This window comes from Diabrotica undecimpunctata, chromosome 8 (genome assembly GCF_040954645.1).
Source record: "Diabrotica undecimpunctata isolate CICGRU chromosome 8, icDiaUnde3, whole genome shotgun sequence".
NCBI classification, from domain to species: Eukaryota; Metazoa; Arthropoda; class Insecta; order Coleoptera; family Chrysomelidae; genus Diabrotica; species Diabrotica undecimpunctata.
The window spans coordinates 73,846,197-73,912,434 of NC_092810.1; the positions used below are offsets into that span (position 1 = coordinate 73,846,197).

The 66,238-nt window shown below is 28.8% G+C and overlaps 2 protein-coding genes across 2 annotated transcripts in view; both read left to right on the forward strand.

Annotated features, from left to right (window-relative positions):
- The window catches only part of LOC140448903 (uncharacterized), an 18,197-nt gene extending 14,440 nt beyond the window's left edge, over positions 1–3,757 (forward strand). Inside the window, exon 2 of the mRNA XM_072542030.1 lies at positions 3,640–3,757. Coding sequence (XP_072398131.1) covers positions 3,640–3,757 — 118 coding nt within the window. The remainder of the gene's footprint in view (positions 1–3,639) is intronic.
- A 38,565-nt stretch (positions 3,758–42,322) lies between these two features.
- Positions 42,323–59,934, forward strand: LOC140448455 (endocuticle structural glycoprotein SgAbd-4-like). Its single transcript, XM_072541533.1, has 3 exons — positions 42,323–42,460; positions 49,436–49,551; positions 59,408–59,934. The coding sequence occupies exons 1-3, from the start codon at positions 42,446–42,448 to the stop codon at positions 59,685–59,687; spliced, it is 411 nt and encodes a 136-aa protein (XP_072397634.1). The 5' UTR covers positions 42,323–42,445; the 3' UTR covers positions 59,688–59,934.
- The last annotated feature ends 6,304 nt before the right edge of the window (positions 59,935–66,238 follow it).

Below are 66,238 nucleotides of genomic sequence, written 5' to 3' on the forward strand. Positions count from 1 at the left end.
ATAAAAGTAATTCACAAAAATCAATTAACACAAAAATGTAACACAATGTTAATAAATGATAAAGGTGATATATTTTATGTATAATCAATATATGATATTAATCAAAATGTGTGATATAAAAGTACATACTTATATTATAAATTATATAAGTAGAAATAAATTAAAAAATTTTTATGTAAATATGACCAAATTTAATTATGTAAATTAAGTTAAAATAATTCAAAAAATTCAAAGAACCTTTTTTCAGATAATAAATTAAAATAGAACAAACTTAATAAATAATACAAAATAAAATTAAATGAAGCAAAGTTATATTAATTTATTGATATGTGGCCCGGAGTGACCAAATGTTTTGTGTAAAACTTATTGAGGTCGCTGGTTTAATGATTAGAATAATAACAAAAAAAGCAATATTTTGATCGTAAATACATTAGCAATTAAGTTAAATATCACGAAAATACTGGCGTAAGTCATTAATGTTATCTGTACAAAGAAAAAACACTTACCGTTTGAATATGGTGTATTAATTGTTGCAAGCGAAGTAGAATACTGGTTGAACCCCTTTTGCTCCTCGTCACCGTCGTCAGTTTTTTACTCATCAAGGGATTTAGCCACTATTCTACTCCGCTTGCTACAAGTCATACACCATGTTAAAACAGTAAGTGTTTTTTCTTTATACAGATAACATTAATGAGTTACGAGTTTATAACCAACGACCGGATGGAGTGAGAAGAAGAGGCAGGCCCAGATCACGATTTAAGGAACAAGTGGAAGACGACTGTCGATTGTTAAAAGTTTGAAATTGGAAAACCAAGGCGAAGGAGAGGAAGGAATGGAAGCTGATCTGAGAACAGACCAAGACCCACTATGGGTTGTAGATCCAATGATGATGAATTTTTTATTTAGTGTTTTCGTGTTTTGTGTAATAAAATAAGACTTTTCATTTAGATAATTATTAGTTAAAGGAATGTAGATTCTCCAGAATATAATTTCCCTGTAATCGAAGACATAATTGGCCACAGATACAGTGACAATCTTTAAACAAAAGTGTGTTATTGATGATACTGAGAATATTTGAGCGCAAAATACTAAGGAAGATATTTGGACCAACCCAATGCAGCGATAGTTCGTGGAGAATTAAAATGAACCACGAGCTGGATGAACTAATGCAGAGCGCAGATATTGTCAGATTTGTAAAATCACAAAGACTAAACTGGCTTGGTCACCTAGAAAGAATGCCAGATAATCGAGCTGTAAAAGTAGTCCAGAGATGGAAGCCCCAAGGAAACAGAACAAGAGGAAGGCCCCGTAAAAGATGGATAGACGACGTAGAGAGGGATCTTAAAACCATGAACATCAGGCAGTGGCGAAGGAAAGTATCCGACAGGGCAGAATGGAAGAACATTGTTAAGCAGGCCAAGACTCACAAAGGGTTGTAGCGCCATTAGAAGAAGAAGAAAAAGTGTTATTGATGATCTATGAATAAAGGACATCGCTGCCGCCACTACTAGTGTCAAACGAAAAATGGCATCTAGCAAGAAAATTTCGAATGAGATCTAGCAAATTTGGTGCGATTATTTCAGCTTGCTTGAAAACCAAATTTCCATCGAGTTTGTTAAAACACTGTTTGGTGTGTCATAATTATATAAAAAATGTTTGCTTTACCTTGAGAGTTTTCTTGCTTTTGTTTATTTTTAAATACAAATATTTATTATATATTTATTATCTTTTTCACGTGAATACAATTTGGATGGTGTCAAAGCCATCCAATGGGACAGAACTCAAGGATGTTTGAAGCCGGCCTACAATTTGAATATTTGACTAACTGGAGTATGGCTTTCAAATTCAGGACTTCTAGGACTTCTAGGACCTAGCGCTGATGGATTGGTTAATGAAGAAGCCACTGTGGCAATAAAACGTCCATATTCTTTCAGAAATAATTAGTTATAGAATCTTAACACCTCCGAATAAAATTTAGTCTGCAATTCGCACGTTTACAGATAGAAGTAATATGGTCGGACCAAGTTAGGTAGGTTATAACACCAAGGTCGGTATATGAGAACACAGAATCTAATGGTTGACTGTTAATCATTGGCATGGGTGACATATTCTATGGCTTGTCGCAGAGTGCCAGGAAACTTTATACAGAAGGATATGAGTCCTATTTTTGGACCCTGGATAATTGTGTCGCGTTGCGAGCTATGTTACCATCATAGGAATGTCAGCAGCACGTACTCCACAGTGTAATATCGGAGCTTAGAGTTACACCTCAAACGTAACTTCTTTAGTAATTTTTCAGATAACGAGTAAATTGCGCGTGAAGTATTTGAAACCACATTTCTTTATATTTTCTTTCATTTTAGTTATATTTATGCAACATTATTGATCATCTTAAATTATTTGTACACTAGTATTTTAATTTCTGAAACTACCTATCATTTATAACTACAGGAATTCAAGAAATAATTAATTTAATTAATTAAAATGCTCTTACGTGTCTGTGTTCCTAAAAATTAATTATTTTATAGTCCTTGCGTTTAGGACTCCGGATATACTAGGAATAAAAAAAAATATTATTTTTTAATTATTTACGTTTAATCTGCAAAACAGCATTAAAATATTATAATAATTAAAGTAGAAAACCAATAATACACAAATTTATAATTCAATTTTCGTATCCTCATCACAAACACACTCGTTTGGTGATTGTGAACAGGCTATTAACGACCGGTTAAATGGGCGATAAATTGGGTGTTATCCTACTGCCATAAAGGTCTAGCAGGTCATTTAATTTTTCTGTAGCTATAGGCAACATGCCTCGTGTCTGTTGATATGCCAGTTTAAGCAAAAATTTTTGGGTGCTTTGCGTCATCATGAAATTTGTTAGAAGAAGGAATTCTTTTTACTGTACTTTTCATAACTCTCCTGCATTTTGAGCTTTTCCGCAGATGATCCAGATTTGTACTTAAAGCAAGTGTCACATATCGTGACGAAGTACGTGAAATTATAAATAAAACCCATCATTAAATGTTTGCCTATATAATTTTGTTCAGGCTTTATGCCATTTTCGAGGGAGTTATCTATGTACAAGTGACACATTATTGAAATATTTAGCTCAGGATTTAAATATACTGTCTTTCCTGTAGTAGTGTGAAATCACTATAGGAACTGACTTTATGATCTCTTATGAAGTTTTTATTATTTTTTGGGCGCTTTAATCCAGGATCGGTCTTTCTTCTAAAACCTGCGGGAACAATGTTACATATGTTCCGATCTTGTTTTAAAATATTCTGTTCAAAAGTTTCGGTAATATCCAAAGTCATTAAAAAAAATCCTTGGCATACCGCAATTTTTTCATTATTGTTAACCTTGAGATCTTCGAGATGTCTCAGCTTGTGTCCTTGTTAAAATCTTTAGTTTTTCTTTGACAAATTGGCAAATATATTGGCTTGCTTTCACCCATGGGAACAAGAATCATAGGAGACTTCACCACACCAACGGGGGTCCTACAATGTTGTTCCAAATCTCCAACTCTATTCAAAATATACTTAGAGAAAGCTTTGACTACATGGAAAAGAAAATGCGAAGGCATGGGAGTACTGGTACGAAACGAATAACTACATACGTTAAGCTTTGCAGAGTGATCGCACAAGTGCATCAAGTAGTGATTGCACAAGACCAAGAAGACCTCAGTTACATAATGAAGAAGCTACAATACCAAGGCTGGCCGCTAGATATCAACCTCGCGAAAACATAGTACCTATCTACAAGTGAAGAAGACATAGAAGATTTGCAGATTGACGAAAACGTAACAATCAAAGAAAAGGATAAATTCAAATACTTGCGAAATTCAAAGAATATTGGGACAAACAAAAACAGAAATCCGACAACTTAACTCAGTATGGTGGGATAGACACCTAAATAAGAAGACAAAAACACGGATTTATAAAACATTAGTGCGAAGTATTATGACACATGGGGCTAAAAATTGGATTATAAACAAGAGTAAGATAGTAGCAACAGAGATGGAATGCCTGCGAAGATGCTGTAGAGTAACACGAATGGATAGGAGAAGTAATGACGAAATAAAGCAAAGAAGTTCAATAGAAACAGACATACTAACATATATAGAACGAAAAAGACTAAAGTGGTATGGACATGTAAGGAGAACTAGCGACAGCAGATGGATAAAGAGAATAACCGAATGGAGCCCCATAGGAAGGAGGAAAACACGACGACCTCGAAGATCCAGGAGGAACGAAGTAGACGACGCCATGAGTAAGAGAGGCCTAATCAATGGAGCATGGGACAACAGAAATGGAAACGGTTGAGCAAGGGATCCCTGAATATATATATATATATATATATATATATATATATATATATATATATATATATATATATTATATCAATGGTATTCTGGGTTTGATTCCGCGTTAAATGTCATTGACACATTTAACGCGGAGTCAAATCCGGAATACCATTGATATAACATACAGCTCCCGCGGATATATCAAAACTAACATATATATATATATATATATATATATATATATATATATATATATATATATATATATATATCGAAAAAAGAAGTACGACCGTTAATCCAATATAAATAAGGATCACTCGAAGAGTGGTGGGTTTCTCGGTCAAAAGGTGGAGAAAAAAGACAAAGAAGTTGGCTACTTCATCTATTTATTGAAGACGTTTCGCTCTCTAATCAGGAATCATCATCATTTCATCTAAAAAGCACAATATGAAAAATCAAACATCCATAGACAAGTCAATACAAATATATTGACATGTAGCAGTCAATGGTGTAAAATGTAAAGAAGCTTAAGATAATAGACATCAATAATTAGTTGTATAAACAATAAATTGAAACTAGATACAGTTTACAATTTGATTCAAATGTAGCACAGCAAAAGACCATGTGGTTATGGTTCATGTAATTTACCATACAATTTACATACTTTTTTAAATTACATGTACAATAACCACATGGTCTTTTGCTGTGCTATGTTTGAACCAAACTGTAAACTGTATCTAGTTTCAATTTATTGTTTATACATCTAATTATTGATGTCTATTATCTTAAGCTTCTTTACATTTTACACCATTGACTGCTACATGTCAATATATTTGTATTGACTTGTCTATGGATGTTTGATTTTTCATATTGTGCTTTTTAGATGAAATGATGATGATTCCTGATTAGAGAGCGAAACGTCTTCAATAAATAGATGAAGTAGCCAACTTCTTTGTCTTTTTTCTCCACCTTTTGACCGAGAAACCCACCACTCTTCGAGTGGTGGGAAATACAGGGTCAAAATTTTCATTGGAAGACATTTCTCTGTAGTTTTTAGCTAATGTATTAACAATTTCAAGAGGAGAGGTGACAATTTGACTACCTATTTTGAGACTAGATATTGGGGATGACTCCTTTATACCAGAAATTTTACGTATTTTCTTTTATACTTCTCTTACAGGAGTGGAGCTGTTAATGCTAGAGACATATTGGACCCAACTGGATTTTTTTGTTTGATTTATTAAACGTTGAGCTCTGGCCTTCATTTTTTTGTAGTTAATTTTATTTTCGAGTGTTTTATGCTTCTTAAATCTATTAAAAGCTGTTTTGCTGGCACGTACTGCTTCGTTACACTCCGAATTCCACCAAGGCACAGAAACATGATTTTTAATGGGCTTTGTTTTGCTGATGAAGAGCTCCGCACTCTGCAGAATGACACTATTAAAAGTACCTAAAGAATCGTTAATATTATCATTCAGTATAAGACTCTCCAAAGCCTTATCTATATAATTTTCAAAATCGATCCACTTAGCCGAATTTATATTCCATTTGGGCAAGAAGGATATTGGGGAAGGCTGACCTGAGAGATTCTCAATGGTAATAGGGTGATGGTCGCTACCATAAGTATACTCAAGAACATTCCAAGAGAGACGCGGAGCAAGACCTGGATCACAGAGGCTTAAATCTATCACGGAGGATTCTCCAGTGCAGATGTTAAATCTTGTAGGTGAACCATCATTCTTTTCTAAAAGTTTTCCTCTGTGATCACTACGCTTAGATCCCCAAATAAAGTTATGACCGTTAAAATCACCTACGATGATTCGAGGAGAGGGTATCTGTTCGATAAGACTTTTTAAATCTTCATATGTAGCTGAAGAACTAGATGGAAGGTAAATGTTACAAATAAAAATTGGAACGGGAGCGGTGATCTCTATAACTATAGTTTCAATGTTACTATTGACAGGAAAAACATTTGCAACCAAAGATTTTTTGACAAGTGTCATAACACCACCTGAAGAGAAATTATTGTCATGTACTCTATCTTTTCTAAAAATGTTAAAATATTTGGAATTGTAGTTTTTTTGGGGGTTTAAATTTGTTTCTTGGAGACATATTATTTCGGTAGAGAATTCAGAAATAAGTTTTTGTAAGGTTGGGAGTCGATGGAAAAATCCATCTATATTCCATTGCAGTAGTTTAGTGAATTGTATTATATACGAAAAATATGAATTTACGGGTTAACCTGAGATGACTCGCCCTCGGATTCAGAAATGTCGTTACCCAAGTGCCGGAGGATTTTCTTTCTTAAGAAGGTGATATAACGTTTGGTTGATCTATCTTTTAATTGCGGATGAACTTTAGTTAACATATGAACTAATCCCAAAAGGTCAGAAGTAAACTCTTGAAGAATTATGTTAGAAGGATCTTGCACGCCGCTAACATTGCTTAGAAGTAGATTTAATTGGTCAAAATTGAGAACAAATGTGGGTAAATGATTTTAGATAAAATCTTTGGCAGGTTCAAGGTCATATGATTTTGTTGATTTTATGCATGTAGGCTCCTCGTTGCTTTTAACTTTCTTGGCTCTAGGTTTGGATGTAGGTACAGCAAATGATTTTTCTGTATGGGTTGTTTCTGGAGACGTAAGAACATCATTGATACTACGTTTTGGCTGAAGATCGATATTGATTACTTTGCAGCTTTCCAAGGTGTTGACTTCTTCTTGACCATTAGGATTGCTCAGATTATTTGCTAATTTTTCTTGGACGGAAATTTGTTCGTTTGATATGGATGTTGATGCAGGTTGAGGCATGATGTCAGGGGTGAAAGAAGTAGTAGATTGACTGTTATTAGAATCAATTAAATTTGTTGTTGATTCTAGTTTATCGGGACAGTTGGTGGCGATATGTCCAGACTTTTTGCAGTTATAACAGGCCATAGTTTCTTGAGATAAGAATATTCGATATGTTGTATTATCGAAGTCTAAGGTGAATGAGTCGGGTAAGGAGATATTATGGGGACTGACATATATTTGTCTTCTGAAACTTAAAATAGGATTATATTCCGGAAGGGTGGAACTGATTTTCAGAAAAGTGACAGGAGAGACCATATTAAGTCCAATACTTTGTAGATAATCAACTAACAGACTATGTGGTATTGTTGGACATACGTTTGAAAAAACAATACGTTCCGCTGGTGAGATTAATCTTCTAGCTTGTACAATATTGTTCTGGATTTGTATGTGTCCATGGTTTTGCATGAATTCGTCCACGATTTTTTTATTTGCAAGGTACATGCAAATCCGATTATTGGATAGTCGGGAGGAAAATATTATATTTTTGGGATGAATTAGGTTACCCAAAGGAATTAAGTAATCTTGCAGTCGAGTATTTTCTAAAGCGCTGAAGACAATTGCTTGGTGTTTTGAGGGAAATTGTGTAGAAGCTGCTGATGAATAGGTTTTATTGGTATTTGTCTGTAATTGCGATACTTGTGGTATGTTAGAGAGACTCTGAATATTAGGTTCCATTTTTGATTTTAACACGGAACATGTGTTTAAAAATAATACGGACCTGCCTAGTAATCAAACAGGTAGTAAAACTGGAATAATATTTCTTGAGTCGTATCTTATTGATAATTGTTAAATTAAAAATCAACCAAAAACTGGTTGATCACGTTATATTAATGAAAACTAATATGATGTGTTCACTTACTGGTGTTTCATGTAATTGTCACTTAACTATTTATAAATAAACTGTTATAATTACTGCATAAAATTTGCAAATTTGTTGAGACCAAAATAAACACGCCTTTCGGTGGCTCATTCGGGGCCGAACTCCCCATAATATAATTTTAATTTCTTCCAATATCCATCCAATATTCTTCTAATATACTTTTTAAATCTTCAATACTTATTTGTGTATAATTATAAATGTGCATTAAAATATATGCATAATTTTTAATCTTCATTTAACTCACTATATTAAACAATTGGACTATTTGTAACTGATTGACTGACTCCAACTAACTTTCATATTTCTTACTAAACTTTTCTGACTGACTTCTTGAAAATTCTGAACAATTTACTTCACTAACTAAATGTGTCTACTAACTTTCATAATAAACTGGACTCATAGTAACTGTAACTCATAACTGATCCACTCTAATCCAAATCACCGGGTATTTATATCTTTTTTTTTTCTGTTCTAGAATCATCTGGCAATAAATCATGTTCCATTTGTTCTATTAAATACATGTCTGAATTTTCTGGAACAAACCATTTCGCAAACATGGCCATCTCCGGTGATCTAGAGAATTCCACTCTTTTCTATTAATAATTTTGTTGACATTTAGGCTTTTCAGATCAGAATAAACACTTAAATCAGTAAATATATATAAATTAAACATTTTAAACTAACATTATTATTATAACCCCACTTATATTCCTAATTATTTAAAATGTCACTTGGAGAGTAAGTATATCTGTCTGTCACTCACATATGTATAGTTGGTTGCCTAGTCACATGGCTCACTTAAATATATCTACCACATTATAATTACTAAAATACAACTTTTTACAATTATTATATGCTAATTTCTTAAAAATGCCCTCACATAAATATATTTTTATTAAATTCTCTAGTATATAACTTCTTAAAATAAACAAATACTTTTTATATCTAATATTATTTAGTATATAACTTATAAATTATTTTCTTTAAACACTAATCATATCAATATATATATATATATATATATATATATATATATATATATATATATATATATATATATATATATATATATATATTGATATGATGTGTTGTTTGTTTGAATGATGAGCAATAAGTATTTTTAATAATATAGTATATAGGGTTTTTATCGCGGTTCTCAAAGAATTAGTTTGTAAGTACTTTTTTAAATTATCTTTATTATAACTATTATGAAACACACACACACACATATATATATATATATATATATATATATATATATATATATATATATATATATCTAACCTAGCCAATGTAAATTTAAAATAAACTATCTTTAAATTGATATTCTTATAAAACTAATTAAATTCTATGGACAATGTAAAATTTAAACAAACTATCTTCAAAATTGAAACTGTTATGACACTAACTAAATTATATTAACAAAATTTTGTACCTTTCTTTCACTGAATGCCTAAATGAACTGTTTTCCACTATATAGATTCTAATCACCACTAACTGTCTTCGTACTTCGGTTATCCTTGTTTTTGGGAAATTACTTTTTCCAATTATCAGCTTCTACCAATTTAAGATATATTTTTCTTCACCAGCATTTATAAACCACCAAGCAAACCAGCAAAACAGCATTTATATTTATTCTTCTTTTCAATATACCAATATCCAATTATTATAAGTTGATTTATACTAATCTCCAATCATAATATAATTTTAATTTCTTCCAATATACATTCAATATTCTTCTAATATACTTTTTTAATCTTCAATAATTATTTGTGTATAATTATAAATGTGCATTAAAATATATGCATAATTTTTAATCTTCATTTACCTCACTATATTAAACAATTGGACTATTTGTAACTGAATGGACTGGACCTACTTTCTTACTAAAACTTTTCTGACTGCACTATCTTGAAAATTCTGAACAATTGACTTCACTAACTAAATGAGTTTATCTTCTACTAACTTTCATAATAAAACTGGCCATCTTATAACTTTCTGACTGACTTACTAAAAAACTGTCTCTTGAATCCAAATCACGGGTATTTATATCTTTTTGGATGTTCTAGAATCATCTGGTAAGAGATCATGTTCCATTTGTTCTATTACTTCTATATGGATGTTCTCGAAAAAAAAAATATGTTCGTTCCACAGACATAACCATTATTTCGAGAATGTTCGACCGTAAACAATGGTCAAATTCTGCATTCTGGAGAATTCGTTAATGTTCTATTGATAATTTTGTTTACATTTAGGCTTTTCAGATCAGAATAAACATTTAAATCATTAAATATATATAAATTAAACATTTTAAACTAACATTATTATTATAACCCCACTTTATATTTCTAAAAATTCTTAATTTCTGTCAGTCACTTACTGTATAGTTGCCTATGCACATGGATCACTTAAATATATTTACAACATTAAAATACAACTTTTTACAATTATTATATGCTAATTTCTTAAAAATGCCCTCACATAAATAATTTTTATTAAATTCTCTAGTATATAACTTATTAAAATAACCAAATATCTAATATTATCTAATGTGTAACTTATAAATTAATTTTTTAAATAATATCATTTCAACACCCTAAAATTAAATTTAAAATAAATAATTTACTTATCATTTTTTTTAATATTAATTTTCTTATCCACATACCTGAGTAATTATAATAAATGAAATAATTTAATTTCCTATTTTAATTGTTCTATCAAATACATCCCTGTTCGCTGTCTATGTCAAACTGTCATGTCAAATGGAGCAATTGAAAATGGAGGCTATCAGAAAATAAACATATAATCTAATCATCTATTATTGTGTTATGTTTATTTATAAACAAAATCTAGGAATTATTTCCATTCAACAGGCTTTCATCCATATGAATTGGTAAGTTTTACACTTTATTAGGTATATTAGAAAGACATTTATAAATTCAATTTTGTATCTAACCCCAAATTATGATTTTTAGGGTACAAAATAATTTCCATATGTACAAAATTCAACAAGTATGATGTCAAATTGATTCACAACAAAGAAATCTACCATCTATCTATGAAATGGATCTATCAGTAAGTTATTAGTGTTATTATATTTGTGTTAAAGGTATAGAAAACATTATTCAATCTCTTCATGATATTGAAAAATGTCGTTGATATGAAATATGCCTCTTAGTCTGTTCTCTGCATCTATTAACACATAACTATTTAGTCCATTCTGATTTTCAATTTTATATGGACCTTCAAACATTGGTTGTAATTTCTTACAACGGTTTTCTTTAACATTACTTTTTCTAAGTGAACGAATTAACACTAGGTCTCCTTTTTGAAATGTGATTGGTTTTTTTATATTTCGATTTTGTCTTCTGATATATTTTTCAGCTTTCCTCCTAATTCGGTTATTCACTTTCTGCATTACTTGTTCTAACATATCCTGATTATATTCACTAATCCACTTTTCGTTTCCTATATGGCCAAACATTAAATATTCTGGTACTTCCTCTGTATTCAAATTATGTGTATTATTTAAAAAATATTCTACTTGTGGTATATGTTGCTGCCAAGTTTCATGTTGATTTTGGCACAGTATTCTTAAATATTTTATAACTTCTTTAATATATCTTTCTGCAGGATTTGCCTGAGGATGTCTGATACTTGTAAAATGAACGTTGATTCCCTTATTCTCACAAAATGTCCGAAATTTTTGGTTGTTAAAATATGTAGCATTATCTATTATGCAATTTCTAAATGGTCCTATTTCTTCGAAAAATTGATTAATATATAATTTTAATGTTTTAACATTTGTTCTGGAGCAGGGATATAGTTTAATAAATTTTGTATATAAATCAACTATCACTAGTATATGCTTTTTTCCTGTTGGACTGAGAACTAAATTTGAAATAAAATCCATGGAAACTGTATTTAGTTTTTCATATACAACATTAGATTTATATGTGTTCTGGTTTTTGAAATTCTTTTCTTTGTTTAGTTGACATATTGGGCATTGGGTAGTAATTTCTTTTGCTATACTTATGTCATTCTTTGCAAAATAATTGTCCCTAAATAGCATCCATAGCTTTCTTGAACCAATATGCATATAATTGTTATGTAAATTTTTCAATATTTTCTTTGCTAAAGTTCTAGTTATTACATATACTTCTATCCCATTTATTATTTTATAATAAACTCCATCTTTCTTAAGGACTTTTTTTTTCACTCAAATTGATCTGATCTCTTATAATTTCTTCTTTAGAATATAATCCAGTACTTTCTACTAATTGATTTAATCCAATTTTTATTGTTCGCTGCCCTTTTTGTGATGTATTTTCTAACCTTGATAAAGCATCTGCCACTATATTGGATTTTCCAGAAATGTATTTGATTTCAAAGCAGTATTCACTAAGTATTAGACTCCACCGATGTATTCTACTGTTTCCATATTTGTTATTTAATATAGACGTTAAAGCTTGGTGATCTGTTTCTATTGTAAATTCATTACCCAACAAATAAAATCTTAATTTTGTGATACAGTGTATTATACTTGCTAGTTCTAATTCTGAAACCGAGTAACCCTTTTCATGTGGCTTTGTAATTCTTGAAATGAATTGTATTGGGTATTCGACCCCATCATGTATTTGTAATAATACCCCTGATAATCTCTCTATTGATGCATCTGTTCGTAATATGAATGGCTGTGTGCAGTCAGGATAGTATATTTTCAAATTTGACAGAAAAATGTTTTTAATCTCTTAAAATGCTAGTTCTCGTCTCTGATCCCATCTCCATTTTACACCTTTTCTCAGTAGTTCAAGTAATGGAATTTCTTTTATACTTAGATCTGGTATCATCCTTTTATAATAATTAATTATTCCAATGAATCCTCTTAAAGTTCTTAAATTGTGTGGTGTTTTATATTCCTGAATGACTTGTGTCCGTTCTGGATCCATTTCGATTCCCTTAGTATTAAGTTTATAACCTAAATATATATTACTTCTTTTTGAAAAATTGTACATTTTTCTTGATTTATTTTTAGTCCAACTTTGTCTAATCTATTTATTATAATTTTTAGGTGTTTCTCATGATCTTCAGCAGTTTTAGAAAAAATTAATATATCATCAATGTAGTGAATTACAAAATGTTCATATTGATCCAAAATATCATGAAGACATCTACATAGAGCACTGCAAAATGATTGAAGTCCAAGTGGTACTACTTTGAATTGATATACTACTCCATCTATCTGAAATCCTGTATACTGTCTACTTTTTCTTTCTAGAGGTATTAACCAAAAACTATGCTGTAAATCGATTTTAGTGAAAAATGACATTCCTGTAATTCTTCCTAGTATTCCATCTATACTCATTGGTGCTTAAAATTGCTTTTCAGTGATCTTGTTAATATTCCTTGCATCCAAACATAACCTGATTTCCCCTGATCTTTTACGTACTACTACTATTGGATTTATAAAACGTGTGTCTGCCTTCTCAATGATTCCATCTTCTAACATATTATTAATTGTTTTGTTTACTTCTTCTCTGTATTTATATGGTATTGGGTATGATTTTGTTTTAAAATCTTTTTCTTCTTTAACTTTTATACTATGGATATAATTTTGTGCAATTCTATTTTCTTTATTGACAAGTCCCTTGTGTTGCTGCAATATGGAAATGACTATTGATTTATATTCTTCAGGGCAATTTAAAACTTTCATCATATCTTCTTCTTTACAAATAACATTATTCTTCATTATGTACTCATTATTCCTTGCTTCCAATTTTACGCACTCCACCTCGTAGGCATCCATCTGCTTAAAATTTCCATTTCTTAAATATACATTACAATAATTATTCTTTACATTCTTTTGGGACATTTCCCTATCATCAAAATACATTTCTTCTTCATAAACATCATTATTTTCTTTTAATAATATCCTATCAACTCTTATTCCTTCTTCCACCTCATCTTTCTGCATAAATTTAATTATTTGCCCTTCCAAAGTTACCATTTTTTCTTCAAAATCTATCTTTACTTTCTTCTTTTCCAATTCATCATTTCCCATTAATATATCAACACATAAATCCTTGACAATAAATCCTTGCATATTAATTTCTTTATTAAGAATATTAATTTTAAAATTGGCTAGTTTATCAATTTCACCCAACTTCTTATTATTTGCACCAATAATTTTAATTTTTGGAATCTTTATTATATCTGATAGTTTTAATGTATTAAAAATAAAATTCTCCGAGACTAAAGTACTTTCTGAACCAGTATCTATCATAATTTTAATCATTTTATTTTTGGCCAAAGCATTTATATAAATTAAATTAATAGATTCAATAATTTTCTCTTCATCTAAAGAAATAAATTCAGAAGGTTTTTCATAATAGCAATGGCCTAACTTGTAATTCAGAAAGTTTACTGCACAAAATTTTGATTATTAGAATTGTCAGATGGTATCTGACCACTTGGATCTGATGTCCTATGTCTTTCCCTACTATGACTTCTACTCACATTTTCTTGCCTTGTACTATTTCGTTCCCTGTCTTCGCAGCTTCTATTCCTTCGAACACAATTTACCTGTCTGTTATAGTTAGGTCGCTCTGTATTTCTTCTATTGTTAAAAGCTTGTCTATTATTATTAGTACTGTTATTAAAATGTTGTCTATTATAACTAGTATTGTTATTAAAATTCTGTCTATTTTGATTACTGTTATTATTATTAAAATTTTGTAAACTATCACCATACCTAGTGTTATTGTTATATGATTGTCTATATTGTTGATTATCATTTTTATTATATTGAAAGTTATTATTGTTTTTTCTGTTGTTATTATTACTTGTCATATTGCCTCTTTGTATTCTTTGAATAAAATTAATAAAACTATCTATTGTTTGAATATTTTGTACAGTTACTGTTTGCACAACATCAACATCAAAATGTCTAGATACATTTAAGACTGTTTCATCCTCTCTAAGTGGTGGTTCTACATATTTTGCAACTGTTATCAGTTTTAATGCATAATCTACCATATTTGATTTTAAATTGTGATTATACTTTCCAAAATATAGAATTTCTCTAAACTTTGCTTGCTCTAATTCACCCCAATAATAATTTAAAAATTTATTTTCAAATGTTTGAAAGTTATCTAAATCATTTTCAATACTAGCAAACCAAGTTGCTGCATTGTCATTTAATGTCATTCTAATATAATCTTTAATATCATTAATATTATTCACAAATCTTAATTTATGTTTTAAACTATTTATGTATACTCTAGGATGCAAATTTTTTATATTACCAGAGAATTTAATCCCAGTCTCATTTGTTAAATTTAAGTAAGGTCTTCCTATGTCTCTCATTTGTGAAATATCATCTATTCTCTGTTCCACATTTCTTATTTGATTACTATTTATTTGGATATTTTGTTGTATATCGTCTAAGTTTTCTTCTGTGTTTCTCCTGTTTTCGTTAATTTTTACTTCTAAGTTACATTTCTGCAACTCTATTTTCTGTTCTATATCTATCTTATTATCTTGAATAATCCTCTTTACTTCTGTCCTCTCATTGTCTATCCTTTTCTTGTAGTCATTCCGTATACTTTTTATTTCATTTGCTACTTTTTTCTATGCAGTTTCAAGTTTTTTATCCATTTGTTTTTCTATTTGCTTTACAATTTTATTATTATTATCTTCTATTTTTTTTTTCTAATTTTCTATAATTCTCTTCCAATTTCTGTTCCATTTTTTCATGTCCTCTTTGACTACTTTTGAATTCTCTTCCATTTTTTTCGTATTCTCTTCCATTGTATTGTTCATCTGCATCATTAATGACATCAAAGCTGCCATATTGACATTTTTCTCTCTTTCTGGATTCATTTCTGCAGTATTTTGTGGAACTTGAACTAAACTCTCCTCTTGTATAGGTTGTGTTTCTACTTCCACATCTTCTTCATTCTTTTTGCTTCTTGTACCTTTCTTTCCTTGAGACATTTTGAGACTTTACTTGTTCAAATATAATTAAAAATAAAATCTATAATTTTTTCTTTCTAATGAAAATTAATTTAATTATATGAGAGCACTTATCTTCCCAAACTAATTCTTTTAAATAGAGAGCCCCACGTTGGGCGCCAAATTGTTATGATGTGTTGTTTGTTTGAATGATGAGCAATGAGTATTTTTAATAATATAATGTATAGGGTTTTTATCGCGGTTCTCAAAGAATTAGTTTGTAATTACTTTTTTAAATTATCTTTATTATAACTATTATGAAACACACACATATATATATATATATATATATATATATATATATATATATATATATATATATATATATATATATATATATATATATATATATATATATATATATATATATATATATATATGTGTGTGTTTCATAATAGTTATAATAAAGATAATTTAAAAAAGTAATTACAAACTAATTCTTTGAGAACCGCGATAAAAACCCTATACATTATATTATTAAAAATACTCATTGCTCATCATTCAAACAAACAACACATCATAACAATTTGGCGCCCAACGTGGGGCTCTCTATTTAAAAGAATTAGTTTGGGAAGATAAGTGCTCTCATATAATTAAATTAATTTTCATTAGAAAGAAAAAATTATAGATTTTATTTTTAATTATATTTGAACAAGTAAAGTCTCAAAATGTCTCAAGGAAAGAAAGGTACAAGAAGCAAAAAGAATGAAGAAGATGTGGAAGTAGAAACACAACCTATACAAGAGGAGAGTTTAGTTCAAGTTCCACAAAATACTGCAGAAATGAATCCAGAAAGAGAGAAAAATGTCAATATGGCAGCTTTGATGTCATTAATGATGCAGATGAACAATACAATGGAAGAGAATACGAAAAAAATGGAAGAGAATTCAAAAGTAGTCAAAGAGGACATGAAAAAATGGAACAGAAATTGGAAGAGAATTATAGAAAATTAGAAAAAAAAAATAGAAGATAATAATAATAAAATTGTAAAGCAAATAGAAAAACAAATGGATAAAAAACTTGAAACTGCATAGAAAAAAGTAGCAAATGAAATAAAAAGTATACGGAATGACTACAAGAAAAGGATAGACAATGAGAGGACAGAAGTAAAGAGGATTATTCAAGATAATAAGATAGATATAGAACAGAAAATAGAGTTGCAGAAATGTAACTTAGAAGTAAAAATTAACGAAAACAGGAGAAACACAGAAGAAAACTTAGACGATATACAACAAAATATCCAAATAAATAGTAATCAAATAAGAAATGTGGAACAGAGAATAGATGATATTTCACAAATGAGAGACATAGGAAGACCTTACTTAAATTTAACAAATGAGACTGGGATTAAATTCTCTGGTAATATAAAAAATTTGCATCCTAGAGTATACATAAATAGTTTAAAACATAAATTAAGATTTGTGAATAATATTAATGATATTAAAGATTATATTAGAATGACATTAAATGACAATGCAGCAACTTGGTTTGCTAGTATTGAAAATGATTTAGATAACTTTCAAACATTTGAAAATAAATTTTCAAATTATTATTGGGGTGAATTAGAGCAAGCAAAGTTTAGAGAAATTCTATATTTTGGAAAGTATAATCACAATTTAAAATCAAATATGGTAGATTATGCATTAAAACTGATAACAGTTGCAAAATATGTAGAACCACCACTTAGAGAGGATGAAACAGTCTTAAATGTATCTAGACATTTTGATGTTGATGTTGTGCAAACAGTAACTGTACAAAATATTCAAACAATAGATAGTTTTATTAATTTTATTCAAAGAATACAAAGAGGCAATATGACAAGTAATAATAACAACAGAAAAAACAATAATAACTTTCAATATAATAAAAATGATAATCAACAATATAGACAATCATATAACAATAACACTAGGTATGGTGATAGTTTACAAAATTTTAATAATAATAACAGTAATCAAAATAGACAGAATTTTAATAACAATACTAGTTATAATAGACAACATTTTAATAACAGTACTAATAATAATAGACAAGCTTTTAACAATAGAAGAAATACAGAGCGACCTAACTATAACAGACAGGTAAATTGTGTTCGAAGGAATAGAAGCTGCGAAGACAGGGAACGAAATAGTACAAGGCAAGAAAATGTGAGTAGAAGTCATAGTAGGGAAAGACATAGGACATCAGATCCAAGTGGTCAGATACCATCTGACAATTCTAATAATCAAAATTTTGTGCAGTAAACTTTCTGAATTACAAGTTAGGCCATTGCTATTATGAAAAACCTTCTGAATTTATTTCTTTAGATGAAGAGAAAATTATTGAATCTATTAATTTAATTTATATAAATGCTTTGGCCAAAAATAAAATGATTAAAATTATGATAGATACTGGTTCAGAAAGTACTTTAGTCTCGGAGAATTTTATTTTTAATACATTAAAACTATCAGATATAATAAAGATTCCAAAAATTAAAATTATTGGTGCAAATAATAAGAAGTTGGGTGAAATTGATAAACTAGCCAATTTTAAAATTAATATTCTTAATAAAGAAATTAATATGCAAGGATTTATTGTCAAGGATTTATGTGTTGATATATTAATGGGAAATGATGAATTGGAAAAGAAGAAAGTAAAGATAGATTTTGAAGAAAAAATGGTAACTTTGGAAGGGCAAATAATTAAATTTATGCAGAAAGATGAGGTGGAAGAAGGAATAAGAGTTGATAGGATATTATTAAAAGAAAATAATGATGTTTATGAAGAAGAAATGTATTTTGATGATAGGGAAATGTCCCAAAAGAATGTAAAGAATAATTATTGTAATGTATATTTAAGAAATGGAAATTTTAAGCAGATGGATGCCTACGAGGTGGAGTGCGTAAAATTGGAAGCAAGGAATAATGAGTACATAATGAAGAATAATGTTATTTGTAAAGAAGAAGATATGATGAAAGTTTTAAATTGCCCTGAAGAATATAAATCAATAGTCATTTCCATATTGCAGCAACACAAGGGACTTGTCAATAAAGAAAATAGAATTGCACAAAATTATATCCATAGTATAAAAGTTAAAGAAGAAAAAGATTTTAAAACAAAATCATACCCAATACCATATAAATACAGAGAAGAAGTAAACAAAACAATTAATAATATGTTAGAAGATGGAATCATTGAGAAGGCAGACACACGTTTTATAAATCCAATAGTAGTAGTACGTAAAAGATCAGGGGAAATCAGGTTATGTTTGGATGCAAGGAATATTAACAAGATCACTGAAAAGCAATTTTAAGCACCAATGAGTATAGATGGAATACTAGGAAGAATTACAGGAATGTCATTTTTCACTAAAATCGATTTACAGCATAGTTTTTGGTTAATACCTCTAGAAAGAAAAAGTAGACAGTATACAGGATTTCAGATAGATGGAGTAGTATATCAATTCAAAGTAGTACCACTTGGACTTCAATCATTTTGCAGTGCTCTATGTAGATGTCTTCATGATATTTTGGATCAATATGAACATTTTGTAATTCACTACATTGATGATATATTAATTTTTTCTAAAACTGCTGAAGATCATGAGAAACACCTAAAAATTATAATAAATAGATTAGACAAAGTTGGACTAAAAATAAATCAAGAAAAATGTACAATTTTTCAAAAAGAAGTAATATATATTTAGGTTATAAACTTAATACTAAGGGAATCGAAATGGATCCAGAACGGACACAAGTCATTCAGGAATATAAAACACCACACAATTTAAGAACTTTAAGAGGATTCATTGGAATAATTAATTATTATAAAAGGATGATACCAGATCTAAGTATAAAAGAAATTCCATTACTTGAACTACTGAGAAAAGGTGTAAAATGGAGATGGGATCAGAGACGAGAACTAGCATTTTAAGAGATTAAAAACATTTTTCTGTCAAATTTGAAAATATACTATCCTGACTACACACAGCCATTCATATTACGAACAGATGCATCAATAGAGAGATTATCAGGGGTATTATTACAAATACATGATGGGGTCGAATACCCAATACAATTCATTTCAAGAATTACAAAGCCACATGAAAAGGGTTACTCGGTTTCAGAATTAGAACTAGCAAGTATAATACACTGTATCACAAAATTAAGATTTTATTTGTTGGGTAATGAATTTACAATAGAAACAGATCACCAAGCTTTAACGTCTATATTAAATAACAAATATGGAAACAGTAGAATACATCGGTGGAGTCTAATACTTAGTGAATACTGCTTTGAAATCAAATACATTTCTGGAAAATCCAATATAGTGGCAGATGCTTTATCAAGGTTAGAAAATACATCACAAAAAGGGCAGCGAACAATAAAAATTGGATTAAATCAATTAGTAGAAAGTACTGGATTATATTCTAAAGAAGAAATTATAAGAGATCAGATCAATTTGAGTGAAAAAAAAAGTCCTTAAGAAAGATGGAGTTTATTATAAAATAATAAATGGGATAGAAGTATATGTAATAACTAGAATTTTAGCAAAGAAAATATTGAAAAATTTACATAACAATTATATGCATATTGGTTCAAGAAAGCTATGGATGCTATTTAGGGACAATTATTTTGCAAAGAATGACATAAGTATAGCAAAAGAAATTACTACCCAATGCCCAATATGTCAACTAAACAAAGAAAAGAATTTCAAAAACCAGAACACATATAAATCTAATGTTGTATATGAAAAACTAAATACAGTTTCCATGGATTTTATTTCAAATTTAGTTCTCAGTCCAACAGGAAAAAAGCATATACTAGTGATAGTTGATTTATATACAAAATTTATTAAACTATATCCCTGCTCCAGAACAAATGTTAAAACATTAAAATTATATATTAATCAATTTTTCGAAGAAATAGGACCATTTAGAAATTGCATAATAGATAATGCTACATATTTTAACAACCAAAAATTTCCCACGTTGGGCGCCAAATTGTTATGATGTGTTGTTTGTTTGAATGATGAGCAATGAGTATTTTTAATAATATAATGTATAGGGTTTTTATCGCGGTTCTCAAAGAATTAGTTTGTAATTACTTTTTTAAATTATCTTTATTATAACTATTATGAAACACACACATATATATATATATATATATATATATATATATATATATATATATATATATATATATCTAACCTAGCCAATGTAAATTGGCTCTAGGTGATCTAGAGAATTCCACTCTTTTCTATTAATAATTTTGTTGACATTTAGGCTTTTCAGATCAGAATAAACACTTAAATCAGTAAATATATATAAATTAAACATTTTAAACTAACATTATTATTATAACCCCACTTATATTCCTAATTATTTAAAATGTCACTTGGAGAGTAAGTATATCTGTCTGTCACTCACATATGTATAGTTGGTTGCCTAGTCACATGGCTCACTTAAATATATCTACCACATTATAATTACTAAAATACAACTTTTTACAATTATTATATGCTAATTTCTTAAAAATGCCCTCACATAAATATATTTTTATTAAATTTTCTAGTATATAACTTCTTAAAATAAACAAATACTTTTTATATCTAATATTATTTAGTATATAACTTATAAATTATTTTCTTTAAACACTAATCATATCAATATATATATATATATATATATATATATATATATATATATATATATATATATATATATATATATATTGATATGATGTGTTGTTTGTTTGAACGATGAGCAATAAGTATTTTTAATAATATAATATATAGGGTTTTTATCGCGGTTCTCAAAGAATTAGTTTGTAAGTACTTTTTTAAATTATCTTTATTATAACTATTATGAAACACACACACACACATATATATATATATATATATATATATATATATATATATATATATATATATATATATATATATATATATATATATATATATATATATCTAACCTAGCCAATGTAAATTTAAAATAAACTATCTTTAAATTGATATTCTTATAAAACTAATTAAATTCTATAGACAATGTAAAATTTAAACAAACTATCTTCAAAATTGAAACTGTTATGACACTAACTAAATTATATTAACAAAATTTTGTACCTTTCTTTCACTGAATACCTAAATGAACTGTTTTCCGCTATATAGATTCTAATCACCACTGACTGTCTTCGTACTTCGGTTATCCTTGTTTTAGTGAAATTACTTTTTCCAATTATCAGCTTCTACCAATTTAAGATATATTTTTCTTCACCAGCATTTATAAACCACCAAGCAAACCAGCAAAACAGCATTTATATTTATTCTTCTTTTTAATATACCAATATCCAATTATTATAAGTTGATTTATACTAATCTTCAATCATAATATAATTTTAATTTCTTCCAATATACATCCAATATTCTTCTAATATACTTTTTTAATCTTCAATAATTATTTGTGTATAATTATAAATGTGCATTAAAATATATGCATAATTTTTAATCTTCATTTACCTCACTATATTAAACAATTGGACTATTTGTAACTGAATGGACTGGACCTACTTTCTTACTAAAACTTTTCTGACTGCACTATCTTGAAAATTCTGAACAATTGACTTCACTAACTAAATAAGTTTATCTTCTACTAACTTTCATAATAAAACTGGCCATCTTATAACTTTCTGACTGACTTACTAAAAAACTGTCTCTTGAATCCAAATCACGGGTATTTATATCTTTTTGGATGTTCTAGAATCATCTGGTAAGAGATCATGTTCCATTTGTTCTATTACTTCTATATGGATGTTCTCGAAAAAAAAAATATGTTCGTTCCACAGACATAACCATTATTTCGAGAATGTTCGACCGTAAACAATGGTCAAATTCTGCATTCTGGAGAATTCGTTATTGTTCTATTGATAATTTTGTTTACATTTAGGCTTTTCAGATCAGAATAAACATTTAAATCATTAAATATATATAAATTAAACATGTTAAACTAACATTATTATTATAACCCCACTTTATATTCCTAAAAATTCTTAATTTCTGTCAGTCACTTACTGTATAGTTGGTTGCCTATGCACATGGCTCACTTAAATATATTTACAACATTAAAATACAACTTTTTACAATTATTATATGCTAATTTCTTAAAAATGCCCTCACATAAATAATTTTTATTAAATCCTCTAGTATATAACTTATTAAAATAACCAAATATCTAATATTATCTAATGTGTAACTTATAAATTAATTTTTTAAATAATATCATTTCAATATATATATACATATATATATATATATATATATATATATATATATATATATATTGTTATGATGTGTTTTTTGTTTGAATGATGAGCAATGAGTATTTTTAATAATATAGGGTTTTTATCGCGGTTCTCAAAGAATTAGTTTGTAAGTACTTTTTTAAATTATCTTTATTATAACTATTATGAAACACACATATATATCTAACCTAGCCAATGTAAATTTAAAATAAACTATCTTTAAATTGATGTTCTTATAAAACTAATTAAATTCTATAGACAATGTTAAATTTAAACAAACTATCTTCAAAATTGAAATGGTTATAACACTAACTAAATTATATTAACAAAATTTTGTACCTTTCTTTCACTGAATGCCTAAATGAACTGTTTTCCACTATATATATTCTAATCACCACTGAATGTCTTCGTATTTCGGTTATCCTTGTTTTTGTGAAATTTCTTTTTTCAATTATCAGCTTCTACCAATTTAAGATATATTTTTCTTCACCAGCATTTATATACCACCAAGCAAACACCATTTATATTTATTCTTCTTTTCAATATACCAATATCCAATTATTATAAGTTGATTTATACTAATCTCCAATCATAATATAATTTTAATTCCTTCCAATGTCCATCCAATATTCTTTTAATATACTTTTATAATCTTCAATAATTATTTGTGTATAATTATAAATGTGCATTAAATATATGCATAATTTTTAATCTTCATTTAACTCACTATATTAAACAATTGGACTATTTGTACTTGATTCACTGACTCCAACTAACTTTCATATTTCTTATTAAACTGCTTGACTGACTTACTAAAACTGTGAACAATTGACTTCACTAACTAATCTACTAACTTTCATAATAAACTGCTTGACTTCTGACTAAAAACTTCTGACTGACTGACTTACTAAAAACTGCCCTCTTGAATCCAAATCACGGGTTTTTATATCTTTTCGGATATTCCAGAATCATCTGGTAAGAGATCATGTTCCAATTTGTTCCATTACTTCCATATAGATGTTCTCGAAAAAAATATCTGTTCGATCCACCGCCATAATCATTATTTCGAGAATGTTCGACTGTAAACAATGGTCACACTCTGCACTCTGGAGAATTCGTTAATGTTCCATTGATAATTTTGTTGACATTTAGGCTTTTCAGATCAGAATAAACATTCAAATTAGTAACTAACACTCTAATTTAATAAAATACACAATTCAAACAATATATTATTATAACCCCACTTATATTCGTAAAAATTCTTAATATGACACTTGGAGTATGTATAGTTGGTTGCCTAGTCACATGGCTCACTTAAATCTATTTACAACATTAAAATACAACTTTTTACACTTATTATATGCTAATTTATTAAAAATGCCCTCACATAAATATATTTTTATTAAATTCTCTAGTATATAACTTATTTAAAACAACCAAATATCTAATATTATGTAGTATATAACTTATAAATTATTTTCTATAAACCCTAATTGTCACAATATATATATATATATATATATATATATATATATATATATATATATATATATATATATATATATATATATATAAACAACACAGTTTATGAGGGCTGCAGTCAGGAAGTTTGGCCGAGATGTTACAGAAACACTCTTTTGACTTTTGGTATAGCTTTCGGAATTGTTTTTATTCCTTCTTCAAGACACTGTAATTAGAAGAATGTGTAAATATTTACAATATAACACAAATTGTCAATGCAACTTACTAGTCATCGAGGTTATTTATATAAAGCTACGACACTCAACATTAACAACACACATATAAAATATATCACATAAAATAATGAACAAAATACATTTTAAAATTTAGTTAATGATTAATTACTATTTAAATGGGAATAAGCCACAATTAAAGGTTAAAATACGTTAAAATATGTTAAAATAAACGTATTTTAACCTTTAATTGTGGCTTTTCCCCATTTAAATAGTAATTAATTTAAAATGCCACAAGAAAATAGCTTCAGAACAATATTAGTTAATGATAGTAAAATTTCGTTTGTGACATCTTTTAATGGTGTGTTTTAACTGATCCATAGAGAATAGAAAGAAAAAACAAAAATAGTATGATTAAAATGTAATTAAGTGTTCTTCATGTTTTATTAATGGAAGTAGTAAATTAAACCTGTCTTGATGGTATGCAACATGTTTTGCATGCAGGTGTATTATGGTGTGTATATGTAAAAGTAAATCTTTATTTTATTTTTGATGTTTTTTTTTTATCAGACTTTTTATTTATACAAGACGTATTGGATTTTATGAAACACATTTCCAAGAAAACACGTATTGAATGTTTTGTTTCCTTCGCCAAAATACAGGAATCCTCGAAATTAAATAGTAAGGAAGTAATCTTAATACTTTATGGCCATAATTCTTAGCCAGCCTGCCCATAACATATTTTTTTTCACATTTAACTAATTTTAATAGTTCTACAAGTTGTTTTTTTGCGTAAGAATCCATAAAATATATATTTCATGTTTTGATAAAAATTCTTGAATTTCAGCTTTGTTTGAATTAGTGTTTGGAATTTTACTCTTTAGTCTATAATAATTCGGAACATTATCCAAAATAATAATGCTTTTTCTTATTAATTTAGGTAGTAATTGCTGCTCAAACAACTTTTCAAACACAGTACTGTCCATGTCTTGATGATAATCTAAGCGACAATCACTTACACTCATCGACAGCGACAATCGCTTTATTACAGTAGAGAGTAATAAAGCATCTTTTACCGATCCTGATTCTCCCCCACAATGTAAAATACAAATTCTCTTCCCTCTAGAGGGACGAATATTGGTGACGCAATTTTTACTACCATCGGTCCAACATTTTTAACTATATCGTGGGTGTCCAAATAATACAAGTTCTTCCCTTCACTCCTAAAAGACGTTAGACCCTCCAAATAATCGAACCTTCACTTTATTAAAAGGTTGGATTCCATTGCCTGCCATTTATTCATTGTTTTAAACATAAAACCAAGATTTTAAAAACCTCCAAAAAGTAGTTTGATGGCACTCGGGGATTATTTCTTTGTTTCTTAGTTCACTCAAAAGGTAATTTAAAGTTCGTAAGTTATTCACTGAATACATATATGATATATTGGTTCCCGTATAGCTAATAAATGAAAATTCGGTAATACTCGATGGGCACCAGAGTCCTTTCATTTTTTTTCTGATTTAACCATCGTCGAAAAAAGACCTAAGAAAAAATATCTAATTTTACTTTTTAAGGAATTATGCTTAAAATTCTGTATTTTTTATCAATTAATTAATCAGTAAATATGATTAACCTTCCTAATACCGGGTGGGGCGAATTTTCGCCCCCAGGTCTAAGGTTTTTATTAATATCTTTAATTAAGTTTAATCAATCGCTTTGACGGTTTAGGACATTGGTAGTTGACATATTAAGGGTACAAAGAAGTAGTAAAACCCAAAATACCGCGAACATAAAATTAAATATTCTCGTCGGATTTCGCGAAAAAGTATGTGGGGCGAGAATTCGCCCCACGTGGTATCGAGTGTTTTTACATTCTACAAGTCTTATTTTATCAGTTTAGACGAAAGTTTTGGAAAATGGTTACTAATGACTGTACTAATTACTTGCTCTAATGTGCAATCGCATTCTTTACATATAAGCAGTTGATTGTAATGTGTTTCCCTTATCTTTGAAATATCATTCTTGCTATTACATATTGGGAACTTTTATAATTCTCCTATTAGCATATTTTTGTGTAGATTCTTCGAAGCATCACTTTCTAGTTGGGATTGTCTCTCTAAGAATTTGTAAAGTACAATTAGCCCTAAGTACGTCTGATATCTGATAACTGCTAAAATTACCTGTTTAGTGGGTGAGTTTCTGAATGTGACTGTCTTCTGTCTTTGATTTTTAATTTGTTGAATTGGTACTAAACAAAGTATACAGACAATAAAGAGTTAAAAAAATGGTCAGATCAATGAGATACATAGAATCCTTGCGCTTAAAAGTGAAGCAAAGTACTGGGGCGAGAAGTCGCCCCACCTGGTACTGGTCGTTTTAAAATTCACCCGGTATTATTAAGGTTAACTAAATAATATTTTGATGAGTACTTACTGTTGTAAACGTTAAGCACAATTTTGTTTTGCATCGTTTGTTTGATGAATATAACCAGAACGTTTTCAGGTTCAGACTCGTCTTCACTTCCTGAAATAGTGGCAGGGATGTACAGAACATCATCACTAATCATTTCTATATCACTCATATTCAAAGTTATTACACTGATTTCTGTTCTAAATGAACGACAAAAGACAAATGAAGTTCTTTTCAAATAAACTTTCTTCTCACAGAAGACCATTTGGTGATAATTTGATTAAGTAAACACTATTCTTTTACCTGAATAAAATTCTAAGAAATTTTCTAATCTCTTATAAACACTTGCTTTACGTACCTAGAAATTTTTAATTGTGAATTATAAGTACAAATGCAATTAACTGATTAAATTTAAATAGGTACACAAAATTATGCTTAAAATTTTATATACCAATAGGTAACAACTGGCTTAACGAAAGACTATAAGGGTGACTATTCGTTACAGCATTAAGGGAGTACAGTCATTTTGTGCTTGATATCGGGCCAGTCTCTTAATCTGGGGAATTCCATCTGAATTATCTTGCAACGGATAGTACATTGTTTACTTCTGACAAACCTGTCAAACTCAAACGAGATATAAAATTAGTAAGAAAATATAAATAAATCTTATTTGATAGTAAATTTAATTATTATATAAACTAAATAAGATGTTTTTTTTTTTACCGCATCAACCCCTAGGGTTATTAGCGGGTGGTATATCTTTATTTTAGAAAAGTTACATTTAGTATATTATTAAAATTTACATAACAGTTTTGTAAAATACAAACATTTTATGTTATGTTACAGTTTGTTATACAGTTTACAATTTTTGATAAAATTTATTGTATTGCTGATGTCTTCTTTTAGAGTTTCTTTCAAATTGTGTTTTAGTTTTGCTGTCGATCTTGCTGTTGAGTACACTGGACAGTCTATCATTATATGTTGCACTGAAAATGGTATTTGACAGATGTGGCAAATCGGCTGAGGGTCCTTGGAGATGATGTATCCATGTGTAAATTTTGTATGACCTAGCCGCAGTCTGTTAATAACTACTTGGTCATGTCTTTTAGCTGGGAGCGGTAGTAAAGCAGAAGTAACATCTGGTTTGATACTTTTTAATTTTGCTTCTGTTTGGTTCCATTTTACTTGCCAGATTTTGTTCATGTAAGTTTTTATTAATGTTTTTTGGTCTGAAATTGGTATGTTTTGCATAATAGGAATTGTCATGTTATTGATAGTTTCTGTTGCTGCTTTATCAGCTGCTTCATTACCCTTTATCCCAACATGGGATGGTACCCATAAAAATGTTATGTTTTTACCACATGTTTGGGCATTGTATAGCATGTCTTTTATTAATGCTAAATTGGCATGAGTAGGATACATCTGCTTGACACCATTTAAGGCACTTAGAGAATCTGATATAATAAGAAAGTTTGTATCAATGCTGGTACATTGGTTCAGTGCGTTGAAGATTGCCTGCAGTTCTCCAGTATATATGCTACACTCCTTGGCTAGACGGGTGACAGAGGTGTTGTCTTCAAAAATAGCTGCAGCAGCTACACCATTACTGCTTTTAGAGGCATCAGTAAAAATTAGTTTGAAATCAGGGTATCTGGAGATGGTAGAAATAAGATGTTTAAAAATAATAATTATGTTTATATATTTTTTTTTAATGAGAACTGTCATAAAAAGAACAGATGATTCAATATTGTTATTAATTGGATGACATTTATGACTTAAATTTTGACAATCGTTAGGAATCGAATCATTTATTGATAGATATTCTTTTAATTTTACTTCTCATTTAATGTCTGTATTTTGTTAGTTATTTTTAATGTAGTTTTTATATTAAATCTACTTAGAATAAATAGATAAACGAATTGATCAAGACTAGTGAATCAATGTGATGAACCGCTATTTAGTGACGCTACCCGTGACGCATTCCCCTTGTGGCGCTAATTACGTCACGCTCGTCTCAGCATTTTACTATAGAGAAAAAGGTAATCATCGTCAGTACAGAAGCTTCGCTTCAATAAAAAATGTAGTTAAGTTCGTGTGATCTTAAGCTTCAGACTTAAGATGTCTCGGAGCTTACAGTTGCCGTTAACACTCAACCTACTTGATACGTAACAATCCTGATACGGGAGTTGTAATTGGTAAGTAGAAAGAAAACAAAAGATGTGGATAGACATAAGTTGTAGGTCGTGCACCATCACAGCTATCCGAGAAATAGCTACCGACAAGGTGAGAAATTCCACTTATGGTGGCAAGTAGGAAGAAAAGTTTGAATGAGTGACTGAGTGGAGGATGTTAGAATCCAATACTACAAACACTATACCCAAAGGTAGACATGCCAATAAATCAGACGAAAATATCTATTTGTCGGGAAAAGGAGATATAGTTCATTATCTCATATAGTTAAATTCGAAATAATGAAAGGAAACCACGAAAGGAACAAAGAAACTTTTACATTTCAACGTTTTGGAGTAGGAAATAATATTTACTATTTTATTACCTTAGTTTTTTTAAAATAGATATATTATTTTTTATTATAAAATCTGTAATAAATTATTTATTATGCACATTTAAGATGCAAAATTAATAAAAAAGTTTATTTATTTTATGTGTAGTTAATTATTATTAAAGTTTATTATATTTAACAAATTACTGTATTAATTGTAAACTGAATGTAATTGAATATTTAACGGGTAAAACAAACGTAATTATAAAAAGTATCATCCGTTGTTTTTGCCTTGAAATAAAAATATCAAAGAATCAAGGTTGACACTTTGTTAGAACAACAATTACAGTAATAAATTTAGAAAGTAAGTGGATTTTCACATGTAAGAATTACAAGATTATACCAGAAAAAATAAAGAAAATATCATCCAACTAATTTTTCATTTTAACTTATAAAAATTGCAATAGAATTTAACATTTGTTTATTTACGTCTAACTTAGGTATAAAAACCATTGCAATAAAAGGATAAAGTGAAAATGTAAGATTAATAACATTTGACGAGATTAACTAAGTTAGTAAATTAATATTTAATTTACTCTTCTTCTTCTTAAAGTTCCATCTCCTATCGGAGGTTGGATATCATAACGGCTATGGTCACTTTGTTGGCTGCTGTTCTGAAAAGTTGTAGTGAACTACAGTTAAACCATTCTCTAAGGTTCCTCAGCCAGGAGATGCGTCTTCTTCCTATGCTTCTTCTTCCTTGGATCCTTCCTTGCATAATAATTCTCAGCAGCTCATATTTTTTTCCTCTGGTTATGTGACCCAAATACTCTAGTTTTCTTCTTTTTATGCTGTTCATAATTTCTAACTCCTTATTTAGACGTCGTAGTACCTTAGCATTGGTAATCCTTTGAACCCACTGAATTTTTAATATTCTTCTGTAACACAACATTTCGAACGCTTCTATTTTTCTTATGTGTTGTTTCTTCAATGCCCAAGCTTCCATTCCGTATAGTAAGATATTAATTTACTCACATATCATAATTGCTTGAATAAGGACAAAGTCAGTAGTTATATATGGGCTTGCAATTCCTTTAAGAGTTATTGTGAACTTATACATCTAGGAGTGAAAGAAACCCTGGCCAATAGACCGGCAACCAATTCTGTACTTTCAACATCTTGTGTTGTAGAACATCCTTCTCCAACCACCAATTACTCTACCAACACTTGCCCCAACTAAGCTATCACCGAGGCATGTGGTGAGGCTGCTGTAGTAGGTATTTAAATTTAAGAATGCCTCGGAAAAGAGGGGCATTCTCAAGTTTTTACTTTGTTGCCGTTAAGCTCATTTGTCTACGAGGTTCATTAGGCTTATCCCTTGTAGTGAGTTTTGCGTGTGGTTAGTCTTCCAAACTTCATTCAGACGGTAGAAGGGCCAAGACCAAGACTAGACTACTATAAGTTCTTGGATTGTTTTTGTGTTAGTTTTGTGATATCTTTGGTTCCCCTGACCGATTTTTTTGGGGAAAGGAATACCTAAAAACTAAAGGTCAAATGCGAATACATAAAATATATATGAACCATATATTCACGTATAAAATAGAAAACAAAAGCTGATTAACAATGATTTCTCTGTGGAAATCACAAAAAACGAAGTCAAGAACTTTTCCGCAGGATTTTTAGAAATAGTAGAAATGCTTTCATAGTAAAAATACGGTTCAAGTAGTTTGTATCTTTTTCAACTAAGCACAGATCATACGGGATGATTCTTACCTTACAATATCTATCTATCTATTTTGTATTGTATTCATATCTTAAACGACGTGGTTAAATGATTAACTTTCAATACCTTATATATTCGTTTTAACCTGATTCTGCGGTATAATAAAAGTATCTGAAACTATCCTTTAGTTTCCCCCGTAAATGTCGATGCAGCGTTCAATTTTTGAAGCTTGAAATTAAATTTTTCAGGTTCGTTATAAAGAACATTGATCGTCAAGGATATTAAGCACATCTTTGTAAATTGACTGACATCTTAAGAACTTCAAATCAAGTTACTTGATAATTGTTCGATACTAAAAATTTTTTAATTTTTACAATTTCGATTGAAATTCTATTTTTTTTTTCAAGATTTAACCATGTAATTGTCGTTTAACTTTCTGATGTAAACCATTAAACTGATATTTCTAATAAGTTATTTTTCGTTGGTGTGGTGGCGTAATATTTTCTTTATCTCTATGGAACCGATGTGTGCTAACTATACCAAATGCATGTTGAATTGCCCGTGAAAATGGCGTCAGTTATACAATTTACCTAAGGTATCTTCATAAACAAAAGCTTTATCTATTTAACACAACTTTTACTTAGGATCTATTAAAAGATCATTCTGATCCTAAAATGTAGTTCTGTAAGAGATTAATGAATGATAATTAATAGTTTATAGACTATACAAGCAAACACAAAAGTCAAATTCTGTTCTGAAATTAAAAAAATATCTATTAACACTGACAATAAATTTCTTATATAAAATTTAAAATAGAGTCGTCGGTGCTTCGTGTGTGTCGGTGAGTCGTAATGTATTGCACGGCGACGAATATGCGGATGTAACCATACCAAGTCTCTCTAAAAATAAAATCTTCGACGTAAAGTCAACTCGGTTTCTGAGTAACACTTAAATAAAACAAAGTCATTGATACCTGCAACAGTCCATGCAGAGTACGTGTTGGGCAACGTGTTGCTCTGGCACAATTATAAAAGGCGCACATCTTATCGACGGTGTCTACATCACCTTTAGTTTCGTTATATGTCATGATTATCTCTGGTTTTCCTGTCACTTCATCTACCGCATCATCGTGATGTTAAGTTAATGAAAGGATCATAGTCTTTTCTTTTTACGTATATATGAAACAATGGTGGTCTTTTCCTGAAACCCAAACATGCTTGATTTTTCAGGCATCTTAGGATGGGTAAATTCAACTAAAAGTACATTTTTCATTTTTTCTTATTGTTAGAAGAATAGTTAGTTTATCTTCGTAAAGTTTGTCTGCTACTTGAGTGCTTGTAAAGAAATTGTCAATAGTTACATTTCTATCTGTTTTAGATATTGGCGTTACACATATTAATAATATGTAACGTAAAGGAAAACGCGCAAAAGTTCAAAAATATGAAAATAAGACTCTATTACAAACACTAAAACATTGTTTAAAACAGAATGGTTCCCTTGGTAAATTCAAGAAGGTTAATCGGTCCGTTCACAAAAAAAATTTAAAGTAAAATGTTATTTTTACAAAAAGTGTAAAAGATAAAACATTGATATTTTTATCATAGCATGCTTTAAATATAAATTAAATGGCTCCTCTGCATTAGGGGATTTGTGAAAAATATTTTCCCATTATCTTCTTTTCTATAATTTGGCCATTGCACGTCATGCCAGCGAAAAGGTTCTCTTTGATCGTCTTTTTTCCTAGATACCAATGGCCCCTTTAACAGAGAAGCAAGTTCGAAAAAATCCTCATAGGCCATCTCCACTAGTTCAAATTTTGAACTTGTTGATCAGACCAGCTGGTACCAATCATGAGGAAGAAAAATTTTTATATGCCATCTTTTCTTTTTTTTTCTCGATCATAAAGTGTGCTACATCTACCTCCATGTGGGTATGCCCAGGTACCATAAACTGATGATCCACTACTTGCACGTTTACATCTGATCTCTGTAATATTGACATAATCATGGTTGAAATATGTGAAATTTTATTTTGCCCTCCACATTTATCTGAATAAAGCACAACATGGGTAACTTCAGGAGGCAATATATTCAACCTTATTGGTTTCTCTTTTTGCAATACATTCGTGCCACATAAAATGTTTTGATTTTCCATTTTCATCCATTACAGTGAGGTTGAATGTCCATAGCTGCCGTTTGTAAAAAGGGACTTTAATAATGGGTTTGGTAGACATTGCTGCAGGTCAAAAGTAAAACATTTCATTTCTTTGGTATATTGAGCTAAAAGCTTGTGTTGTTTTTTTATTCTGATATACCTGTTCTCCAGAGATCATATAATTTTCCTTTTCTATTGCTGCAGATTCTTTCTCTGTTCCGTCGCTACATTTCAGTAGCATAACAAGCTTGTCGCATTTATTTCAAGTATTTGTTTGAGGCTTTTTAAACGACAAATTTAATTTATGAAATTTTGATCTATAATATGGATACATCATAGGGTTTAGGTATGATTCCTTGTACAGGGAATACATTGCTTCTAGGGCCAAATGTGATGGTAGAAACTTTTTATTTGTTTGGGGGCGTAAGTCGTGGCTTTCGTAACTCGGGAAACTCAAAATATGCTTACTGACTTCTTCTAATTTTTCTTTAGACCACTTGTTTGGTGGAATATTCTTTCCTTGGGCAGAATTAGTCTTTGTTTCCGCAGGTGATGCTCTTTTTTTTAAGCGATAACTTTTATGAAATTGTCTGTTTCATTGAAAGTCACAAAAAAGCATTTACGGCAAACAGAAATATGGCTCATTTATTCGTAAAAAATATTTGTAGGTTTTGAGGCGAAATTTTTCTTTATCTGGATCGTCTGTACGAGGCTTCTGCGGTTTTTTGTCATGTATGGTGGAAAGACTGGCTATATAAGCTGCTCTCTTGTCGTGATTGCCTAAACTCTAATATGCGGAAAAAAATTCTTTGAAATGGTCTTTTTGGAATTATTTTACCATTTTTTGTTACATATGACTTACCCGAAATACGATTTTTTTTTGTAATTCTCTAGCCTTTCTTGTGTCCGGTGGTTTTTTCAGCTGTTGGCATGATTTTGTGCGGTCTAAACTGCTTTTGATGGTAGTATTATTATTTATCATCAAAATAGAATTGCTTTCAGGAATGTAATGCAAATCTGCTATCAACTCATCATCGGAACTATATTCATGTGTAGGTTTTACCAGTGAAGTTAAATTTTGATCTGGAACAATAAAATATGTTTACACTCAAGTAATTTTATATTAATATCACCAACCTTCTGAAAATAATATCTCGTCTCTACTGCTTGAGTTTGTGTGTTGTTCAGGTTGAACAGACATTGATGTAGAAGAATAGACATTGTCTATTCTTCTACATTGGATCATCAGGTTGAATAGACATTAATATACAGTTTTGCTCTGTAACCAAAATGACATTTAGCTTATAAGCCGAATTCTGCAAGTTAGGTTATGCAACAATTCAAATTAAAAAAATCTAAGATCTAATTAGCAGAACTATTACTACAGCAGGGATCATTATAGTCAGGCTCTGGCATAAAGTGCTTTTCATATGAATGTAGGGTATATTCTACACTTTCTTTCAAAATCATTTCAGTTAAACTAATATTGGTCTCTAGCCTTATGTAATTCCCACCATCATCTAAAATAACATCAAAATTTTAACCAATCTCTCTTTCTAAAAATATAATAAACTGAAAAACTTACCTTTATTTTCAGAAATAACCAGGTCACAAGAATCGCTCTTACTAGAAACATTAAATTATTTTTCTTCTCTTTTTCTCAAAGCGTCTTTAATTTTTTCCCATCTACTTGAAAACCCACTCATATTTTTTCAATTTAAATAAACACAAATATATAAATAAACAGACAGTTTAAACAAAAAATTTCTGAACACGTGGTAGTCGTAATATCAAACCAAACTGAACTGTTTTTGGTTAAATTATTTTCTGCATGTAACGTTTTATACGCGCATAAGTCACCGACGGGACGACAAGAGAAAACAAGTTCTGGATCTCTTCACAAAGTCCGTGTTTTTGACAAACTCAAGTTGGTATTTTCTCAGTTTGGTTATTATGCACACTTTGCAATAACAGCTGTAAAAATGCATAGTAGACTAAAGTGCTTAGAGACAAATCACCTACACATGTTTATCAAAAAAAAAATCGGAAAATTTGACTTATATGCTTACTCACCTAAGTCACCTCACAATTTTTTTAAAATATGGGTACATCGAACTCGGCTGATTATATAACTATATATTATCTTTTTTCTATTCATTTTTCTTCTACACATATAGCCATTATTTTTATTCAATCATATTTCTTGCCAGAATTTTTAATCTTTTCAACTTCTTTATATTGTTTTGGTCTCTCAGATTTTATTATCATTACCGATAATAATACCAATACGATAGTTGAAATACTTGAAGAACTATTTTCGCTATTTTCACGTTATTATTTTATTACTGATAGAGTTAAATACGTATAGCACCTGCTTTGTATAAAATAGTAACTTAAAGTGTTTGGTATAATAATAAAGTAAGCCCTGGAAGAAATCTTAAACTTAAAAATTGAAAAATTGTCGCATTAAATTAGCAAGTAGCACACTCTACATGCATGTAAAAAAATTAAATATTTCTATCTAAGAATTATCATTTGCGGTATGATTCTAGATTTACTAACTTAGATTTACGACAGTGTATGACTGAAAATTATATATGGGCCATTAATTAGTGTGAAAATTGAATTCTGAATATGCAAAGTCTTAATTAACTGAATATATGTATAGTAATATACCTACATACATTAAAACCGAGGAATTCTAAAGCAAGGCCATCAAATAAGACTGCAAAAAATGCAAAAAGATCTGTAAAAACAAAAATTATCAAGTAAGGAATGCTTTCTTGATGACTAAGAGAATAAACTGTTATCTATTATTTCTTGTAATCAAAAAATATATTCAAATTATAAATAATTGATTACGATAATAAATGAAATTGAAATATAAATATTAGAAAAAATTGTACCTAATTTCGATCATTAATCATCGAGCTAGGTTCTAACTCTATGTCTTTAATGAAACAACAAAATTATAAACACTAAATGATATAAATAAAACTTTAACTTAATGTTCATCATTTGGTAAAAAGTACGAAATACAAAATTAATTAAAAAACAACTTAAAACAATTTATTTTAATAAATTTTATAAATTTTTTAAAAAATATTTCTATATAAGTCCTTAATTTAGACTCCAGTATGTTTAATTGTTATCAGGGAACAAGCTTCCTTGATAACATCATTGAAGACATGAGAAATATGGGAATACGGGCTTGGCGGAGAGTACGGGCTTATATCTGTCAGTTGACTACTCTTTGACTCCTATCGTGTCAGCTGTACTTCAATTCAAAAAAAGATAAAGTTGCTGTTTATCTATAAAAATCCATTTTTCTACTGAAAATTTATTTTATATTGTTAAAACGTCTCTCGGGTAGGTATGTGTAATATTTAACCAATATCTATCTTTCTATAGTTTTATTTTTTATATATTATATCTTACTTACTTCTTTTTAAACAATACGCACTTATTATCTTTAATATAATTTAACTAGTTCATCTAATAATAATTATATTTATTTTATCCTTGCCAATTTGCTATTTGTTATTTAATATTGTAATTATTTTCAATTTTCATATAACAAGGAAATATTTAAAGCATATAATGTTTTTTTTTGTATTCACAACCCCATGGCCACCTGAAGATACAAACAGGAAAGTTTTTAGATTCAGCTACATCAGCAACTACCCACTACATTCTGCAATCCTGTCTAACTACTTGAAGACATCAGAAGCCATCAATACCATTTAAAAATCTTTTTATGTAAAGCTATAGGCAAGATTTGTTTTGTTTGATTTTTATTTTATAAAAAAATTTCAATTTTATGTTTATTTATGTAGATACAATAAATATGATTATTTAATATCTTGGTTTATTTATCCTAGCCAAACTCATTGTTCAGATTTTCTTTTAAAACAAGACGTTCTCACACCTGAGAGACTGAGCTAATCGAGGCCTAACAATTGGCTCCCAAAGAAAGCTGTGAGTTTAATTGAAGTTTGTGAAAACCTAGATCGTAAAGGTCACACATTGACTCTTAACTTTCGAAGATAACAATGCCAATGCGGTATCGGCTTCCCTAATTAGATTTCTTTAGAAATTTCTTATTTTGTCATCAATTGCTGCCGAACTTAGACTTCCTCTAACATATTCATTGGTAATTTTATCCTTTTTTGTCATTCGACTCATCCCGCTAAGCATTCTCGTTTCCACTACATGCTTTCTTTATTGCACTTTCTTTTTAACTGCTCTCATTCAGTTCATTCAATTTTATAAAATTTAACTTTTAGTTTGATTAGAAGCATTCTGTCACACACTTTCTTTTCAGTTTTAATCATTTTCCTTCAAGAGCTTGTTTTCACTAATCCAATCATTATTCTTTATGTCTTAAAATATTTCCTACGAATACTACACCATCAGCAAATATTAAGGGTCATAAAATAATAGCCTGTATTTTGTCGCTTAGCTGATCTAACGTTATTAAGAATAAAAACTGAGTCTCGAAGTCATGCTACTTTCACGAGAAATTTACCAGTCCCTCCCACACCTGTTATAATACTAGTTGTTACCACCCCATATATATATATATATATATATATATATATATATATATATATATATATATATATATTTATATATAGTAAACTCTTAAATATTGGGGAAATTTGCAAGAAAGACTCTAATGAGTATCAATGAGTATAATTGTTTCGCCGAACGTTTTCGCCAAAGAGAATTAATTTGGCTTCTTCAGGGCAGAAAGAGTATAAATTCTAATTAGCTACCATATATTATCTATTAAAAACTTTATTGATCTTACCGTAACTTAGAATTGTAGAGTTAGAATGTTAAAAAACTTAGCTAGTAACAACATAGTGGTGTTTCTTGTTACTCTGTGGAGAAAAAGTTTTTTTTAACGTTGGAAATGTATGGTAGCTTTGAACTTAAAATGCAAAGGTTTACCCAATATTAATCGAAAAACCCAATATAACTACAATTTCGATTTTCGATTCGTCCTCTGCTCCTCAATTTATTTCATTAGAGACTATAAAGTGTAAACGCATGCCAAAAATAGATCATTTGAGAAAGGCACTCTGCCGAAACAGCTGTAGTGATAAGTTTTTATAATAAATTTTGTGTTTTATTGCTACTTATGTTGTTGGCTTACAGTTTTACCGATTACTTCATTAAAGTTCTTACATTCACGTATATCTTGTTGTTCTAATAATTTGAATAACATTTTATATCCTTTGATATGCGATAAGTTGACTTTCTCTCTTTCGGGTGATTTTTTTAATAATCACCATATATATTCGCTATCTAGAATCGACATGGCCAATTCTAATATTTTATCTTTAGCATCTTTTTCGGTTTCAAAACCTAGTCCTTAATGTAATGCTTCATACCCTCTCTTAGATTTACCCACATGTGCATTAAAATTAGCTTCAATTATAATTCTTTTCTTTAATGGAATATCTTTCAGCGTGTCTTCTATTTGATTATAGATAGCCTTTCTCTCATTTTCAACCAGCCCACCATTAGAATACAAAAAAAAAACAACATTCAAACTTTGTAAGTATAAATTTGACTGAGATTATTCTATCACTAGTTCTTACAACTCCTACTACGTTTTATTCACTTTTTATCATAAAGTATACTTCTTTCCTAGTATTACTTTTCACTACATACCAAAATTTGCAAATTTTACCTAGTTATTTCGTCCTTTGTGTCGTTGAATGTTAAAGACAATATACCATCTACCAACTCCATAATGTTATCAGTGTTATATGCAGCCGTAGAAGCTATATACTTCTAAGATCTAAAACGTTATCCTGATTTTTCTTACGTGTAATGGAATTCCTCTTGAAATAGTCTTCTCTCACAAATCCGAATGGAGACTCTGTTGACTTTCTGAACATTTTACCTCAAAAGATGCCATCATTTCAGTATAATATTGTTATGTTAGAGACGGTTTTTCACCATTACGGCATAAAAAGATTTGCGGACAGTTTATGCCTGAATACCTTTTCTATCAGCATCATGTCCAGTACGATTTGGCCAACATACCAGCAACGCAATCAACGTGCAGGATTAGCCCACACCCACTTACATTTTTATGTACACGCCAGAATTGATACCGTTAGGGCTGTACTGCAAGACAATGTATTGTTGCTTATATTTTGCCCCTAGGAGAAACTTGCTTTACATGGAATATAATATTGGTAATGATTAAATATCAATAATTTAATTTTTTGCTCTTTTGCATTTATTTATGGTAACTAGTAGAGTAGAGGTCCAACATCCGGACCGGATAAGACACTGAAGAAGAAGAAGTAGAGTAGAGGTACGTAGCAAATTTTTGTATTAACTTTCATCACGTACCAGAGGAACCTCAAAGTCCCATGAAGTTTTATGTAATAACGTTAATAATTAATACTTACATACATCAAATTTCACTATATATTTAATACAAAATTTATAAAATGTTTTTTTTTTTGGGTAAACTCTGTTTTTATTTCAGGTTGACATGTAATAATTATTGTTAATAGACATACGTATTCATCTTTGACTTAAAAATCCAATAGAAAGGAAGTTTAGGAAATTATGTAACACAATATTAGTTTTATCGTGAATAATATGTATCGGTTGATACTTAAAAGGTTGAAATACTCTTCTGTAATTTGTTTTATAGGGTGAGATCTAGAACTCATTCATGTCTTGAAGTTTCTGTCTAAAGGTTTTTTCTCAGGATTTCTTATCCAGAAATATTTGACTATGAAATGTTTTCCAATTGGGTTTGATTTGATGGTGGTATCTCAAACTTTGTATTTAAGACCAGAAATAACTGTGTATATTTCATAATTTACGCCTTGTGGATGTATTTTTTACCTTTTATTTCATCTTATTGCCTTCAAACATAAGACACTACTTTTCTCTACCACCTGATTGTGAGTTCTTTGTAATAAACCATGCTCTTTACTTTGCGCTTTACCAAAAAATCCTCTGCTCTAGATAAACCTAGCAACTTTTTATGAGCAGTTTCATCATCAGGTCAAATCTATAAAAGATACAACTTTCGCTTCAACATTTTTGATATCCAACTTATTTTTAAGAATTGACAAAAGTCTACATCACGAAGGCTTATAGTTTAGTCACATTCACAGTCTTAAGCATCCATGTCGACTCCATAAAATAATATTTACCATTATATACGTTTTAGTTTAAGCTACATATTCGGATGTGATTTGGAAAGAAAACTCCTTACTCTAATTAATAAAACTATTCAGAAGTAACCACTAAATTTTTAGTATATATATATATATATATATATATATATATATATATATATATATATATATATATATATCAGTATATATATATATATATATATATATTATATATGTATATATATATATATATATATATATATATATATATATATCAGTATATATATATATTATATATATATATATATATATATATATATATATATATATATATATATATATATATATATTTCATGTAATCGAATGAACTATCTTATAAGTAAAGTCGTCCCAGGAATGCAACTCAACAATATTGGCAATATCATTTTAAAGACGTCTACTTTAAAATGTATAAGGTATGTCTGAATTGTCAATATAGATGAGTCAGATAAAATTAAATTATTAGAAGAATTTTTCACTAAGTAACAAAAAACAAAATTTGTTTAATCTACTAATGTTTGTATTTTGAGAACGATTTCCGAAGTGGAAATTGAAACGTCAATATACGTATTTTAACCTTTAATTGTGGCTTATTCCCATTTAAATATAAATTATATATATATATATATATATATATATATATATATATATATATATATATATATATATATATATATATATATGTATATATATATTATATATATATTATATATATATTTTGAGAACGATTTCCGAAGTGGAAATTGAAACGTCAATATACGTATTTTAACCTTTAATTGTGGCTTATTCCCATTTAAATATAAATTATATATATATATATATATATATATATATATATATATATATATATATATATATATATATATATATTATATATAGATATATTTATAGATATATACATATTATATAATTATCTGCTTTTAGTCTTCGAGATTAATTCCTTATGAAAAATGTTTAATATATAAAAAATGATTGAATATATGTTAAGCCTTAAAAATATAGGCTATACAAAATCTATAGTTTTAAATTTTAAAATAATAGTGCAATTATGTATATTTCTCTACAATAATTTCAGCGTTTTAAATTTTTTTTTGTTCTTTTAATTAAATAATTGCTACAGAAAATTTCCCATCGCTAGATTAAAGCTTATATCAACACCTTGATTTTTTCTACGTGGAAAAGGATTAAGATGCAGTTATTTTAAGTCATATAAAGTCGTTACTTCTTCTCAGAAGAATTTAATGTTGTGTGATCATTTGGGTGTTTGTACATGATGCCATTTATAATATGTTGCAACAAACGCATAGAGATGTACTTTGTGGGGGAAGAATTATTTTACTTACACATATATTATATGCACTATAAATACTTGGAGTCGTTACTGTAGTGGATTATAACTGAATACTATTTTGCGGTAGTGACAGAAAATGGATTGGTTAAGGGTAAGTTCAATTTTTAACTTATCAATCCTAAACGTACTATCATAACAGTTATCAAATAATTGAATAAACTTTAACGTGTAGCGTGATAATTGCACTTAACATTCGCATGAGTAAATATAGTCCCATTTATTGTTTTCCAAGTAAATATTAAGATAATACTACTTTCATGTGTATTTATTTTATTTTTTTATAGCTAACGCTTCATATTTATTCTGTTTTTACTCACTATTTATAAAAGGACGTCTTCAGATAAAATGACACATATAATAATTTATAATCAAAACTAAAATTTTTAATTAATAACCTAACGCCAAACTTGTAGTTCGTGATTTAAATTTCTAACTCATGCTCATAGTAATTAACTCCTTTTCAATGAAATCTTTTTGTATGTGACAAGTTGCTCATGGTCTCCAATTTTGGTGAACTCTGTTTTTGATTAATATTTTATTAATTTTTTGACGGCACTCTTTTCTAGTAAAATGGGAATTTGTTGTTTCTTCATAATTTTTTATATCGCAAATACTACGCCAAAATTTTGTAATATGGGCGTTTAAAAAATGTATTTGCCATTGCTAAACTATATGGTTTTTTAAACATTGCTTTGTTTTGCTGCTTAATAAATTATAATTGGTTTTTTTTCAGAGTATATTTCTTTTTTATCACGTGAGGATTTATGCTGACCTAAGATTGATTTATTGGTTCTAGTTATTAGTTGTTCTGATCACTATTTTTATTTATTTTGTTTTGGCTCTGGTTTAGACTATGTAATTTAGTATGGGTTATAAGTAAATTTTTTATATTACTTATAATATATATATATATATATATATATATATATATATATATATATATATATATATATATATATATATATATATATATATATATCTTTTTCTCTTTATCACATTCATTTATTTAAATATTACCTTCCTTAGATACTGTCATTATTTGTCTACTTTAGTTTCATGTTTTTAATTTTTAAAAATGTACTACATAATATAGTAAATGTTGTAACTTTTATCTCCTTCTTCTTCTATTGCCGTCACCACTAGTGAAGGTTGGCTATAAACATTGCACATTCGTCTCTATCTTCTGCTTTTCTTAAAATTATCTGTATGTTTTACCACGTGTGCAGTCACGAATGGTTTTTAGCCAGAATATTTGTTTGTCGTCTACCCGGAACCCGCTTTCCTTTGATTTCACCCTTCATTATCAGCTGCAACAAGTAAGAAAAAAGAAGTACTTTGTTGAGTAGTTTGAAAAAAATAATACTAAGTTTGGGTTGGTGAGATAAAAGGGTCAATAAAAGACTAATGTTATTACTCGAGCTTTCAAAAATATTTAAATTTCTTTTCAATAGCTACAATAATGTATACGAGTATATTTATAATATCCGGTACATAGTATTTGGTCTTTATCGTTTTTTTTTTCTAAATAATTTTAGTGTGCTAGTAAAATAATAAATAATAAATATTAATATTAAAGCAAATAAAATTTATTCAATTTTAAAGTTTATTGATACAATACGTTCAAATCTATTTTTTCGGTCATATCCCTTATATTTTAATTTATAATTTTTTATCCTTGCAATGTATAATTCTTTGTAAGGTTTATTAAAAATAATTTTATTATCAAGAAAATATTTATTGTTTTAAATTATTTTAATCAGAAATTTAAAAAGTACAGTAAGGCCAATTGTTCTATAAAAAAAACAATATCAAATTTGCTTTTTTCTTATTATTTTTTCTATTCTTTCATTGTTATCTATACCTTCTCATAACGTTTTAATTTCTATATTTCTTGCCCCTTGAATAATAATTTTGGTCTTGTATTTTATATTTTTCTATTTCTAACTTTTTTTCTTATCTTTCTTTTTCTGTTTCGTTCTCTGTCTATTTATTTCTTAAGTATTTTACCCTACTTTAATTCTATATTATTTCTTAGCCTATTGTAACTATTGTAAGGTAAGGTATTTCCCATACTAGTATAATAGCTTTAAAGTATTCATTATATCCTGAATTTTATTTGTTCTGCTATCGTTTCACTTAATAAATTTTTTTATTTTGGTTGTTTTGTTTTTTGTATTTCTTGTTTATGCCGTACTCAACTTGTGCTTGTTTGTTTTTACTTATCTGACAGTGGTTTTATCACATCCATGTTCCTTTTCTATGATATTATCACCATAAGTGCCAATAGTTATGAATATTTCCCGACCTTTTGTTACGCGTCCCTTTGTGTTCGTTGTATTCTGTATTGTAAAAAGGCTTGCTTCTCTTCTTCATATTTTGTCTTCACTTCCTCTTTAAAACATGGGGTTTTTTTTTTTGATTTGTTAGTGTTTGTTACTTCGCTCTCTCCAAACGTTTCTGTTGCTGCTTTAGTTATGTTATTTTTGAGTTTTTCCGAGCTTTCCTTGATGTTATCGTTTTTAATATTTCATTTCCAGCGATCTTGTCTGATATTCTTTTTCTGTATAAGTATTCCGTGAATTCCGTATTTAGTCCTTCGACTCTGAGTTTTGTTTGTGTTGGTGCCGCCCTCTTAGGTGTGAAGTATTTTATGATGATTCTTACTTTACATAATACTATTCTGTGGTCGCTACCTACATCTGCGCTGAGTTGATTATTTTTAATGGATGTATATCTTTGTTGGTTATAAGGTAATCTATCATAAAACTTTGTCCACGGGTAGTATTTAATGTATATTTGTGGTAATCTTAGTGGTCAAAAAATGTGTTATTTATAAAAGTTCGTTATTCGTGCAGAAGTTTATCATTGGTTCTCTATTTACATTTTTAACATTCTTCGTGTTTTTACTTAATTTTGGGTATTACTTGATTGCCTATTCGAGCGTTAAAATCCCCCTATATTATCATCTTCCCTGAAACTTGATCTATTACTTGTTGCAATTCGTCATAAAACGTTTCCGTTATTGTTTGAATCTTGTTATTTTCTGGGACTCCGATGATGTTAAAGTCTTCCTTCTCCATTCTTATCTTTGTTGTTACAATTCTTTCTAACATGTGTTGACACTCTTCGATGTAATTTTGGTACCTTTGGTGTATCAGTAAGGTTACGCCTTCTTTGGCCCTGTTTTCTGTTGCTACTCCACTGTAGATTAGTATGTATTCACCTAATATTTTGATTGTCCTTTTCCTTTCTTTTTTTTCCTGTAGAAACAGATATCTATTTGTTTCTCTTTCAGCACTATTTCTTGGTCTTTTAAGTTAAGCGATATATATATATATATATATATATATATATATATATATATATATATATATATATATATATATATATATATATATATATATATGTATATATATATATATATATATATATATATATACATATATATTAAAAAAAGAGCTAAGATTAATATTATTATAAAAATTAATATTAAACTCACCAGTCTTCCGGGTTGAACCGCGTCGATCTCGATTTCAAATCAATAGTATACAGCATTAGTTGTACTCAGTGTGAGGCTGAATATGTTGGTGAGACCGGAAGAAATCTTTCAAATCGCATTATTTCTCACAAAAGTGATTGCAAGAATTAAAAAACCATCTTGTGCTTTGGCAGAGCATGTAATCAGGCATGTAAAATAGCAAAAGTGATAATAATTTAAACAAAAGATCAGAAATTCAAAATCTAAGCAAAATTTATAATTATATTCTTTCTTTATGATTTATATATAAAACTATGTAAAATGTCATATTTAATTCTCGATATATCTGTTAAATTTTTTCAGACATCTGTCAACGGTGAATAAATCTTCTTCTTTTTTGTTACTAAACAAAAAAGAATGTTTAAACGAAATTTTACTTTTGGCAATATAATTGTCAAAAATAAAAATTTTATGTTGGCATTTATGACATTGAGGCTTATTTGTAATTGGTTGATATTTTAACTTATTTATAAATTCAATAATTTTTGTATTAAAAAAAATGTTTTCAAAATTATAAAAATTTGTAGAGAAACATTTATTGGATTAAAATATTTTTATATTAAATATTTTTAAGATGTATTAGCAGTAATTTTTACTTACTAAACTAATTTTAATTTGGTAAGTTAACAAAAATTGTTTTTTCTTTTTAGTTCAACCTTGTAAGATATTTTGTCTTTTTTAGCTCTTGATAATAATTGTAAACACAATTGAAAGCTCGAGATTAAAAAAAATAGTATATATATATATATATACATATATATATATATATATATATATATTATATATAAATATATATATATATATATGTATATGTATATATATATATATATATATATATATATATATATATATATATATATATATATATATATATATATATATATATATATATATATATATTTTTAGTGGATTTTCTTGGGCTTAGGTTCATAAAAAAATTTGATTTGATACTAAGGCATTTTTATATATTTTTTCGACGTTTCGGCAGGAAATCCATGCCTTTTTCAAGAAGTAATATTGACTAAAAAACATTTTATGATAGACATAATACGATTTAAAAGTTAAACTTTTGACTTACCAAGCATGTAAAAATTTGTTACTAACAAGTAGACGTCACAATTAAAATAATATTAAAAACATAGGACATACCCACTAAGTCACTACATGTAAAATATATTTTAGATCTAATGTGTTGTTTATTGAAGTTAGTTTATCGTTTAAACAACCAGTTATTTTAACATCATAGGCGTTCTGAGATTGTCTTTTTATGTGTTTTTATATTAAGTTAAAATATATTTTGTTCAAATTTTTGACATCTTTTTTATCATTTATTGCATTATTATTTTTTTTTTATTTGTATAGACTCTAGAAGCTCTCTCTTTTTCCTGTTGGGTTCACTTTTTAGGATCTTGGTTTTCTCAAAATCAAATTTATGTATTTTTTCGTTTTCATGTTTTGTGAGGGCGGTTGAGTTTTTTTTGTCATATTTGTGGGAACGTATTCTTGAGTTAAGTAGCTGACTGGTTTGTCCAATATAAACTCCATCACAATTCGAGCAGGGAATTTCATATACAACATGCGATCTTTTTAATAGAGGGGTTTTTGTTTTTAATCTTGTAAAATTCTTTTTCAAAAGATTGTGCCCTTTATGAGCAACCATAATATTATGTTTGGACAGAAGATTTGCAATTTGTTCTGATAATCCTTTTATATAGGGAAGAAACATATAGTTTTTCTTTACCGTGTTGGTTTCATTGTTATTATTGTTATTGTAAAATTTATGCAGTCGCGATTTGAAAGTGTTGTCGATAAGGTGGTGTGGGTATGAATTAAGTGTTAGTGCTGTTTTTGCTTTTTTAATGGCCTGAGGTCTATTAATAGGATCGGATAATCTGATAGCTCTATCGGCGAGTCCGATAACTACTGATTTCTTTTGAGACAGGGAATGATGAGAGTTGAAATTCAGATATCTCGATGACCAGGTTTTTTTGGTGTACCATGAAGTAGTTATAGTGCTGTTTTCTCTATGTAAGGTCAGGTCCAGAAAATTAATTTGATGATGTTTTTCAATTTCTAATGTAAATTTTAGTTTTTGGTGAAAGTTATTGAATTCATTTAGTAAAATATCCATTTTATCCTCTGGTCAATAACTTCAATAAATTCAATAACTTTCACCAAAAACTAAAATTTACATTAGAAATTGAAAAAAATCATCAAATTAATTTTCTGGACCTGACCTTACATAGAGAAAACAGCACTATAACTACTTCATGGTACACCAAAAAAACCTGGTCATCGAGATATCTGAATTTCAACTCTCATCATCCCCTGTCTCAAAAGAAATCAGTAGTTATCGGACTCGCCGATAGAGCTATCAGATTATCCGATCCTATTAATAGACCTCAGGCCATTAAAAAAGCAAAAATAGCACTAACACTTAATTCATAACCACACCACCTTATCGACAACACTTTCAAATCGCGACTGCATAAATTTTACAATAACAATAATAACAATGAAACCAACACGGTAAAGAAAAACTATATGTCTCTTCCCTATATAAAAGGATTATCAGAACAAATTGCAAATCTTCTGTCCAAACATAATATTATGGTTGCTCATAAAGGGCACAATCTTTTGAAAAAGAATTTTACAAGATTAAAAACAAAAACCCCTCTATTAAAAAGATCGCATGTTGTATATGAAATTCCCTGCTCGAATTGTGATGGAGTTTATATTGGACAAACCAGTCAGCTACTTAACTCAAGAATACGTTCCCACAAATATGACAAAAAAAACTCAACCGCCCTCACAAAACATGAAAACGAAAAAATACATAAATTTGATTTTGAGAAAACCAAGATCCTAAAAAGTGAACCCAACAGGAAAAAGAGAGAGCTTCTAGAGTCTATACAAATAAAAAAAAATAATAATGCAATAAATGATAAAAAAGATGACAAAAATTTGAACAAAATATATTTTAACTTAATATAAAAACACATAAAAAGACAATCTCAGAACGCCTATGATGTTAAAATAACTGGTTGTTTAAACGATAAACTAACTTCAATAAACAACACATTAGATCTAAAATATATTTTACATGTAGTGACTTAGTGGGTATGTCCTATGTTTTTAATATTATTTTAATTGTGACGTCTACTTGTTAGTAACAAATTTTTACATGCTTGGTAAGTCAAAAGTTTAACTTTTAAATCGTATTATGTCTATCATAAAATGTTTTTTAGTCAATATTACTTCTTGAAAAAGGCATGGATTTCCTGCCGAAACGTCGAAAAAATATATAAAAATGCCTTAGTATCAAATCAAATTTTTTTATGAACCTAAGCCCAAGAAAATCCACTAAAAAAATATATATTAAGGTTCAAGAACTAAATTCAAACTATATATATATATATATATATATATATATATATATATATATATATATATATATATATATATATATATATATATATATATATCTATTAATTTACTGATGTAAAAAAATTAAAACATTTTTTTCAGATTAGTTTATTATGTATATGTATATTCAACACCTATGGTGCACCACAGGGAGAGAAAGAAGTTAAAATTATTAGTCAAACCAACGAAATCACTCCTGACGGGGGATATAGCTGGAGGTGGGTAACTATTTAGTATTAAGAAAACTTGTCGAAAATGATTTTCAATATTTTGTTTGTTTTCCATTGGGTACTTCACCCAAGATCGTAGCTATGCAAAATATCTAGTAAGTTTTCCTATGTTGTTCTTTTTAAACCTATTTTCTAAACCAGCATAAAATACTAATTAATAATAACTGCAAACCAAATATAATTTTCCTGAAAGCCAGATAAACGTATTTTGGCCATGCTAGAAGGTCAGTACAATCATCATTGTACTGAATAAGTATATATGCTGCTATATGGCTGCTGCTGTAATAAATATAAATATCGATAGGATAATATGGTAAAAGTTGCCTCAAGTAATAATCTACGGCCTAGTTAGCTCACAGATCTACAGATTTATAGAGTGTATCTGAATATCCTGCAACTGATCTGACTATAGCGCAAATAAAAAAAAAACAAACGATGAAGTGTCGTCTTCACGAAGGTTCTTAGAAGGCGTCGGGTGGTCGAGTATAAAATATTAAAAATAAAAATTAAAACAAAATATTTAAATATGTATAATTATTTATATTTGATAATTTTAACTCACTATTAAAAACTAAAGATTATGTTACCATACATTAGTTTTTATCTTTTTACGAAATCTTTATTTAGCTATTTGTACAGTTAATACCAGTTTTATCGTTTCCTTTTTTATTTGCCTATATTGCTTTTTACATGTCATTTAAAAGCTGCTAACTATCCCATAAACCAGCTTTTATTAAAAACAATTACTTTATTTTATTATTATTATTATTTTATTTACTAGTTAGTTACCTTAAATATTTTACCTCTGTTATTTTGATCAATTATGCAAATGTTTAAACTGGTTAGATCAGTAGTAGATAATATCAAAACATAGGTTAAGTACTGTGGTTACTCATTTATGCATCGGGTGTGCAAATTTCGTAATCGTTATGGTAATTGTATATCTTCCCACAAAAATCGTGACATAAACTTGATTGTATTTGCGCTTCTTTAAAATAAATTCAAACAACTGGTATAATAATAACGGCAATTAACAGTGTATAATAACCAATTGACTCTTATTTTTTTTGTAAATAAACCTCAATAATTATAATTAAAATTATGAATTTTATTGACATTTCGACTTTTGTAATTAATGTGTTTGTTGTTTAATGCCAGCAAATATTTTTTTGTTGATAACTTCATATAGCTAAGATCGTAGCTGTCTTCGGCAATTACTACCTGTTCATCCGCAAAGAAAAGTGTATATAGCATGTTTTCTTCCACCGTTTTTCCCATGTTTCTACATTTTTTTACCCATTTCATTAAGGATCTGTCCAAATAGATTTTAAATAAAGTGGGTGACAGATAGCAGCCTTGTCTTAGTCCCTTTGTTGTTTGAAAAGGAGAGGTGATTTCTTGTCCCATTTTAATTTTTGCAAAGTTTTGTTCGTAGTATTTTTGAGTGGCATTAATAAGAATTGGGTTTATTTTCAAGTTATCCATTTATATTCATAGTTGGCAGATCGGTACACTGTCATATGCTTTTTCTAAATCTATTAAAGCTATATGGGTTCTCTATTTCTCTGCACCCGTTTTTCCATCGATTCTAATGTGATTGCAATTCTAATGTGAAAATATTATCCATAGTGGAGCGTCCGGCCCTAAATCCCGATTGTTCTTCGGGTTGTTTGTCTTTAATATCATTTTTTATCAGGTTTCGTAGTACTTTTAAGTATAGTTGGCCTATAGTAGCAATCACTGCGATCCCTCTATAGTTTTTAGGAGCCGTCTTTGTGAATTTCTTGTGTATTGGAGAGATATACGATTGTCTCCATTCTTCTGGAACTTCTTCTCCGTTGAAGCATCTTTCGAAAAATTTTCGGATCATTTCAAACAGTTTTGATGATCCATACCTAATCAATTATATATTACAAAATGCAAAATCGGCTGAGAAACTTAAGATAATGGTTCCAAATACCAGAAGCTGCAAACATAAAGATAGCTTTACATCTAGGCCATGCAAGTCTCAGTCTAGTATAAGACCCTGTTAAAACCCTTAATCCTTTTGGTTAAAACTTCAGAAATGACTGGTAATAGACTAATCGGTCGGTATGAGTTGACATCTTTTGGATCTTTACCAGGTTTTTAAATGAGTAAAATTCGGGGCAATTTTTTATTGTAAAGGGAAGTAGTGCAGACTTAACATAGCATTGAAGATCATAGTGATTATTCTGTAGCAATTATGGATTCTTAAAGGACCTTACCAGTAATAAGGTCATATCCGGGCGCCTTACTGGGTTTTATCTTACTTTTTATTATCGGTTTTACTTCATTCTTTAATGTTAAATTGGGAGATTAGTAGTTTCATTTAATATGAAGCGTCAAGAAAATAATGAAGTGATTCTTCTTGTTCTAAAGGCACTACTTTGGCAAATGGACTAAATACTTTCGAAAGATGTTCTGCGAATGTCTCGGATTTCTCTGTATCAGTTCTTGCTCATTTACTTTTGGCATTTTTTAAAGGAGGTATGGCATCTTGTTGCCCTTTTACTTTTCTCGACACTTTCCATAAAGAATAGTTGGTATCTATGAACGGCGTTCATAGATACCAACGTAAGTTTGGATCCCCTTATTTTTTTCTTTTTTTAACAGATTTTTAAATCTTCTGGTAATTCTGTTTAAGTTTGCTTTGTCAATAGGTGCGTGTATGTTTTGCCACTTCATCATGAATTTCTTTTCTCTTTAATCAAGTTTTTTGCACTCGGAGAAAAAGTTATGATTTCCTTCCATATTGTCTGTTTAGGAGTAGCACTTCATCCCGTTTTTTGTATGTGAGTAGTAAGATATTGAACAATTGTTAATTTCATATTGAATGTGTTTTCAATTTGTGCTCTGTAAGTGCACTTCGAAATATGTTTCAGTTTGTTTGGTTATTGGTTAAGACTGGAGGCTTACTTCAAGTATAACTTTAGAGTCTAGGTAAATTAGAATGGGAAAACGAAAAGTAGATAATGTGTTCTGAAGAAAGGTCCCAACATGATTCTATTGCGCAGTATTTAAGAGATATGCCTTTAATTGCACAGAAATTTAAGAGATCTGATGTTTTATTTGGATCTGTAGGCCAAGTTATTTCTTCTGTAGATATACATTGTAGGTTATTTCCGATTATTAATTTCAAGAGTTGTTTACCCCTTGTTGTAATTACCCTAGAGTCCCATTCTGCTTTAAGCTGTTTGTTAACCACAGTTTGTTAATGGGAACATTTTCATACACTTTCTTTTGGTCTGCAAAAACCAGATGTACTTGGCTTCCACATTCTAGAGATTTTTCATTAGTTATGTTAGTCAAAAAAGTTATCAATACAAGATCTTCCTGGTCTAAAGTCGATCTTCTGGTCGTATTCTTAAAAATAATTTTTAATTTTGTCTCCTCAAACCCTGCCATACAGTGAAAGTGGAAATCGAAATGTCAAATAAACGTATTTTCAACTGAAATCGTGGTTAATTCGGTAGAACAGTATTTTTGTGATTTCTTTTAAACTAAAGTACAAACTTCCCCCACATAACTTTTAATACTGAATCTATCATCAGTTTTTCCTCATATGCTGCACTTTGGCTGCACTAGTTCAACCTTATTACAAAATTTAAATAAATTGGTTATATCTTTATTTTATTTGTTAATATAATTACCTCCTTTTTCCTTGATCATTCTTTTCAATTATTTTGCTATGTACTTTTCCATGAAATTCTTATTTCCTTCTCTAAAATATATCTGTTTCTTATTATTATTTTGTTTATTATTATTATTCAACATTTTTGTTCTATAAAACTATTAATTACTCTCTTATAGTTACTTCTTTGTCATAATTTCCTATTGAATTCTTAGAGGTCTTCTGTAAGATAGTCTCATTAAACTAAATTACTAAATATATACTAAATACATTACTAAATATTTCCTATCAATAATAATAAATTTTTTTTAGCTTAACGCAAGAACGTATTCTCTTCACTGGTCAACTTTTTCATTCTTTCATTGAGCTTTCATAGAAATAGATAACTAATTATTGAAGAAGGTCGTGAAAGTTGAGATAGATTGGACGTAGGTATAGTTGAAGCTAATTAGTAAAATATGCGGACTATAGTATCTGCGTAAACTGTGTTAATCAGAAAAATTGGCAGCCCAAAAAAAAATTATAAATTAGTGTTTAACGGCGGTTTGTAGGATGTTCAATAAAAAACATATTTGTCCTTTTATTAATAATATTTAAATACAAGAGAAAGTACACGTGAATAAAATTATATTCGTCTTTATTGGCCATGACTTTTTACGATGTATGTTGCTTATTACAGAGTTGGGCTCAATCTGTATAATGAGTGCGATAATATTTAGCAAAAACTAAAATAATATGATATGGACTCTTTGGCTTCCTATATTCTGGTTATTTATCGGAGTTAGTTTAACTGTGAAGTATGTTTTAACTTGACTAAGTTAATATGTTACAGTCGGTCAATCTAAAGACTTGAAAAAAAAATGCAGCAAGCTGTAGCTCCATGAATTGCTTAAAAAGATTATGAAGGACAAATTTTTATGGTCGTAATATCTAAAATTGTGTCCTTTAACCGTTGTGAAGAATAATTTTTATGGTCCTAAAATCTGAAATTGTGTGATTGACACTGTGAAAAGCGTACAGTTATTAATTATCATAAATAATATGACTAACATTATATTTTGACATATTTTTGAAAGAAAATACGTGAAAAAACTGTAACTGCAAAAAAAATATTTACAAGATCTACAACTTTGCGTTGTTCGACTACAAAAGTGCCCCATGTATTTTGTTTTCTTATCATTATTAAATTGAGGCTTTTTACAGCGTCTTAAAGGAAAATGTCCAGTTTTCCACCAAAATAAACATCTATTTTGATATTTTTCAGTCATCCACAAAATTACAGCTTCTTTCTTTCTCTTAGATTCCTAGGTTGATGGACAGTAGACTATATAGCGCATTTCTTATTTTTTCTTTTGTGTATGTAATAATTTATATCTATTTTTATTATCTTTTTCATAAAATCAAGTATTTATGTCCGTAAGGTTCTAAAATTGGGTTCTTGTGGCATGTCTAAATTAAATACAACGTTTAGATGGAAATAAGCCACAATTAATTGTAATAACAATTACATTTTACCTAAATAATTTGATGTTTCGATTTCAACTCCGGAAATCCATCTCAAAAAAGATTATTAAATAAATTAGTTGGAAAACTATATGTATAACTGCCAATAATGTTGACAATGTCATGTCAAAAAAATTATCATTGTAATTAATGGTGGCTTATTCCCATATGAACGTAGTATGTATTTATATCCTGTCTCGCAGATGTTGATTAGTTCTATTATTTATTTAATCGGATCGTTACCTTGGCCACGATTATGATTTTATACTATATGCATTATATATCATTAATCTGAAATAAATAGGACAAAGATCAAAGAATCTGAATGGAAATATATAGTAAGTGGGTCCCAGTAGATTTATTAGGTCACAGTGTGACTTTAAAGTCTCACACTGTGTGCATTTAAACAGAGATACAAATAAACACCACAATTAATTTGTAAATAAAATAAGCTTCATAAATTTTATATCCACACTAAATACACAAGACAAGAATCCGTTCCTGTAGTAGGTAAGGTATACCATTGTAACTAATAGACAATGGTGCAGTATATGTTTGACATTCCATAAAAGGTCTCTTATGTGTTGGGAACATCTTTATTGTTTTGTCGTGATGTGAAGTAAGTAACGAGCACGGATTTTTTCGTTAAAGCTATATACGGTGAGATTAGAGGTTAAAAGATAATAACGTTTACCTTGTGCACTGTGACTTACTGATATTATAAGATTTTATGCAATACTGCTAGTTTATGTAAAAGTCGCTATTTAACACACCCATGTCTACAAACAATGTAACTGAAGTGGAGAAGTGTAAATTAAAACTAAATCTAAATCATTATTACTCTACAGAGTGTAGTTACTATGTATATATATATATATATATATATATATATATATATATATATATATATATATATATATATATATATATATAACTAATATAATATAATAAATATTGCTAATGCAATAAGTTATGATGCCAAATTGGAAATTATGCTTGAGTTTGCTTGAAAATATTAGGGATGATTCAAAGCGTCATGAACCTTGATTTTACAATACATATTATATATATATATATATATATATATATATATATATATACATATATATATATATATATATATATATATATATATATATATATATATATATATATATATATATATGACAAAACTAAACAAAAGATTAGAAATTCAAAATCTAAGCAAAATTTATAATTATATTATTTCTTTATAATTTATATATGAAACTTGTAAAATATCGCATTTTGATTTAATTTCCATTAATCTGTTACATTTGTTCAGACATCTATCAATGGTGAATAAATCTTCTTCTTTTTTGTTACTAACCAAAAAAGAATTTTTAAACAAAATTTTATTTTTGGCAATTATAATTGTCAAAAATAAAATGTTTTAAGTTGGCATTTATGACATTGAGGCTTATTTGTAATTGGTCGCTATAAAATTATATTAAAATTTCAGAGAAGCATTTATTGGATAAGGACATTTTTGTATTAATTCTTTTTGAGATGTATTTGCAGCAATTTTATTAACCAAACTAATTTTATTTGGTGAGTTAAAAAAAAATAAAATTCTTTCTAGTTCAACTTTATAAGATATTTTGTCTTTTTTAGCAGCTCTTGATAATAATTGTAAACACAATTGAAAGCTCAAGATAATAAATAGTTAACGAATAGCCCCTTTTATTGACTCCAACCCATCCAAAACATTTATATATTTTTTCCAAACGAGTCACAAGTACTTTTTTTTTCTTATATATATATATATATATATATATATATATATATATATATATATATAATATATATATATATATATATATATATATATATATATATATATATATATATATACTCCCATTTTATTAATGCAAAAACTAGTTTGACTCTGTAGACAATAAAATGTTTTTGGTAATGTCGGATTTCACAGTTTCGTGTGTAGAGAGGAGTCACCAAATGAGTTAGTCAGTTTCATAAAATTTTGAATGACCAATAGCCATTTTTTGATTATTCGAACAATAAAACAAAATAAAATGCATCATTATAAAATTATACCAACTCATGGAAGATAGCTGTGATAGAAGAAGTATTTTGGTGAACAATTAATTTCAATGTTAGGTAACAATGTGATCCAACATGTTTTGTTTTCTGATTAGTGTTCCTTTACAAGTTAATGTGTTAAACACACAACCATGTTAATCGTCAGAATTACCGATTAACCATGTTAATCGGTCTAAGGAAAATCCTCAGTGATTGACAAACTTTGAAAAATATCCTGATCCAGCAATCTCACAAGTTCCAGCGAATATAATATGCCTTCAGCAAGATCGATCATCACCTCATTACCAAATCAATGTTTATCAGTCATCAACCGAATATTTGCAAATCAGTGGATAGGGAGGTGAGGATCGATGGAACGGCCAGAAATTTCTCAGAATATTATACACACATATTTTATATATATAATGTGATATACCCACCTTTAATTGTTTCGGAAATATTATGTCGTTTCAGAGTTATTAAAAAAAGTAACATTAAAAAAAAGAAAATTATCTGAGTAGAGAAATTTGCTACAACACATTGAAAAACTAATAAGCGATATGGTTTATTTCTTGATAATATAAGAAACAAAAACTATTCATGTGAAATAGAAAATGTTCAAAACGCTTGCCGCGAATGTCTCGACAACATTCTAATTTTAAATAAAAATTTCTTCTAACGTTACTTAATATCTTCGGCAAGCCAGCGTTATTCGTATTCTTAAGCCAGCTTAATTGAGGGGTTTAGTTTTGTATACAATATTTTTATCATATCCTCATAAGACGAAGTCTAATGCTGTCAGATCACGAGATGGTGCTGGCCATTACATCGATCGTCACCTCCCTAACCACTGATTTAGAAATATTCGGTTGAGGACTGCCGAACATTGATTTACTAATGGGGTGGTGCTTCATCTTGCTGAAATTATATTATATTCACTGTAATTTGTGGGTTTGCTGGATCAGAACATTTGTCAAAGTTTGTCAAACACTGAGAGTTTCCTTGAGACCAATAGCGGCAATTCTGATGATTAACATGCCTGTGACGCGTGAATGTACACTCATTAGGAAACGAAACATGTTATTAAACACACCTTTTATTTTGTTTTATTGTTCAAATAATTAATAAATGGGAATTGATTGGACAAAATTTCATGAAACTGGAGTCAAACTAGTGTTTGCATTAGTTAAATAGAAGTGTCTATTGTTTGTCTTATAAAAGCCGTTTTTAATACCTTATATTGAATTCGGTACAAAATAAAAATAGTTAAGATCTTTATGACGTTTTGAATCATTCCTTATATTTTTAACCAAACTTAAGCATAATATCTAATTTGGCATCATCACTTGTTGCATTGGCAGCTGCTTTTTATCTGCCTTTCATGTCAAAGCTCGCGAAAGTGCTTTTCTATTTTACTAATTATCCCTTGAGATATAGACTGCAAATTTGGAAATGTTTTATAAAATAAGCGAGCAACATTCATTTATGTTTGTATTTGTCTTCATAACCAATCATATGTAGAATTGTTACTGTCATGTAGACAGAGAGATTTGCTAAGATCAGAAATAAACATTGAGTGTGATGTAACAAATTTTGCAATAATACTAAAATTACTTAACATTTCCAAAACGGTTTAAGATAGGTATAGGATATTTTACATGAGATATGTCTAGAATATTCTGAGGAATCCAAACATTCCCTTTAAGGTTCTTTTAATAAATCGGAATCTAGGAGTTGTTGAATGGCAATGCTCTTGTGACTTTGTTTCAAGATAAGAAAATAACATTGCGCTTACGGAGATCAGTGTTGCCAAAACTCTCAGGCAAGTGTTGCTATTAGATTGTCGATATATGATTCATTCTAATCAGAGCCGTATTCAGCACTGTGTAGTTGTAGTTAATTAATTTCACTAATAAAAGGATAGGTATAGTTGAATACAAAATATTGCATTATAAATACTTGTTTCTTTAATTAACAGATATAAGTATGTAATTATTATAGGACTAATAAGAATAGTTAAATTTTACTATTGTTTAACATTACATATTTATAAACGCCTTAGATAAGATATTGTATAGGATGCAATCTTAATAGAATAAAGGCTTCGCTAGTTTAGTTTACCTATATGCTGCCGAACAATGGACTTCAAAAGAAAGATAAAAGATAGATGTGTTTCGAAATGCTCTGTCGGAGATAAACGCTTGCGCTTACGGATAAAATCCCCTGGGAGGCCCGAAAAAAAATAACTTAATACTAATACAACTAAACTAAAAAAAGACTAAGAACACCACTAACAGAACAGATAATAGACTAATTTAAGCATGTTTTCGATGAAATGGTTTCGAGAAACTTATCATACAGCGAAAGGTTGTATGAGGAATGTAGAAACAGATCTAAAAGATACACCGAGCATATTGTCGCAACGATAGGGTTAATTCCTAAAATTATGATTAACGATACCTGCAGCAGATTAACCAAGTTGTTGTATACATATATACATATGTATATATATATATATATATATATATATGTGTGTGTGTGTGTGTGTGTGTGTGTGTGTGTGTGTGTGTGTGTGTGGGATGTGTATGGTATTAAAGAATTAATTAAATAACTAAAGTTATATTTTTTCAGTTTTCAAGCTGATAATGGAATAAAAGCTGAAGAAACAGGTACCTTAAAGAAAACCAACGATCCAGAAAATCCTCAAGTTATCACTGCTCAGGGAAATTATGAATATACTGACAAAGAGGGTAACAAAATATCACTCACATATGTTGCAGACGATGAGGGCGGTTTCCAACCACAAGGAGCTCATTTACCAACCTCACCTCCTATTCCTCCAAATATACAAAAAGCTTTGGATTGGATAGCATCACAACCATCAACGACTGAAAGAAGTGGAAGAAAGTAAACTGCAGCATATATTAAGACATAACTAAACACCCTCATTGCATAATACTCTGTGATAAATAGGTCCCTTTTTCCAAGAAATACGATTTTTTTACCGATACTGGATTGTTTTGTGACTTGGCATATGAGTTAATCTATAGAAATATGGACATACTATAATATTAATGTTGTCCTAATTTTTAATAGATTGTTATTTAATGTTGTAATATATTTTGAGAATAAATGCTTACATTTGCAAATTTAAAAAATGATTTTGTTTAAATGAAAATTAATGTACCGTCATACACCCAGTGGATAAGTGAATGCTCAGATAAAATGAAAAGATGTATTAGAATAAATTTTTCTATAATATAACATGATATTTCGACAACAGACGTATAACTCAAAATATACTCATAACCATATACTCTTAATGAATAAGAAGGTATAAAAGAAAAATAGATAGTATTTTATAAAATAGATACAAATTACGTTAACTCCATCCAACAGAAAATAAATGTTAAATCAATAATTTCAAAATAATAGATCATATTAATAATTTAAATTTAGTTTAACTAAAATTACTAGAAATATCTCCTAAATACTACAGGCGATTAAAGCGCATTGTTAGATACTTTGAATCTTCTAGCTTCTTGGATTGCCGTAGTATCTTGAAGTCTAATATCATGCTATCTGTACTATACATTCTATCATGACTAATCTTTCTTTCTCCCGCATTCTACAGTTTATCAAAAATACCTTGAGTTGAGACTTGGCGATGTTGCCCTGCTGAGTAGAAAAATGATAATAGTCTAGGCGGGATCTGTTTTGGATTGGACATTTTCCATAGGAAGCTATTTTTTTGCTGGAATCCCTTCAGGATGTGCCCAATATCGATAATCACTATATGCGCCAGTCGCAAACCCTATGCTAAATTTTTTATTTAACAAAATCTGAAAGCAATTGAAAATTTCTCATTTTTTGCTCCTATTTTCGTTTATAATTCGGAAAATATTGATCCTAGAGAAAAAATTATGAGAAGTTAAAAGTTTCGTTATTCAATTTTATACAATATTTCGTTAGTTAGAAATTGAAAATTTAGGTAATGTTTGTTGTTGAAAAAATAGCAATAATTGGAAAAAAAGTACAAAAAAAAATGAAGTTAATCCTTTAAATGTTTTCGACTTTCTAAACTTGTATTGACTTACAAGCTCCATATTCCGCCTAGAAAAACATTTTAATATGTTTAAAACGTGTGCTAAATTTTATTAAGATCGGTCGGATAGGGTTTGCATAACAATTTTGCAATCCAGCCTACTGGAAAAAAATCGCAAATTTTCAAATTGATAGTAGGCCCTAAAAAAGGCCCTCAGATAGGAGCAATTTTTTTTCACATAAAGGAAGGCTCAAACTTTCAAACGCTTTTTGTAAAATTCAAATCGGTTCACTAGGTGAGCCTAGAAATTTTTTTAAAGTTTTAAACATTTTTTTATATTTATTAGGCTTATAAACAAATTGAATAACTTTGCGAGCTTTAAACATATCAATTTCAAAATATATACACTTAAAGAACATTAAAAGACGCTCCTTTAAAAAAAAGATACATTCGGCTTACTGGTTGCCGAGATATTGAAGGTCAAAGTTGGTATAGATTTGCCGTGTAACCATAAGTGATAGAGGGCTCGTTTTTAAACAAATATCCTCGTCTTGTCAAGTACTTTTTATATGAAAAGTTTTACGTAATGCGCTTCATGGCTACATCCATAAAAAATACAAATAAAAAACCGTTTTCGCGTAAAATGTCGCTCGGAATGCATGAGAGGTGGTGGTGGGGGACATTCACTCGAAATGTGAATCGGCGAGTTCAAAATCATAGCGCGCACTAAAAATTGCATTATCTCGGCTTCTAGTTAACCAATTTTGCTCTTTTTTTTGAATCGATGTCTCGGACGACAATGATTTCAAATATCATATTTTCAAATACCACTTTTAATTGCAAATTGGGAAATTTGCAATAAACAATTTTGTATGTTAAACAAGCTTGCAATGTATACATTGAAGTAAATTGTTACTTTTAGTAAACAAATATTTATTTATAAATTGTTAATAAATAATTTAAAATGTTAAAACAAAGGCGAACGACAAAAAAAAATTTTTTTTTCGTAAATAAACTTTATTTTGACTCAATCGTCAATCGTCAAAAATTTTCTAGGCTCTCCTAGTGAACCGATTTGAATTTTACCAAAAGCGTTTGAAAGTTTGAGCCTTCCTTTATATATATATAAAAAAAAAAATTTGCGACTATCTGAGAGCCTTATTTAGGGCCTACTATAAATTTGAAAATTTACGATTTTTTTTCAGTAGGCTGGATTGCAAAATTATTATGCAAAATATTATATTATAATTATTATATTATAATAGATTTTAACAAAATTTAGCACACATTTTAAACATATTAAAAAGTTTTTCTAGGCAAAATATGGAGCTATGGTAAGTAAGTTTAGAAAGTCGAAAACATTTAAAGGATTAACTTCATTTTTTTGTACTTTTTTTTCAATTATTGCTATTTTTTCAACAATAAACATTAAATTTTCAATTTCTAGCTAACCAAATATTATTTAAAATTGAATAACGAAACTTTTAACTTCTTATAATTTTTTCTTTAGGATTAATATTTTCCGAATTATAAACGAAAATAGGAGCAAATAAATGAGAAATTTTCAATTGTTTTCAGATTTTGTTAAATAAAAAATTTAGCATAGGGTTTGCGACTGGCGCATATAGTGATTATCGATATTGGGCACATCCTGAAGGGATTCCAGCAAAAAAATAGCTTCCTATGGGAAATGTCCAGTATGGTCTGAATTTCTACAGATCTCGCCTAGTCTATAACACATTCGGAAGAAATGAGATGCATAATGCGCTATCTCACATCGTCTCGTTGGTACACCCTGGGCGAGAAGTTTATACAGTATGAGCTTAATTTGTATAAAAACTTTTCAAATGGAAACATTTTTTAAAATTACCTACATATTTGTTGTAGAAAAAGATAGGTATGTATCTGAAGAATGTGTTGTAATAAAGATATTTCGGTAATTACTGTATAACAAAAGAAAAAACAGTGGAGTAAACAACTTTAGGGGTAAAATAATATATTCAAAAATTATTATTTCTTTTATTGTTAATTTATTGTTAATTGTGAAATTTTTTGTAAAAATATATATTAAATATATATATATATATATATATATATATATATATATATATATACAATTTTACACTAGAAGTTTTGTACTTGGCTATAATTTTTTTAAACTATGGTGCTATGGTATATAGCGAACTACTGGAATTTTCCCCTTTAATTAATTTATTGTACAACAATAAAGTTATCGTTTAAATATAAGGTAATATCTAGTTTTCTAAAACGTGTGGTCCAATTATTGTTATTTTGATTTTATTATTATTTATTAAAAAAAAATTACTTTGAAACCAAATAAAATTTAACTACACAAGATACTTGAGATAAATAAATTTTTAACTCATAAAGAAAGACGAGATTAAATTAAAGTTTAGAAGGTTCGTCTTCTGTCTCCAAACTGCTATATTCCAGAGAATCCACGCTATCAGTGTCATTATCTTTCTGGTAATTTAATATAATACAGCTATAATTAAATCTAGAGCTGGTTAATTCCTTTTCCATAAGACAACGCTCGAGAAAAAAAAATTTTCCACCCTTCTTGGGAAAATTTGGAGAAAAACTCACAATATTTTTCAATATTTTGTCCACAGTCCACATTTTTTATTTTCCACATAATTCAATTGGATTCCGGGTATTAGGGTAGTAGTCTTAAATCTATCTCATACTATTTATATCTGTATATATGGGTTTGTGAATTTTTATTAGAATATATAATTCTACCTTTAGTATTTCATCAAAATCCTTCATTTCGTCCTTACTACACCTCATAGTGGGATATTTTAGAACTTAGACATTGTGATATGATGTATTATTTATAACCATTATACTATGTCTGTTATCCATTTTTCCAATCCATTGTTAATAATTATTATACATAGTTCATTTTGCTATGGTATAAAATTTAAATTTTTAACATGCATTTTTTTCTGAAAACCATTTCAATAAATCAGCCTCTGTCCTTTGCACACTGGCTTGTACAAAACTTCGGTGGTATTTTCTCACCAGTAGTTGTCATAGGTATCAGAGGAATGGATATAGGTGTCGTTTATGTACTTGTATTCCTACATAGTAACTCGTTTTCCGTGAAATAAAGGACCTTTGAAATCGTTTAAGTTGGATTTTGAGGCAGATTTAATTCTTTTGTTGTCAGGCGTCGAGAATTATATAGAAACACCTTCCTTTGTATTTCTCTTTTCATGAAATGCCCGTTTAGATGTGCTTAAATTTACTCCCGTTGATAATACAGCACGCTCTTAAACTTTTTTAAAATGCCTAACAGGCTGATTTTGAATATCTTTTCGCTACATAAAAACAATTACATTTGCTATTACCTCCTTTGTTTGTTCAGACAAGACTTCGCCTTCTAATGTTGATTAAAAATCCATGTTAATAAGTTAAGAACTGAAATCAGTAACAATAACAGGTCTTTCAACAAAGTTAGAATAATAAATAATATTTTGTAGCAGACTATACAAGCACTTTTCGCCTTCAAGGCCTAAAAAATATTAATGATGAATTTTGTTGCTGTCGAATGCGCATCGTAGGTGGAGCCTAATATTAAAAAGACGAAGTCTCAAGCTATTTTTGACAAGTAGTACATTGGTATATACTCACATCAATACCGACAATAGTGAAAATTCTTAAACAAATACTTTTCTCCTTAGAATGTACCCCGAATTAATAAATATTTCCAGAGACTTAAGGAATGTCGAAATTTTATTAAAAATAGTAAAACTTATTACCTGTCATATGAGGCCATTATTTCCAAAACTTGTTATTTGCTCGAAAGTCATTTGTTTGGGAAATCGAAATAAAAATTTATTTGTAAAAAATTTTTACAAACGCTTTTAGCTTCTCCAACATCATTGCAGCAATTGGGTTTACCTTAAACTAGGACATTTTTGTATCTTTTTTTTGTGAAAAATAAATCGCTTTACCTTATTAAATTCAAAGTGCCATGAACTATAGTAGAAACCCCAATTCAGAAGAGTGATCTCATAGTTTAAACGCCGAATATCCTCAAATTTAAATGTACATAGCGGCCCTCGAAAACTGCCTGTTTTCTCGATTGCAATTTGCGTTTCCTCATAAGAAATTACAGAATCTATAAAGTAGTATATTTATTTGTGCTTCTCTATAGAAAAACTGACCAGGAGTTGTCGTACAGTGTAGACAATTCTTGTTCACAAGTGGTAATTATGGTCATACAAAACCTGTATTCTTCCACGCAGCGATTATTACCGTCATAAAAATACCAAAAAATATTATTTTTTCAATAGTAAAAATTAAGTACACTTCCCGTCATATAAAACTGGTACACTTTTTTTCCCTAATGTAAACCTGTGTTCAGACTGGACACAATGGTTCGTAAATCAATTCGTTGTTGCCATCACAGATAACGGAATTTCAGTAAATTTAAATAAAACGTAAAACGTAAAAAATAACGTACAAAAATGTATAAAGTTTTTAGATAGGTATTATTTTTATTATTAACAACAAAAAACCGTATCTAATAAATTTAATAACCAGAGAGAGGATTGAGTTAATGTCCAAAATGTTGAACGATATTTAAATTTAGGGTATTGGCACAGGGAACATTGGAATGCATCTACTGTAATTTTATACTTCAATTACTTACAGAACACAAAAACTGTTGACTGTATGTTATGTCAATAAGTTTAGTAACAGGCAAACTACATAAATTAATTTATTATTTATTACGTAAACGATAAATGTGAAAAACTAACATTATACTTTATCCTACGTAGATTATACCCATTGAGATGCATATTTTTTTCAAAATTAAATGATTTACGGTGTATAAATGATAATGAGAATAAAATTAAGCGGAGTAAGATATCATCATCTGTCTTAAAAAATCCTCTTATAACTGAAAAATGTTGGTTTAGTATCTACAGATGTTATCAGTGCGTGAAAACTTCCCGAACATTTTCGAACGATTAAACATAAAAATTAAACATAAAAAATATTGCTTGCCATCAGTCAGATTTGACAAGTTTGTCAAAGTGAATTTTTAAAGATGCCACGTTAGTTAGGTCAGTTTGATAAAACGAGACTAATTTCAAAAATAGAAGATTTAAATAGAAGCAAAACCACAATCCACAACATTAAAAAAAAATGGAAAAACGAGCAAACTTTGGATAGAAGGAGAGGGAGTGGGAGACCAGTTATTACTAGAGCCCGACAAGATGAAACATTAACTAATTATTTAAGAGCGTATCCCTTCCATACGGCAAGGCAAGCAAAAGTTAATACAAACTTTAATGCTTCTATAACTACAGTACTAAGGAGATTTAGAAGAACAGATTAAAAAGATTGTGCAGCCGCCCGAAAATACAAATTTAGCGAGGAAC

Bases quoted from the DNA above. Each gene is read 5' to 3' on its own strand.
- LOC140448455 (XM_072541533.1), top strand. The intron at 49,552-59,407 runs GTGGGTAACTAT...ATATTTTTTCAG, and splicing joins GACGGGGGATATAGCTGGAG to TTTTCAAGCTGATAATGGAA.